Source organism: Juglans microcarpa x Juglans regia, chromosome 5D (genome assembly GCF_004785595.1).
Source record: "Juglans microcarpa x Juglans regia isolate MS1-56 chromosome 5D, Jm3101_v1.0, whole genome shotgun sequence".
Taxonomy (NCBI): Eukaryota; Viridiplantae; Streptophyta; class Magnoliopsida; order Fagales; family Juglandaceae; genus Juglans; species Juglans microcarpa x Juglans regia.
This window is the reverse complement of record NC_054602.1, coordinates 17,190,445-17,258,210: the sequence shown is the minus strand read 5'-3', so window position 1 is coordinate 17,258,210 and position 67,766 is coordinate 17,190,445. Positions and strand designations below refer to the sequence as shown.

The window sequence follows — 67,766 nt, the reverse complement described above, 5'->3', positions numbered from 1 at the left end:
GCGATGGCAAATGCAGTGTTTTAAATTTCATACTGTACCAGTTGGTACAGTTGAAATTTTTTGTTTCGACCATCCGGCCGGTACAGGTACTATATCTGTTCCGTACCGGCCAAAATACCGATCGTACCGATCTCAATTTCGGCCTTTACCGGCCTATATTTCGGCCGGTACCGGCCAATATTTAGGCCTGTATTTTTTTTTTTTTCATTTTTTCAAACTACAAGCTTATTTTTTAACCCCCAATTCAGACTAGACTATTTATGATTTATATATATATATATGTATTTGTATATAATTTATTTATATATAGACTATTATTTTAGAATATAATTTTTATATATATTTTTATATATAATTTATTTATAGATCGACTATCCCGAAACGTTACCGGTATCAAAATATTTCGTTCCAGTACCTTGACCGGTACGGCGTTCGATACGGTATTCAAAACATTGGGCAAATGTCAGGCAGCCCATTGGTGATCCGATAGGAATGGGTGGCCAACGCTGCCTACCCCATTGGATTGCCTAAGCAAGGGCTGGCAGGGCCACATCGTGGATGGCCCCGACGGTATCCAATAAGGAAATGGCCACCCCTCTAGGGCTATCGGGCCGAGGTGGCACACTAGGCCTCGCTTGGGCATTCGGATCTGGGCAGCCCAAATGCTACCCCGCATTTCCTATCTTTTTTTTTTTTTTTTAATTGAAACTTTGTTTATTTTTTAAAAACTTTAACATTAATTTCATTATCTTTCTTTCAGTATTACCGTTTTTTATTTTCCAAATTATTTTAGTAATATTTTCTTCAGAATTCTCACAATAATTTTTTTTTATAATTTATGTGTTTCAGAAATTTTCAAATTTTTTTAAATGTATTTTTATAATTTTATATTTTTAAAGTTTTTTATTTGCTTAAATTTTGTTCTATTCATTTTTTTATCTTTATGTTTTTAAAATTTTGTGATGTTTCTAATCTTTTATGTGTTATTATTATTTTTTGTTGATTTACGAGAATTTCTAAGATTTTTTTTAATTTCATATTTTATTAAAATTCTCTTAATGTTTTATAAGGTTTTTATGTTTTTCATTTTGTAGATTTTCTAAAATTCATGAGAAAAAGTTCTTAATTTTATATTTTAAAGATTTTCTTAATGTTTATAAATTTTATTTGAGTTTTTATTTTTATTTTTTATTTGTTTATTTTCTCTAATTTATCTCATTATTTTATTCTGAATTTTTTTTTTAATTTACCTGTTCATTTTATATTTGTTTTACTATTCATGCTGATGTGGCTTGCCGACTATACATAGTTTGCCAAGTGTTGTATTCTGATTGGTCGTGGCGTGGCAGTTAACTATCATATCACAATACCACCATTTACTTTATGAGTGTTTAACCTAAAATTTCAAATTTCATATATTTATATATTTATATATAGATTTTGATGATAATAAATGAATTTAAATATAAAGGAGTCTCAATTTCAAATTATCTATACAATGGAGCCAAGCACATCAATGAATCAAGTATGAGCAAGAAAGAAAACAAGCTTACAAATAAACTTTTTAGAGTAATTTTATACATCTCTTGAAAATTTTGAAATTGGATTAAAGCTCAAAAATAATTTTTTTCATAAAGGATCAATTTGCATTTTTTGTATGTGCATGATATATTTAAAAAATAAATAAAAAGTTTGAATTTGGAATTTTGAATTTTTTTTGTATATAAATATATATATATATACATATTTATAAATATTTGTTATTACTATATATACATATAGTAAATATAGTAATATGTATTAAATATAGTTTTTACTTAATACTTTGTACAAGTTATAGTGTAGCCTAATATGACATTTATATAGGAGGTCAAAGCAATACAAATCTCTTACTTAAGCAATGTAGGACTCTTATATTACCTTGGCAAAATATGCAATAGAAAATTTTAAAACTATGTTATTAGTTTTTAGATTATATTCATACTTATAAATTCAAATTTACAATTTGGGTCTACAAATATGTTGGAGTGGGGGGAGGGGGGGATGATGGATCCACTCCTGCCCCTGGCACGGGGGCAGCCCTTGCATGGGCAAGTAGCATCCCTACCTAATTTCTTAACAAGCTTAGGGGTGCCACATGACACCATATAGATTTTAACACATAGGAAAAATGGGAGAGGACAGACAAGAAGGAAAGAGGAAGCGGGATAGGGATAGGAACCTGAGGATGGAGGAGAAGGAAATGGATGGGGACACTTTGTTGAAAGACTAAGGTAGAGAAAGAAACAGAAGGAGAGTAATATGAGAGGGGCAATCAAAGGAGAGCACAGGAAAGAAAACTACCCATGACCAAGCAATGTTCTAATGTGCTGTTGATACACGATTAAAGAGGAAAATCATGTTAGTGGTAGAATGCTAACCAAATTCTGAAATAATCTCCCTAATAAAATAATTTGAACTAGATTTATTACTATAAAATTCAAAGGAAAACAAAAAGATTTCTAAACTGCATTAAACTTTTACGAAATACTTATAAAAAGTTACCTTAATGATCTAACATATATCTAGCATGCATATTCTTGAGGCACTGTGTACACCATGCCTATATATATTTGGCATATAGACTTCTGTGTGAAATTTTGTTATACACGTACCATGGTTTTAAAAAATTTTGTTTCACTTTGATGGTATAAATCCATACATTCACAACTGTTAAAACCCCATTAGTTATCTGTTACATTTGTTGATATATCATTTCACTCTGTATACACACTTTGATAAGAACCCAGTGATAGTTTCAATTAACAAAAAGAAGAGATTGTAATGGCAGATGAGATCTGATTGTTTGAGGAACCAAAAACCTCCAATCTCGGCAAATGCCTTTGTGTAATTCATTCATAGCAAATACTGAAACATTCTATCAGTAATAATATCCCATGCATAATTGAATTATAGGGAAATGATAGTAATACCCTTAATGGGCTGAAATACTACAGACATACTAATGGACTCAATTATACGCCCACATCCGAAGTAAAACCAGGCCACTTGGCCCTGACCCACGACAACAACATAACATAAGTAAAAAATCAACTAATCTTTGGAGTTATCCCTTTAGTTCCATGCCAACAGCTTGAGACAAAGAGGGAGGAACCCTAGATCATAACAACAGCTCCCCTTCAGAAGACTTTGCCCACAAGGCTGGGATACTGATGGTGTAGGTGTTTGATGGTGACCCAGGTAGAGTTTTCCTCCGATTCCCCCTTCCATTTAACCAACAACTCAATCAAAGGCCGATTCTTGACTTTCTTCATTCTTCTTCGCAAGATCTGCTCAAGCTCTACATGCATAGCTCCATGTATGTCAAGGGAAGGCATTGCTATCACCGAAGGTCCCAAATGTTTCTTCAGACAAGACATATGGAACACAGAATGCACAAAGGAGGCTGTCGGCAACTATAATCGGTAAGGTACCATTCCGATCCATTACAATACCTTGAAAAGGCCAAAAAAATTTGGGGGGAAATTTCTAAATTTGGTATCGGGCTACACAATGTTGCTATATTTCTAAAGCTTAAGGTATACCATATCACCTTCTTCAAATTATCGCATGATATGCTTGCTGTCATACTGATTTTTCATAGCTGCTCGTGCCTCGAGTAGAGTTTTCTTTAAAATAGTAATGATCTCATCTCGAGACCTTAGTTGAGAGTCCACCTCGACAATTTGTGTGGTCCCTGCTACATACTGTAAGAGGGTTGGTGGGAGAAACCCATACAGAGCCTTGAAAGGGGTAAGCTTGGTGGAAGAGTATTCGTTGGTGTTATACCACCACTCTTTCTAGGGCAACCAAGTCACCCACTCTATTGGTCTGTGGCTGACAAAACACCTTAGATATTGTTGGATAACACGGTTTACCACTTCTATCTGCCCATTAAACTAAGGGTGATAAGCTGAACTATAGGCTAATTGAGTACCATGCAATTTAAACAGCTCCTTCCAAAAGGAGCTAGTAAATGCGACATCCCTATATGTGACTAGGGTGGAAGGCATGTCATGTTCTTTAAAGACATGAGATATACAAATTTTGGCCATTATAGCTGTTATGTAGGGGTGGGAGAGGGGAAGGCAATGAGCGTACTTAGTGAGGCGATCCACCACCACCAAAATCACTATGTACCATTTGGATGAGGATAAGGAAATAATGAATTCTATAGAAATATCTGTCCAGCTTATGGATGAGATGGGAAAAGGTTGGAGTAAACCAATAGGATGCAAGTTTTTAGACTTAAACTACTGACATGTAGGACACTCCTTTATATAAGCCTTAATATCATTTTTCTTCCCTAGCCAATAAAAATCAACCTTTGCCTTGTGGAGGAATTTTTGGTACCCAATGTGCCTCCCATAGGGGTTGTCATGTATATACTGAAGGATTTGTGTCTTAAAAGTGGAATTCTTAGGTAAATAAATTCTACCCTTCCTTAGTAACAATCCATTAACTAAGGAAAACTTTCGAGTCAAGAACTGTCTTTGCTGCAATTTCTGACAAAGTTTTGCATGCTCCAAGTCAGTCTTATAAGAGGCCCTCAAATCTTGTAGCCACATTAGGTCCAACATTGTGATGTTAGCTAATAACACTTCCCCCTCATTCTCAGGTTTTCTGGACAAGGCATATGCCACCTTATCCTCCATTCTCTTCTTATATTCGATCATAAAATCATAACCCAATAGTTTGCTAAACCAGTTTTGCTGAGTGGGGGTACCAATTTACTGCTCTAGCATAAACTTCAAGCTCTGTTGATATGTCCTCACAGTAAATTCCCTGGCCAAAATGGATGGCTGCCATTTTTTTACAGGACTAGAGCTAAAAGTTCCTTTTCATAAGTAGATAGGTCTAAGGCTTTTCCCTTGAGAGCATGGCTAAGGTAAGTCAAGGGTTAGTCCTCTTGCATCAAAACAGCCTTTATGCCTACCCTTGAGGCATCACACTCTATGAGAAAAAGGCTTAGAAAAATTTGGCAAGGCTAGCACTATTGGTTTAGTCATCATTGTCTTCAATTCTTCAAAGGCCTTAAAGTTTGCAATAGTCCATTGGAATGAATTCTTCTTCAATAGGGCAGTAAGTGGAGCAACTAAAGATCCATAATTATGTACAAATTTCCTATAATAGCTTGTGAACCCCAAAAATCCTCTCAATGATTTGAGAGAGTTGGGTAAGGGTCAATTGATCATAGACTTAATCTTCGAGGTCAATTGATCATAGACTTAATCTTCGAGGAGTCAGCTTTTACACCTTAGCTAAAACCAAGTGTCCCAAGTATTCTATCACCTTAGATCCAAATTTGCACTTACTCTTTTTAGCCAAAAGAGTATGAGCAGCCAAAGTTTCTAACACAGTAGCCAAGTGAATTACATGGTCATCCTTAGTCGTACTATATATATATATATATATATATATATATATCAAAATATCATAAAAAAAGACAATTACAAACCTTTTTAGATAGGGCTGGAACACCTCATTCATCAACCATTGAAATGTGGTTGGGGCATTCCTTAGTTCAAAAGGCATCGTTAAGAGCTCATAGTGGCCATAATGAGTCCTAAATGTTGTATTTGGAATGTCTTCCTCCTAAACCCTTATTTGGTGGTAGCTCGATCTTAGATCCATCTTAGAGAAAATAGTGACTCCATGTAATTCGTTAAGGAGCTCATCAATGACTGGAATGGAAAATTTGTCTTTGATAGTCTTCTTATTTAAAACCTTGTAATCAATACACATCCTTCAGCGACCATTGGCCTTTCTCACCAACAATACGGGGGAAGAGAATGGTGATTGATTGAGCCTTATTACCCTAGCAGCTAGCGATTCATGTACAATTTTTTCTATTTCTAATTTTTTATAATAAGGGTATCGATATGGTCACACAGAAATAGGGGCAGTCCCTTTCTTAAGTGTTATGTGATGATCACAATTCCTTTTAGGAGGCAGCCCTTTAGATTCCTCAAAAACCCCACTGAACTTTCTCAAAACCCTTCTAATTTTGGTGGCACTGCTACCTACACTTCTTCTTTTCTTACTTCTGAAATTCGGAGCAACATTCTTCTTCTTTCTACCTTAGTGAGCTGGGATAGCTTTAAGCCATCCATCATTTGTGTGTGACTAGGGTTTAAACCCTTGAGTATGACTGACCCTTTGTCTCGAGTGAAAGTCATGGTAAGTAGGTTGGGCTCTGACTCTGACGGAGTTGGAATGCCCAACTACGACCTCCAACTCTGAAGTTTGAGGCCAAGTTGAGCGCTGACTTCGACTCCGAATCAAAGCAGATTTTGACTTCGATAAGAGTTTTTAGAGTCATTTGCCCGAAGGCCAAATTGGAGTTAGGCTATTTTTTTTCCCAATTTTCTTACCACTTTCCCAACATCCAAACATTATCGAAATAGTCCAAACAACACAAAACATATGAAAAAAATAAACATCCAAACAACACAAAGCATACGAAAACAATTAACAAACCAAAATACTTTCCGAGCATCCAAACAACATCAAGGAATGGATCGAAAATGAAGCTTCGTGGCATGGCGGCAGAGATGAGATATAGATTGGGCGGAGAGGGAGAGAGAGAGAGCAATGGTATGCATTGTGAGTAATATTTCAATTAAATGATTTCACGATTGACGAAGACAAGTAGAGAGAAAACGAAGTTAGAACAAAGAAAGAAAACGGAGGAAGATTCAAGAAAACGTAGCTGCTGTTGAGACTCAAGTGTCGACTGAAGGGCCGAGGGAATGTTCATATGTAGGGTTTGGCTAAAAGAAGAGATGAATATATAGAAGGTATAAACGATGTTGTTTTAAGATTTAAAAAATCTTTGCAAAAAATCACAATCTCGTAGAGCTCAAACGCGGGTCACATGTTGCAAAACGCATGGTTACATCGTTAGGCCACTCAACTACCTATTACTAATTCTACAATATTAAATATATTAAGTATAAATGTCTGAGTCGGAGCCTACATCAACTCCAACTCCGACCAAAATTTTTGGAGCAACTTCGACTCCAAATTCTGAATTTTCTAACTCTTTCGGAGTCGGAGTAGATGTCGGCCGGAGTCGGAGCCATCGGAAGTTTTGAACAACCCTAATGGTAAGGGAAGCAACATCCCACAACACAGGCTCAAGGGTTCTCAACCATTGCATCCCAAGTGCCACATCACATCCCCCTAAAGGCAGTAGGAGAAAATCAGTGGAAAACAAGTGACCTTGTAACAATATTTCTACCCCTTCTAGTTTTCCCTCACTTTTAATCATTTCCCCATTAGCAACCATGACTTCTATTTGTTCTGTTGTCTTAAGGGCTAATTGAGCCTTGGGAATAATGGTAGGATCAAAGAAATTATGGGTGCTACCAGTATCCACTAACATCAACACTAGCTGCCCTTTAACCATTCCCATTACTCTCATTATCCTTGGACTAAGAGAACCCGCAATGGCATGCAAGGAGATCTCAGGTGCCTCCACCCCTAGATTCTGTACAACCGCCTCCACTTCTAATAACTGCTCCCCATTAATTCCCTCTTCAACATCACATTCTTGATCAAACTCCATACCCTACATTACATATAACTTGGCCTTTCTGCACTTATGGTTGGGATTTTATTTCTCATCACAATAATAACAAAACCCCTTGTCTCTCTTCTCCTTCATCTCAGAGGCACTAACCTTTTGGATGAGAAATTTATTCTTGGAAGGGAAGCCTTTAGGGGCTGGAAACTTCCCCCCATATGATGAACCCGAGCCTCCTCCCCCACTAAACCCCCTTGGAGAGAGTGTATTGTATTGGTTCAAGGGTTTATTAATTCTCCTAGAGCCATTAACACGCTCTTCTTGGATCTTGGCTAATCCAAATGCTGAATTTAAATTGTGCGGTTTTAGCATTTTTAGGGGTAGCCTTATTTCACCCTTAAGCTTGCTGAGAAAACAATTAGCTTATAGTTATGAGAAAGTTACCTCAATCGATTAAACAGTACCTCAAATTGGGTCATGTAAGCTGCCACATTGGTCATTTGCCTCAACTTGGTAATGGCCTTCATGAGATCATCATAAGATGAACTCCCAAATCTGATTTGCAGCTCTTGAATAAAAGTATCCCAAGAGTGTAGGTTGCCAGTCTCCTCAGCATCTTGGAACCAAACCAATGCATCTCTTTATGTAAACGGAAGACATCAAAATTTTCTGGTGATCTTGCATAGGGTAGTGCAAAATGTTGATTCGCCTTGTATAGCATCCAGTGGGATTTTCCCAATCAAATCTGGGAAAATCAAGCTTAATAGAGTGAAACTGCATCCCCCCTGAAGCCCCAAAGCCTTCATGTAATTCTTCTTCATTGTTTCTGCTGTGAGGGTGACATGAGTGGGTGTGTGCCCATTCAAGGTTTCTATTAATAGATCCATTTTTTTTTAGCATGATCATCCAAAGATTTCTGGTGACTTTCGACTCTTTGTTTTTGCAGGCCTTCGTGTTGCCTCATTCCAAGCACCAGTTTCTCCAACTCCTTATACCTTGTGTCATTCGCCATTGTTGCTTCTATACGTCTAGGATCCAACTGCTCTGATACCAATTGAACCCAATTGATAATTTCAATTTGAAAAAAGAAGAGATTGTAATGGGAGATGAGATCTGATCGTTCAAGGAAACAGAAACCTTCAATTTCGGCAAATGCCTTTGTGTAGTTCATTCATAGCAAATATTGGAACATTCTATCGGTACTAATATCCCATGCATAATTGAATTATCGGGAAATGACAGTAATGCCCTTAATGGGCTGAAATACTACATATATACTAAAGGACTAAATTAACTAAAATAACCTCATGACATAGGCCCACATCTGAAGTAAACCTAGGCCACTCGACCCTGACCCACGACAACAACACAATACAAGTAAAAAATCAACTAGGTCTTTAAAGTTATCCCTTCAGTTCCATGCTGATAGCTTGAGATAGAGAGGGAGGAACCCTAGATCGTACCACAACTTTTGTAGAAACTTAAAGGTAACTGTGATTGGTTAGGAGGCAAATTCAATACCACCAAGATTGACACAATTAGACAAGATACTGTTCATCTTCCTTCTCCAATAATATTAGTGATCATCGATTTGGTGACATTCATAGGTGAGGGTGTTGGATCAGTCGGGCTCACATCAATTTTGTTGCCATCTTGGTTTTTCTGCTGTCTCTTAATCCTACTCGAGGTAGTTAACATAGTATCACCTTCATCTAAAAAGTTGCTTGTGATGTCTTTGAAATCCAAGTCTGTTAAATAACTTGGCTTTGTTGTAACAGTGCCCACTTCAATATCTCCAGCAAGCATGGCAACAACACGTGACATGGGGGGGCGCATCATTGGTGATGCTTGAGTGCACAAAAGAGCCACTCCTATCACTCTAGTTGCTTCATTTTCATCAAACTCCAATAATTTAGGATCCGCCAATTCCAAAGCTTGGTTTTGTTCATGAAGAGTCCATGCCTAGAAAACATAATAGTGATTATCACAAGAAAAAACAAATAAATATCAATTACATAGTAACTTGAGAGAGAGAGAGAGAGAGATTCATTTCCTATACCCATTCAAGTAGATAAATCTTTTCAGTATCCAAGTTACTGTCTGAGTTTGACCTTCCACTGAGGATCTCCAGAGCAAAAACACCAAAACTGAAAACATCTGCCTTTTCTGTTAAGTGTCCACGCATTGCATACTCTGGAGCTAGATAGCCACTAAAAGAGTGAAAATGACATAAAAATAAGTTGCTTAGTGAAGAACCCTAGACGATATCTCCATGACTGCTCAGTTAATCAGGAACAATAGGCTCACAAAAGAGAGAGTGTAATGACCAAATTAAAGAATATATGAATAAGTATGGTATAACTTTGACTCGGGGTCTAGTCAACAGATTATGTTGGCAAATTTTGTAGGTGTGGTTGGCACGACTGTAGGCTATGCTAACTACTTTTATTTACTTTTGTGTTTCTTGACATTAAGCTTCTGGGTAATTCAGATTATATTTCCTTGGGTTTAAGTGGCTGGATTATTTCCTCAATTTCTAAAATTTACTGGACATGGGCCATACTCGCCCAGGGGCCAGGATCTTATTTTAGTCATATTTTACTTTTAGCTCCTTTTTGTTGGATTATGGGAATTCTAGCATGACATGTCAAAGAGGCTTCTGTTTGTAAGCCACTGTGAAGAAAATACATGCCACACTGTTAACAAGGCAGGATTTGATTTGCAAACTAATTTAAAATCATACTCTCCTGCAAATCAAAATTCTGCTATGTCCGCGGTGTGGAGGATATGTCCTCTACGTAGGCTTGCAAATATAATTTTTCAGCATAAGAACTAACACCCTAAACACTTAAAAAGGTGCTCACAATTTCAGAGAAGTACACAGACTAGTGTTGTTGCTCTTGTTCTTGCTTATTTTAAAGCCCAAACTATCCCCTCTCGGGCATCATAAAATAATGTCAAACCAACAAATACTCCCAACCCCCAATAAAATCTAACCTAGATATGCTAAAACATAACTGCTAAAGTAGACAATTCCAACAAGCTCAAAGCTTTCTTTTTTTGAAAACCAAGGTTCAATACCTTTTCAATTTGTAAATATATATGCTCACTTTTCTCATGTTTAAAAGTTATAGCAACAATATCTTCCAATGTTATTGGCCACCACACAACAATTTGTTGGAACCTTAATAAATAACTAGTGTTGTCCAACACCAGTCAGATTCTGCAACGGTTTTTTTTTTTTAAAAAAAAAAAAAACTCATGGAATTAAGACCAATGTGATAAGGCAATGGATCCAGCTAAAGTAGTCATTCTTGTTCTCAATTCAATCTATTAGTAGCCTAGATCTACCATATATTAAAACATAATACTCCAAGCCCTTAAGTTTGTTTGTGATGGTTATATAATCATGCTTATAATAAACTATTTTTCTTTTTCCTTCTCACATTTAGAAAGGGGTTGAAAGATATAGCTTACATGGTCCCAGCTACTCGGGTGCTGATGTGCGTTATCTTATCATCGTATAGCTTTGCCAATCCAAAATCTGAAATCTTGGGGCAAAGTTCTGCATCAAGCAAGATATTACTAGCCTTGACATCTCGATGTACGATTCTCGGCCTTGACTCCTCATGAAGATAAGCTAGGCCTCTTGCAGTTCCTATGCATATGCTGATCCGGGTAGGCCAATCAAGATTCAGGCCATTTTTTCCTGTATAAATAGCGGTCACCATCTTATAAAACTTAAACAGTTACAAAGTGGTGGTTAATATTCATAACCAAGAGTAATTTGGGGCAAAAAAATATATGTTAGCTACAATTTTCACCCACTAACTACCACTTATCATACACTTTGCATCCTAAACTACAAAGGTTTTTGAATTTGCACCCTACCAATAGTTTTCACTTTCTACCTTGTATTCAAATCTGTCTGTTAAGATTGTGTTACGTTGCCAAACAAATTTAATTATTCACAGTTAGTGAGTAATGTGGATTGGCACAATCTTAATGGTCATATATTTGAATGGAAGTTACAAAGGGAAACCTATTAAATAGTTTATGGTGCAACTAATTGTAGTTTAGGGTGCAAAATATATAATGGGTGGTATTTTATGGGTCAAAAGTGCAATTTCCCAAAAATTTATTGTTAATTAATTTCATCTGTGTATATTAAAAATCACTATAATTATCGTAGAGTCGAACTGCTTCAGATATCATGGAAATACTCCAGAATGTATAAAAATGCCTACGATAGTTTTAAAAATTTTGAAAACCCTACAATGAAGGCTTATTCATCTTCAAATGGTTCAAAAATTTAATGAGATAACAATAAGACAATCAACACAAAGCAAGGAAATAAGAATATATGATTAAAACTTTGGCCTGCATCCATGTTCAAAGCAAGAAATTTCACAATGAATTGATCGAGGTTACAATATAACTCTCAAGAATTTCAATCATTAAACTCCAGATGATTCTGTGTTTCTCTCCAGGTTTAGCGAGAAACACTACATCTGTCTCTGGAAATAAACCCAAAACTTGACCTGAATGAATCGAATCAAACTGTATAAAGTTCGGCAAGGCAAGAGCTTCATGACCCCACTAGTTATGAGGTGTATACATGACAAACGGGATTCAGTGCAAATGTTAGAACACAGTATGCTTCCAGCCATAGTATTGAATGATAGGTGGGTGACAAGATCTGAATATATGAATTTGTGTTGTCTTTTCCCACAAAACAAACTAGAAGGAGAAAGTTTATATGTTAACAATTCAATGAAAGTAAAATACTTCTCCTTTATTGTGTACAGAAACCAATTTTAAGTGGCTTGTTCTTTTAAAAATGTTGAAGACAGGTTCTCCTGAACTTATGCAGGTGTTTATGGGCAAGATAGCGATAGACGGTATTCATGGGAGGAGCTTACTAATATTTGTAGTTTTTAGTTCAAGGTAACTACTGCAAAGGTGGGATTTCAATCTCACTTGGTTTTTAAGTGAAAAATAGGGTGAAGCTCATGATTGTTTTGCCAAGGTGGATTTCTCGTACTTCATCTTTGAGAAGGATATCATGGACAACAGAGGGGCCCTTTCATGTGGTCTATTAGCTGGGACACTTCTTGTTGGTTTGGAATTGATAGATTCCTTGTACAAACAGATTGGGAAGTGCACTTTCCTGATCTATATAAAAGGTTATCCCAACTTTGCTCGGAACATTTCTCCGTTCTATTGACTGAGAAGGCATTCAACGGGTAACATAAATGATTTTCAAAGCAATAGCTTTGCTCCTATTGAGTCATGTTTCCATTCAAGTGTTAAATGACTATAATTTAATATAGTTTGAAAGATCATGGAACTTTATTGGTTAGGAAACTTTGTTTGGTTAGGAACACTTAGTTTTCTTTCATTTGTTAAATTTCGTCTTCTTTCCTTTATATGTGATTTTCGAAGCAATAATTTTCTTCTTGTTGGGCCATGTCATCCATTTTTTGTGTTAAATGATCTTAAATTTATTATAATTTGCAAGATCATGTAATTTTAAAAGTCAAGAAGAACATGTGGTCTTTCATCTATAACATTTGTCTTCTTTTCTCTATACATAATTCATTGCAATTAGTAATCTAAAAGAGCTAGTCAAACAACTTCACAATCAAGTTTTAAACAAAACTTAAAATAAAATAGAACTAAAGACTAAACAATTTTTCCCATAGAACGTGCAGGTGCACAACTGGTTGTGGTTAAAAGTAGAAGATTTTGGTGATAGCATTAGACAGTGGTAGTTATCCTACCATTTCCAAAGAACTATAAGCTTTATCTTAGCTCACAAACTAAATGCTTTAAAGAATGTCCTAAGGGCTTGGAATGAGCAAGTCATTGGTAACATATAGCACTGGAGGAGTTACAAGGTCAGATTGGTATGGAAGAAGAGAGGGTACCATATGAAGAAGATAGGCTAAGAAAAACCTGTCAATCATTGATCTAGAAAGGGTCATCAAAATGGAGGAGTGGTCTTGGAGGTAAAAAACCAAGGGCACTATGATTAAAAGAGGGCAATAGGTGTACAAAGTTGTTCCATCAAGTAGCTAACTGAGATTATAAATAACTATCGAGATTTGAAAGGGGAACAACGCTATTGAGATGCTTTTGGTAGATGGTTCAATCTCCTCTGATCAAAATGAGATTATAAATCATATTGTGAACAATGCTATTGAGATGCTTTTGGTTGATGGCTCAGTTTCCATTAGCGGTTTGATTGGACGAGCTTGATGGATTAGCACTTGAGTCCATATATGAAGCAATGGTCACATTGGTTGAGAGACCATTTGAAGAGAGTTAGGTTCTCAATGTAGTAAAAAGTATGATTAGTGATAAAGCACCAAGACCAGGTGGTTTTGCAATGGTTTTCTTTAAGCTTGCTAGGATGTGATCAAATAGTGTATGGTTATTCCGGGATTTTCATTGTGATAAATTGGTGTTGTATGTGCAGAAAGAGCGGGAAATTTGTAGGCCGCCTTTTTTTTTATCAATAAACAAAATCTTATTGACCATAAGAATAGGGAAGGGCCAAGTATAAGAGACATAAGAATAGGCAACCTTTAATGCCATTGAGAGTGCTAGTACCTTGTGGAATGTCGTTTTCGGTCAAGTTGGATTGGCATGGATTATGCCTAGAAGGATAGTAGCGCCCTTTTTTATATGGCAGCCCACACATTGAAACAATGTGGAAAATTGTCTCTGATCATATAGTGAGATGTATTTCATGTCTAACTTTTTCTAGTCAGATGTTCCCTCTAGTACTATTTATTCTTTTGTGTTTTATTCAAAATTTTAGAATTCTGTTTCTATGGTTAAAAAAAAAAAAAAACATGAGATGGTTATTTAGTATCATACCAAAGAGTGCTTGATCAAGACTTTTGTTCTCAAGATATTCATAAACGAGGAGACGCTTATCTCCTTCGATGCAGCATCCGTACAGTTTCACAAGATTGCGATGTTGTACAGCAGATATGGTAGCAATCTCAGCAATAAACTGACTCCTCCCCTGGTGAGATGCAACTGAAAGTTGCTTCACGGCCACTACCCTCCCATCAGAAAGTGTACCCTATAATGTCCCACAGTTAGCAAAAGAAAAAAAGCCATCCTTCGGTGAAGAAAAGTTAGAATCACTTATTTATTTTTAATATTGAATCGTCATTGTGTATTAAATGGATATGTAGTATTAAGAAAGTTTACCTTGTAAACCGGTCCAAATCCTCCCTCTCCTAGCTTATTAGAAGGTATAAATTCTTCTGTGGCGGATCTGAGCTCAGCATAACTAAAAGTATTTGGTCTAGGACCAATACCAAGAAGCTCTGTAAAGTCAAGCAAGGATAGACTAAGATATAAATTCTAGTAAAAGATACAAAAAATAATATTTGTAGCACCCAAGAAGATTCAAAGACCAATATGTGGTTCACTTTAGCTTAATATTTAAAGAAGTTAGATATTGACTGGTACTTTTAGGAGAAATCGGTGCCAATGCCATTATGAGGTTTTGTTAAAATAATAATTTCATACTTATCAAAACAAAAAAGGTTTTGTTGAAATAACTTTTTTTGATCGGTAAATAAGAATTTTATTAATGAGAAATAATAGGCATAGCTCAAGTACATGGAATAGGCTTTGTTGAAAGAACTACCGTGCGCTTACCTTCCTCGTCATTGCTGTCTGATTTTCTTTTCATAAAACAAGCTGCAACTATCAGTATTAAGCTAACAACTCCTACGGAGACAGAAATACCAACAACCAACCCTGTTCTGTTCTTCCCTTCTGAAGTACTTGGTGGAATCCCACTTACAGTAGGCTGGAAATCTGAGCAATAGAAGTCAATGATCAGTAGCAGTCAAAGGTAGAGAAGAACATTATGCCATTTGAAATTGAATAGAGAACTGTAAATCATTACAAATGGTACCTGAAACAGCGCGGAGGGCCGAAATCATTGCGCCATAGTGACCATGCACTGGTACGCAGCAGGTCCCTTTACCAGCCCAAAACAAATGAACTTCAAGGTAGTTCTCCGAGACAGTAGCATTGAAAACCTTTTCAAGTGCTCTTTCAACACCACCTGCCTCCTTTGATATGTCAAAGTCTTTCTGTCGGAGACTCCCCTAAAAAAGCAACAGAGAGGGCATAGTGATATATTCTATCTGAAAAATAATGCATTGAAGGTTTAGCATGTAGAAACATTTTAGTGGTTCTACTTCTATGAGGGATAGTTTAGAGTTTTGCTTTATACAGTTCTTACCTGAATATAGATATCAAACACTCTCCTCCCAAGACTCTTCCATGTTTGTGAGCTTCGATCTCTAAAAACTGTTTCTGCAAATAGCATGCTTACAGTATAAGGTCCATTCTCAAGACCCAGGCCATAGTACCTAAGTGATCCAGGGGATATTCTTGATCTCTGGAAAAGCTCTGGTGTATTCGTCCTAGTTACTAGTGTCAAGGTAGTCTGTACATAAGATGGTTCAGTGCGGTCAAAGAACAACCCCACATTGCTCACTGCCCATTTGTCAAAACTGGTTACATAGAACGAAGCTGCACCAAGAGATGCATTTTCAGCCTCATACACTGTGCCATCAGCAGTTCTCATTGTTCTGCCGCCGCATTTGATTGAGAAATTTGCATCTGTAAGATTAAAAATAAAAGCATTTGTGTTGATGTATATACATAGTAAACTGGGGGGGGGGGGGGGGGTCGACCCTCTAAGAACCGGATGTAAGAAATCATTTCATTGACTGGGATACTCTTTTAAGATTAAAATAAATAATAAAAAACCTCATGTTCATGGTGGAGCTTAGATGATTGAAAATAATTCAAAGTGGTTCCAGTAAGGTTGTCCCTAGAGAAGGAACTAAATTTATCGGACTCAAGTTGGAAGTTGAAGGAAAGCTATAACATATAGGCAAAACACTTAAAACTACTTTCTCAATAACGTGCTCCTCACTTCATTGTACATCTTCAGGCAGCAATGAGTATGTGGATAAATGTGTAATTTGAATCCCTTCCCATGTTCTTCTGAAGTTCCTTCATATCTCTTATGCATTTTTTCATCCAAGCCCAATTTGGTTATATACATGGTACAACTAGAAGAGAAAAAAAAAACTACAATAGAAATTCTTTTACTTTTTCCATGAGTTGGTGAAATTACCAAACAAAACAAGAAATCAGAGAACCAAAAAACTTACAACGTGGAGAATTCCTATAGCACGGAAAGTTCTTCTGAAGACAATCCAACCCTGGCAAAGTACTGCAAGCACAGAAAATGATAGATGCTCAATCTAGACAGAAATTTTATCATCTGCAGGAGTAAAAAATTGCAGCTAATTTGGGCTGGTAGGGTTCTTGTTCTTAAAAGCAGTTTTTGTACGTCTTTAAAAACTATTTTCAGATAAATATTGTTGAAGACAGCCTATTCTCTTAGAATATCGATGAAATGTGTTCTATATTCTTTTCTTGTTTTGGAATTAGGATTGCAGGAATAAGTATGATGTATTTCTGAATCAGTGTGGAAATGTGCGTTACCATACATAAGGTGTATTATAAACACAGGCCTTCTAAACTTTCTTCTTGTTTTCTGAACACACAGAAGAAAGGCTTGCTCCTATTGTTTCTTTCTTTATTTTTTTCTCATTCCTATATTCAATAATGGGTTTATAATGAATGAATAAGAGATACCATAATTCAATTACTCACCTTACGTTTGAGCTACCAAACGTGAAATTGTTGGCCACCAAGTTCCTGTATAATTCCATGAAAAGAACCTTATTATGTTTTTGTCGTCATGTACCACCCAAACCCAATGTGTGCACGGACACACACAGAGAATCACCGCAGGGATTCAAGAATTCAAAACAAGTGGAATGTTTAAAATAACTATCTGGAAACCCAATGATAGGCGGACAAGCAAGAGATTCTTTAATATTTGTATAATTGGTTAATTAAAATATGTAGTTGATTCTTTACATTTGTTCAAGAAAGATTATGCAAGTCATGTTTGAGAAAAGATAGAAAAGAAGCTCTATATGAGCACCAGAATATCTAATGTTTCAAAGCAAAATGTTAGAGCCAGCAAAATTTGAGTGAGAAAAGATGTATAAGAATATAAGAGACATACAGTTGTAAACCAGAGGTAGTTACCCAACTTGGAAAGCTTCCAGATATATCATTGTAAGATAAATCTCTGCATCCAAAATCATATTAACAGGAATGAATAAGTAATGCACAAAAAATTCATACATGCAAAAAATTAGAAAAGCAATTAGATTGATTTCATGCTATCACATGGAAGATGTCCTCCTTCCTCGCATTTATTAAGGAGATATTCAGTAGGTCATATAGGAAACTTAGCATGAGATGGATCTACTTGTCCAAAGAAACAAAGGGATGGATTTATCCAAACTTAGCATGAGAATGCTTATGAGTCTCCAGTCACAGCAAACTACAACATTCTACATAGTTGTTGAACAGATTTTCCTTCCTGTGAAATATATTTTTAAAACAGCCACATCATCATGGTTCATACTGCAATATGGAGAAAGAAAAGCATGCCTAGGACACTCATCATATTACAAGGATATTTAAATTGAAGATGAGATGGAAACACATTGATTGCCAATGAAATTCCCCAATAATGATCTCTCAGGACCTATTATAGACATGAAACCAATCAGAAATGTAGCAATGGAATCTCCAGCATTTTTATAGTAATCCTTGATAATCGAATAGAAATCAATGCCACAATTTTTTTCTTTTATTTCTTGCTTTTTATTGTATCATAAGCAATTGAGTCACTGAGCCTCTCTCTCTCTCTCTCTCTCTCTCTCTCTCTCTTCCTTCCTCCTTCTCTACAGCTCTAATACACCAGTTATGACTTAGAGCGATGCCCCGTGCTCTAGGTAACTGACCCCACCCCTGACAAGTCTCTTTCTCCCCCCAGCAGTCTCTCTCTCTCTCTCCCTCTCACACACACGCGCGCGCGCGCGCGCACACATTTCTCTCCCTTCTATATATATACCTTTCCATCTTCACTTAAACACAATCATACACCACTTTCCCTTGTGCCAAATGGCAACCCACACAAGTACCAGCTGCCTCATACCCTGTGCTGTCATCAGAAGACGCAGAACTAACAGTTTTGGGAAAACCTCCAACAGAACTGCAAACAATGTCCCACTCCTTTCTCCAGTTTGCTCAGCAGCACCACCTAGACCCCAAAATGCAATCTGGATCATCTATAGATCAACCCACAGATGAGTTGGTCAGGAATGTCGTATAAACCATCGATATGATCTAAACCAAACTAATTCTGATCTTGGCGATTCTCAATGAATTGAACCACATCAGGTACAAAGGCCAAAGTTTTCAGACTAAGGGGATGTTTGGAAATCATTCTCATCCTATCCCATCTCATTTCATCTCATCTCATCTTATTTCCTTCCCAAACATCACTCAAACACAAATACTTTCAAACTAATCATTACAACATTTCCAAACTTCCAAACAAAAAGCAAAAAAAATTTAACTTTTTCAAATCTCAAAACAAAAATAATTTTAAAAAAACTATATTCTAACAATATTTTAACTTTATAATATTTTTTATTCAACTTTTTCTCTCTCTTTTCCCAAAATCCATGACTCAAACTATCTCACTACTATTTACAAACCATCTTACTACTATTCACAAAATTGTCATCTCATCTCATTCTCCAAACATCCTCTAATTGAGCTAATTTTAGCTTCATTTCAGTTATATTGGGGTGTGTAGAAGGAATATTAAAGTTAAAAAGTTTCAATTATGCATGATTCTGGGAACTTATTGGTCCAATCATGTTTTCTGCAAATTAATTGTGCAACTACAAGAAAACATCTAAAAATATAAGCTTGAATTCTCAATTAAATTTGGTTGTGATTGGATTGAGAATAGTTGAGAATTATGTTTTTGGCTTGCACATAATGTAGCATTTACGAGATCACAGATTACATTGTAAATTACAATGAGAATGTGCTCTTAGTACAATTTTCTTGGAAACCAAGATTAGATGGGCTTGCTTTTGACGTCCTTGTTTCACAAGAAATGGAACTCCTCGAAAGGCCATTTGACAAGTTAGAGGTTAGGCAAGTATTAAAACGCATGGTGGGTGACAAAGCTCCAGGTATGGACAGCTTCTCTATGGCTTTTTTTTCAAACATGCTGGGAAGTGCTTAAAGAAGACATCACGGGGGTCTTCCATGAGTTTCATGAAAATGGAAGGTTTGAAAAAAGCCTAGATGCAACTTTCCTAGTGCTCATACCAAAAGAGTCTGGCGTTGTAGAGGTAAAAAATTATCGTTCCAATAGCTTGGTGAGCGGTTTGTACAAAATTCTCTCCAAAATATTGGCGAATAGGTTGAGCAAGGTATTGGAGAAGTTAATATTGAAACATCAGAATGCCTTTGTCAAAGGTAGGCAAATCCTTGACTCGATGCTTATTGCCAACGAATGTTTGGATAGTAGACTCAAGTTAGGAAAGCCGGGGCTTTTGTGCAAGTTGGATATGGAAAACGCCTATGATCATGTCAACTGGAGATTCTTACTTTACATGCTTGAAAGATGTGGCTTTTGTAAGAATTGGTGTACATGGATCCATCATTGTATCTCTACGGCTTGTTTCTCTATATTGGTAAATGGCACGCCAAAAGGCTTCTTTGAAAGCTCACGAGAATTGAGACAAGGTGACCCTCTATCTCTGTTACTCTTTGTTTTTGTGATGGAAGCCTTTAGTAAGATGAGTTTAGGTGTCGTGGAGGGTGGATTCATATCTGGATTCTTAGTGGGGGAGGCAACTAAGTTGAAAATTAGACAGAGAAATTAATTCTCACGGAATTATATTTCCTTCTCTTCAGCTTCTTATTTTTACTAAGGAGGGCAAATACATTAAATAAGTGGTACAGTAAATGCTACAGTACAACTAAGGAAATAAACAATTCTCAACAAACTACTGGCACGTTAATCTTTTGTGGGGCCAGCCATAATCAAACTCGAGCTTTGAGGGCTCTTCAATTGTGCTTTGAAGTTGTATCAAGCTTGAAAGGTAAACTTGGCCAAATCAGAAGTAGTGTCAGTGGGGGATGTTCCTAATGTGGAGAGTATGACTTCCATTTTGGTATGCAAGATATCTCAGTTGCCCATGAAATATCTTGGCCTCCCGTTGGGTGCTACAATCGAAATCTATTTGGAATGATGTTCTAGAAAAAAATGGAGATGAAATGAGCTAGTTGGAAGAGGATGTATTTATCCAAAGGTGGTAGGGTTGCCTTAATCAAAAGTACTGTTTCCAATTTGCCAACTTATTTCCTCTCATTATTTCCACTCTCCTCCAAGGTGGCTCATCGTATGGAGAAACTCCAATGTGACTTCTTATGGGTGGTATAAATCATGAGTTTAAATTTAACTTTGTGAAATGGGCCACAATATGCTCTCCCATCAAAGGAGGTTTGGGTATTTGGAACTTGAAATCTTTTAACATAGCATTGTTTGGTAAATGGCTATGGAGATATCACTACGAACAGGGAGCCTTGTGGAGAATCTTCATCGAATTGAAGCATGAGGAACCATGGGGAGGATGGTGCTCTAATGAGGTGAGTGGGCCTTGTGAAGTGGGGTTGTGGAAGCATATAAGAAGAGGTTGGGATACATATGCAAGTAATATCCGTTTTATTGTGAGTAATGGAGCCAAGGTCAAATTTTGGCATCATGTAGGGTGCGGTAAGAGGGCACTTAAGGATACCTATCAATAAGTTTATGGTTTAACAAGAATGAAAGAAGCCTCGATTGTGGACCTATTAATCATCTCCAATGGTATTCCTTGATGGAATGTTACATTCCTTAGAGATGCACAAGATTGGGAAATTGATTTTTTTTGGCACTTTTTTACCTTGTGTATTCCACCTGTTTGTCGGGGGGAGTTGAAGACAAGATGTTTTGGGTCCCCTCTAAGAAAGGAATATTCACATTACGCTTTTTCTACCAAGCCATGGTCACGCACAATAGAAAGCCATTCCCATGGAAAAGCATTTGGAAGACAAAGGCAGCTCTAAAGACATCATATTTTTATGGACGACTTCATTAGGGAAGATCCTCACTCTAAAAAAATTGAGGAAATGTCGAATCATAGTCATGAATTGGTGTTGTATGTGCAAAAAGAGGAGAGTCCGTTGACCATCTACTACATTGTGAGATTGCCACGACTTTGTCGAATGAAGTCCTTGCTTGGTGGGGACTAGCTTGGGTGATGCCGAGAAGGGTAAGCAACCTCGTAGCTTCTTGGAGAGGCATTCGAGGGAATTCTCCAATTGCATCAATATGGAAGATGGTCCCAATATGCCTATGGTGGTGCAATTGGAGGAGGAGGACTGAATGATGTTTTGAAGATCAAGAGCGGTCAATGGATGAGTTTAGAAACCTTTTTTTTTTTTTTTTAATAAGAAATTTTATTGATTGAACAAAACTAGGCAAAGCCCATGTACACTGGAAGTATACAAAAGAGACACCTAGTTACATACTAGAAAGCTGAAAAGGAAGCAAAAACTCATGAACATTCTCTCCCTTTAAAACTATAGCAGAAAGCCAATGAACCAAAGAAAGTACAAAAAAATTCCATAATTCGCCCTAGCTCTCTCCATGTTGTTGAAGCACCTCTCATTTCTTTCCATCCATATACACCACAATAAGCACAAAGGAGCCATCCTCCATGTTGTAGCCAGTTGAGGACTCTGATGATGCGTATTCCAGCATGCTAAGAGCTCCGCCACACTCTTGGGCATAACCCAAGACAACCCGGCTCTACTAAGTAGGCCATCCCATAACTCCCTTGCCACCTCGCAATGTAGAAGAAGATGGTCAATCGATTTGCCATTGTTCTTATACATATAACACCACTCCATTACGATCATCTCCCTTTTCCTTAACTTGTTAGCTGTCAAAATCTTTCCTAAAGCTGCTGTCCAAGTAAAAAAAAGCAACTTTGGGAGGCACAAGAACTCTCCAAATACCCTTCCATGGAAACGCAATGGGCTGATAATTTGTCAGCACTTTGAACAAAGATTTAACAGAAAATTTTTTGCTCCCCGAAGGTTTCCACAACATTCTATCGCTCCCATTACCTCCTATCCTCTTGGACTAAAGCAAGCTGAAAAAACCTGCTATCTCCTCAACTTCTCAGTTCTGTGCATTTCTAGAAAATGCACTGAACCATTGACTTGACACAGCACGTCTGAGACAGCAGCCTGCAGATTTCCAGCCAATCTGAAAACACATGGAAAAATAGAAGATAGAGCTCTCTCACGACACCACTCATCAAACCAGAACCTAATTCTTATACCCTCACTGACCTCAAAATTAATGTGTTGCAACCACCTTCTACCCCTTTGTAATAAATTTCCAAAGCCTCACACCATATGAACCCCTACCCTCCTTGGAACACCAACCCCCCCATTCACAACCATACTTCCAATTGGAATCTCCACAACCACTTTCCTAGTAGGGATTTATTAAAAGTGATCAAGTTACGCACCCCCAAACCTCCTAACTTCTTCGGGCTGCACACTTCTTCGAGCTTAGAAACTTATTTTTCAATACTTTACTTCATTGGTCGAGTGTAATTGATTTTCATGGCATGACCTTTCATGAATGCCTTGTATCACTAAACTAGCACGCTTAGGCGTTGCTCTATTATATGTCCTGTAAACTTGGGCTCTTGCCTACTATTTTGATCAATAAAAAATAGTTTGCCAATAAAAAAAATAATGTAGCTATAACGACCCGGCCCAATAATTCTAAGGTCGAGATATTAATAATTTTTATTGGGCCTAAATTATATTTTATGGGTCATATTGGATAAGCTCACGAGTGATAAATTATTGAGGCTGATTAGCAATTTTAATTAGGCTCAATAACTAGGTTAAATCCCATTTATTATTTATTGAATCTTTTTAGACTTTAAAGATTGGTCATTAGAAATTTATTTCTATTTAAAATCATCACTGATTGAAGTCCCCTATGCAGTCTCAGTCACTGCCAATCCTATATTGAATGAATTACTAGATCATGTTTTTAGATTCAAATCCTCTTTTTGAATGATCATGACCGAGTCCAACTCAAACTTGAACTTGTCGGCATCCTATTCCAATAGGGATATAATTCTACAAGTCAATTTCACGTTAAAACCTTTTAACCAAGTCCAACTCAAACTGGTTGTCACCGTCTCCCAAATCTCTCTATAAATATCTCCTATCCACGTGTTATTTGAAAAAAAAAAAAAAAAAAAAAAAAAAACCTCCTAGTCCATAGCATCGTGATTAATTGTATCGAAAATTTTAGAAAGCAACACTACAAGGTAAGTAGCATGATCAATACCCTTACACATATGTATGGTAAACAACATGTCTTTTATAAAAATATTATGCATGTACACCTTCCATTGGAAGCCTATTTTTACGTACTCAAGTCATGATAAAATTATAAAAATTCATGATTTTACGTGAATAATTATGCATTAAATTATTTATGAAAATTCATGATTTTATGAAAGGAGTTATGCATCGAAAGATTTATGAAAAATCCTGATTTTATGTGAGAGTTATGCATTAAAATAATTTATAAAAAGCCACGCATGATTTTATGTGAAGATTTATGCATATAAATATTTATGAAAAATCATGACTTTATGCGAAGAAACATGTATCACGGAATTTTATGAAAGAATGCAATTTTATTTGAAATCTATGATATGACAAGTATGCAAGTATGATTATGATGAAGTATGAATGATAAGATATGTAATGGCTGATATGAAGACAGTACCATATGTTATGAGCATATTGCATTGCTAGGTTGTACATGCTGGTAGTGCATCTAGTGTGTCTTCCTTATGTATGGATTCCACAACCTGCTGCCACGGGCGGAATTGAAATCTACTTAGATTTGCTAACCCTAACTCACAGAAGTCAACAGTGGGTACCGGCCTATGACAAGTGAAATATAAGTTCAAGTTCATGTTCATGTTATTTACGTATGTATTTATGAGTATGCATATTTTTCAAGAAACTTTATGTTTATTATGTTTACTGTATGATGTGTTGCTTATTGAGTATTCGACTTATTCTTATATATTTTTATGCTTTTGAACCAGTCCAGGTGATGACATTTATGAGGATAGGACTGTAGGATAGGATTTGGCCCAGGGAGGCGAGGCAGAGGCCTAGATAGTTTATGTCATGCTCAATTTTATGATTTAAAGTTTAATAAATTATTTTGATAAGCACATGAGACTTTATTGAATTTAAAGTAAGTGTTTTCTAAGACTCTCTTTTAGATTTTAAGTATTTAATAAATATTGACTTATTTATTATGAAATATTTCGTATCTAGCGCTTCGTTAGAAGAAAAGTTTTTTAAGTTCAAGTTTAGTAGCACACTAGTTCTCCGAAACTTCTAAAAATGAATTTATTGGGGAGTGGGTTTCTACAGTAGCGTTTACAAAATAGGGCCATTTGTTTTATCTTCAAATTCATATCACAAATATGTTCGATCTGAGATTTATATTATTAAAACTAAGGTTTAAGTGTAATTTAAGGCTTTTGTTTCTCTGGTTTTCGCCTTGTGCAATTGAGTGTGCAAGCTGTAATTGAGACCTCCCCATGAAAAAAAAAATTAAAAAGTTCGGTCAAATAGGTGTCAATTGGGGGCTGAGTAGCATGACCCTTTAATTATTGTGTCAGTCTTGATAGGTCTATCCATTCTTTGTAAGTCCCTTTTGAGTTCATTTAAGACACTTGAAGAAAATCTTGGATCCTCTTGCAAGTTGCTAATTACGTAAGTAGCTAGCTAATGCATTTTAACAAATGTAGATATTTGTGGCATGGAAGGCATCTCTTTGTCTTTGGTTAACGGGCATTTTTGAAATCTCCATAGAAACTAAGTTCTTTTTGTTTTAGTGCATAATGTATTAAGCAATTCATGAAATCAATCTTACTTTAAGAAGCTTAACTCTACATTGTTGCAACAACTCAAATTGGGTTCCCACCATGCAAAAGAAATTTACAATTGTTCTTTTGATAATTCACATATTATTTCATGTTTTCTAAATAGTTCCTATCACGAGTCTTGCGTTGCCACTAATTCTATGATTAATGTTACTTGCAATTGAAGCTTAAACTTGGCAGTTGTCTAATTGTGGATGATGAATAAATAACTAATTTGGGAGATACTACTTGTATGTTAGTTATCTGTCTTTTGGTGACTTCATTTCAACTGTATTTTGAGGTTTATCGGGCAGGAGAAATTTTTTATGCACTTGCTTGTTTTTGTTGGTAGTGTTTTTGCGTTATAAACTCTAGGGGCATTATAATCCAAATTTTCTGTTAAGTAACAAATCTTGTAGAGCATTTTAGTGGTTGGAGTAAATTACATTTGACATTTCTAGTACAATCTATGGGGATACATTATTTTGATAGCCTGATGTTCTTGAAAATGTATATAGACCTATAACTAATATTTTAAAATAGAACAATCGGATAAATACTAAATTATGATGATGAAATAAAGTTATGTGAAATATATTTCCGATAGATTTCTAACAAGCAAGGTTTTAGCATGCACCATGCCCATTTGGGTTTTGTGCCTGACATTTACGTTTATTTTTTTTTTGCAGCCACCTAAAATAGAACTATACCACCTTATATAGTAATAACTTATTTGGAGGCAGTACACCACTTCTATGACATTAAGACTCACATATTTTGAAGCATTTCACTTTTTTGGCTAGGAAGCGGTCCAGAAAGACTGTTGTTTCCAAGAAACCTGCCATTGCAATATGGTGGAAGAAAAGACAAAGAAAAGGCAAAAAATCATGAAGTGAGAAAAGGGTTATAACAAAAAAATAAATTATAGCTGTATGAGTAAATATCTTAAAGCAAGGGAAGAAAGAGCTTGTATGGTTTTTACAAGTATGTAAGAGAACTCATATCGAACAAAGCACTGGGTATTTGGCCTGTTAAGTTGTTGAAACTCAAATCCCTGCAATTTAAAGAGCAAAATTAATGAAAGCTAACTCCAATAATTTTTTTTTTTATCAGTAACTCCAATAATGAAACCGACATTTCAATCAGAAACTCAGGAGCTTACAATATTTGTAGACTTTGGTATTCTCCAATATTAGAAGGAATAATTCCACTGATCAGGGCATTCCTCAGAACTCTTAGGTGTCAAAAAAGAAAATGGAGTAGCTAATGGTTAATACAATAAGACTAAATGCATATATTTGTAGTGTGCAGAGTAGCATGCTCACTTACAAATCTGTTAATTTCTTCAAGCCAGTTATGAAATCAAGGGAAGAGCTCACATTGTATAAATCACTGATCTGTCTGGACAATTATACCCAAACATTACCGAAGTTAGTCTTTCTTCCCTTGTTAAAGTGGGAAGTGAGAGAGAAACAGAGACAGAGACAGAGATGAAGACAGAGAAAGAGAGAGAGAAAAAGAGAGCCTGAATCAGCAACAAATATTTACTCACAGAGAGTTCAGTGAGATCAACATAGAAAAACTAGATGGTATTGGACCTTCAAAGGAGTTTCCTCGAAATCTCCTACAGAAACAATTGGATGACTTGTCAAGAAGACCAATATCTATCACAGAAATACAGGTTACTTTCGTAATATATGAACTAGAAGATGAAATAAAAAGATCCTTTTTTATTGCTTACAATTTCTCAAGTCTTGTCCAATTACCAATAAATTCAGGTATTTTTCCACTCAAAGGAGTGTCAAATGCCGTCCTGAAATTCAAAAAGCTCACTAATAGTAAGGCAACCACAAGATGGTATAGGGAGGAAGGGGGGGAGGGGGTGGAAGGGGGAAGGGGGCAGCTTAAAACATAGAGAGTGAGAGTAGCAGTCCTGCTTACAGAACTTGCATGTTTTGAAGCTTAGCAAATGTTGAGGGAAATTCACCACCCAACCCACAACTGCTTAGATAACTGTAATACCAAACAATGTATACACTATCATCATCTGAAATGTTGAAACATGCAAAACATGCATTTATTTGAAGAAAATTAAAAGAAATAAGTGTTGGAACTTACAATTGCTCCAGTTTGACCAAATTACCAAGTTCTGGAGGGAGAGTTCCAGAGAAATTGTTATTAGAAATAGACCTGCATAACATATATACAAAGAGTTATTGGAATGAATAAGAAACGAAGTAAATTTCTTATATCGTTATTTCAAGTATAATTCATTTCTAAGTTATTAAAGCATAATGTCCTGTCATTAGCGAAGTTATAGCAATCCTCTCGTACATATGATGTTTCTTAATTGTACAGTGGAAAATTGAAAATCTACAAGTAGAATCATTAAATTCTTCATTTTGTAAAATAATTGTTTTCATTGAACATTTTATAGTTGAATGTTTTCTGGTAATTATCATTCAAAGATCTGTGGAAGTTATCTGCATCAGCATTAATTCATTTTAGTCTAAATAAAGCATCAATTCATTAATTGTCCATGTACGTCCAAGAGTCAAGAGATTTGAATCACTTGAACCTTTCCGAAACCCATCACAGTCCTATGTGGGCATGTCAAAAGGGAAGCGGAGTTAATTACCCCCAAGCAAAATAAAAAAAGTGAACCATCCTTCAGGACTAGAAGCAAACTTGACTTAAGAGGCCATCAAGTAATTTATGTACATTTTGGGTGGTAGAAACATTTTCAAGTAAAGAGGTCTTTCCACTTCTTTTTTTCTCCCCTTGTGGTGAGTAAGTTTAATTTACAACTATTATAAAGCAACTGATCACTTGAGCAAGACCTGGCCGGCAAACATCCCCCTACCCCCTACCCCCTTTCCCATCTCCCAGGAGCAAACATCTTTCTAGCAGTCTAAATGCTACTGCCAACAGCTAGCATTAGAGAAAGCAGTGAGCATCAAAGACTGCACGGAAAAGGAAAGAAAACAAGCACCAAGGGATGCCATCAAGTAAGAGGAAGCATGCCTGAGCTAACACAAGGCAAGAGCAAAAGAAGTACATGTCTAAAAGGCAAATTGAAAGCATTTTCAGACAGGCAACTAGTTACAAAGACCTAGAGGACCAAGGAAAGTCTAGTTTATTTTTTTATTTTTAGATGAGTAAGGAAAAAACATGGCTTCTTCTGCTAGGATGAGTTTAAGCAACCAATGAAGTGGCTGTCAAAATATTGTGTGAATGGCCGAATCAATTGGCCTTTTAGTCATCTGTATATTATATATGAACTTTACAAGATAGCTATACATGGAAAGAAACTAATTGCCAAGTGATTCTATCATTCTAGCCCTATATGGAAACTATATTCTGTCAATATGCTAACCGTACAAGCCTAAGTAAATTAAGGAAAGGTGAAATAAGGAAAGAAGAATGATTATGAACAGCAAAGTGACAGTGGCAGGATAGGGTGGAGGATCCGTAGGTTTTTGTGAAAGGGTTGCTCTCATCATGTTATTGCTGAAAAGAAAAACAAAATTCCCATTTGACATTGAATCATCAACACTTCTACTGTTTGAAGGGGAAGGCTAACTGTATGCTGTCTCAGGCACCCCTAGTTTTGTGTTTTGGCTAGGAAACTTAAAACTTTGAACGACTTGAAGATTGATGACCAAAGGAAGCGTCTCTCTTTTAGGAGCTTCAAAGCCTAGAGGAAAACGAGGTTTCGGGATTCTTTTGGTTGAGGATAAGGCAAGAAAATGTAGTAATGCTGCTGATCTTGAAAAATCGCATTCATAGAGGAGATTTCGTGGAGACAAAACTCTCGGACCCTTTGGTTGAAGGAAGGGGACAAGTGCGCCAGGTTTTTTCATAGGGTGGCTAATTCCGATTGAAGAAACAATGCCATAGAGGTGCTTCATTATAAGGGAAGTGTTCTTCCGGACATTTTTGAGATAAAGGATCATATTGTTCAATTCTATGATAGGCTTCTATCGGAGCAATACACTTGGAGACCCATCCCTGATGAGTTATTTTGTGATATGATTGATCAGTCTAGCGCTGCTTGGTTGGAGAGAATTTTTTAAGAGGATGAGGTGCTTAATGTGATAAGAGGGACGAAAAAAGATAAATTTCGTCCATATGGCTTTTCTATGACTTTTTTTTTAGGCCTTTTGGGACATTGTTAGGGAGGATGTCATGAAGGTCTTTCTTGAATTTCACTTGAGAAAAATCTTAACGCAACTTTTATACCCCTTTGCAAATTGGATATGGAAGGCTTATGATCACATGAATTGGGATTTTTTGGTGTACTTACTTAGAATGTATGGTTTTGGGGAGAGTCGGTGCAAGTGAATGAAGCATTGTATTACCACTAATAAATTTTTTATTTTGGTGAACGGCACCCTTGTGAGTTTTTTAACAGCTCTCATGGTTTGAGACAAGGGGATCCTTTGTCTCATTTTCTATTTGTTTTAATAATGGATGTCTTGAGTAGAATGTTGGAGACGGTGGTGGATCACTTGGATGGGCATTTTCTTTTTGGTTTTTCGGTGGGCGGATCTTCGAATGGCAGTGTAAATTTCTCATATCTCCTATTTGCTGATGACACTTTAATTTTTTGTGAGCTGGATCTTGAAGAGATTCGTTTGTTGCTGGCCCTTTTGCTTTGATTTGAAGCTGTTTCAGGCCTAAAGGTAATTTGACAAAGTCTGAAATGGTACCTATTGCTTTCTTGCAAGGGCACTTGGCTAATATTTTGGATTGTAAGGTGTTGTCTTTGCCCATGAAATATCTTGGTCTCCCCTTGGGAGCTTTATAAGTCAAAGGCATTGTGGGATGGTGTTATTGAAAAAATAGAAAGGAGATTGGCAAGATGAACAATGATTTATTTGTCTAAAGGGGGAAGAATTATCTTAACGTGGTGAAGTTTCTCTCTCTAGTTTTTTTCTCTCCGTACGTTTGAGAAAAAATGTTTGTTTCTATTTGCCGTTGGTAACTTTTTGCTAATGGTAGAAATATTCAGTGGTGTTTAGTTCTGTTTGTTGTTGGTATTATTATGCTAATGGTGGAAATATTCAATGGTATTTAGTTCTTTCTTTTTTGCGTTTTTTGAATTGTTGTGCTGTGATGGGGTTGAGTAGGAATGTTATCATTGATCAAAATTGTTTTGAGTTCAAGAAGGTTAATGAAAGATGGTGGAGAATCACATTATCATTGATCAAGAATCCTTGGGATGGTTGGCTGTCATGGTGAAGGAAGGTATAGCTTTTGGGGGCTCCTTTGTCTTCCTTAGATCGAGAAGATGTGGATCTCAAGTTTTGGTGGTGCAAAGACAGCGCAACTCGTATGAGAATTGTTTCTCCTTATCGGAGTTTAGTCAAGAGAAGAGGCGTGGTTTAGTAGTGATTCCGAAAGGGAGAATGGGGGTAGGTTGGAGGACTTTTGGTGGTATGTTGAAGGAACTTGTTGATACATCCTCTACTTTGGGGGGGAATAACAGAGGAAGTTGTCCATGGTTGCCTTCGCCTCTGTCGTAGGGGTAGGGTCTGGGGCACCTAGTTTTCTCTTCGTACAGGGAGTTGTCTCAAGAACCAAAAACTGCAAAAAGGACAATAGTGGTGAAGGCACAGAATTGCAATGGGGATGGCAGGTGCATGTCGGGACTGGAAATGGAAACTCTGTTGCACACATTGGTTGAGATGGAGAAACAAGTGGGTATGTTGCAACTTAATTTGGCTCATGTGAAACGGTGCGTGGAGGAGGGGCTGAAGTGGGAGTTGGATTTGGGCCAGGAAAAAGGCCCTCATAGTGGGCTGAGTTCTATTGATGGGTTACATGGTTATAAGGGGAAGGGCTTGATATCAGACGGGCCTCAACCAAGGGCCTATCAAGTGGCCCAGCAGGCTGGTTTGCAGGCCCATTTGAGTGGTCGTATGGGACAACAGGCCCAACTTCCATTGGCCTAGGCCCAGGTTGTGAACCCTGTTTGGAGACGCAGGGAGTCGAGCGAGGTTACCCCATCGTCGTCGAATGGGCTGTAACATACACCGCCGGTAGTGGCTCTGAGGTTGACGTCATTGATAGTGGATTTGCTGACGAGGTCTGGGGCGTCAGAGATCGTGCCGGCAGAGCTCTGGGAGGTGGTAGGTTTACCCGCGAGGTCTGGGGTGGTGGAGAGTGAGCTGGCAGTTTCCAGAGAAATAGTTTTGAAACCATTTGAAGATAGCCCCCTCCTCAAAGCCCTTCTTGTGGCACTTGAAGATAGCCATTCGAAGTCAGCCACAAAGCGGGATAGGGAACTTATAAAGCTAACTCGTTCCATCAATTATGATGTAAAGGAAGGGAGTGGCGAAAAGGATAAATTGAAAGGGAGGGGCAATCTATTGTTCAAATGAAGCCTAAGATTTCATCTTGGAATGTACGAGGACTCAATGATTGCAATAAACGCCTTTATATCAAATCATTATTGCGAATGTGGAAGGGTGAGGTGGTTTGTTTTCAAGAAACAAAGTTGCGTTTCATTGATAGAAGAATTGTGCGAAGTTTATGGGGGTGCTCAGTTGGTCTTATTTAGCCTCTTGAGGAGCCTCAAGCTGAGTGTTATTAATGTGGGATAAAAGAGTGGTTGAAGCGATTGAGTGTATTGGAGATTTCTCGATTATGACTTTATTTAAAAACGTTGTTGACAGATGGGAATGGGCATTTATAGGCTCCTATGGCCCTAATGTGGACAGGGAGAGGAGAAGGTTGTGGGAGGAGTTGGCGGGCCTATACTCACTATGGGATGTGCCGTGGTGTGTGGATGGTGATTTTAACATTGCTCGCTTCCCTAGCGAGTGATCAGGGCATTATTGAAATACTGTGGCCATGGAGGAGTTCTCTGAGTTCATTTTTTATCTGGATCTCATGGATCTCCCTCTAGTAGGGGACGAGTACACTTGGTCAAACGGTCGAGTGTGGTCGAAATTGGACAGATTCCTCATCTCTCCTTCGTGGGAAGCCACTATCCGGAAGTCAGTCAGAAACGGTTAGCCCGATCAGCTCAGTTTGACATCCGATGAGTTTGTAGAGATGGTGCGTGCTTGGTGGTCATCGTATCAGTTTATTGGTACTCCAAGTTTTATTCTTGCAGGTAAGTTGAAGGCATTGAAACAAGACCTGAAGAAGTGGAACTTGGAAGTTTTTGGCCACATCAATGATCAGAAGTCAACACTGTTGGAGGAATTGCAGGAGCTAGAAGGCAAGGAATTATTGGGAGATACCTCGGAGGAGGTGTTATTGAGGAAGGGCACGGTAATGGCAAATTTGGAAAGGGTGTTGTTGTCGGAAGAGACTTCTTGGTGTCAAAAATCCAGGGTCCTTTGGTTGAAAGAAGGTGATAAGTGTACGAAGTTCTTTCATAAAGTGGCCAATTCACATCGGCGCAATAACGCTATTGAGTCGCTACATTCAGGCTCTCAGGTGCTTTCTTCTCCCCCCGAGCTAGAAAACCATATTGTGCACTATTATGAGACCTTTATCTCAGAAACGCTTCGTAGAGGCCGAAGCTTGATGCTTTGTCTTTTGAAGCAATTGACTCTCAGAATGTGAATGTTTTGGAGAGACCTTTTGATGAGGAAGAGATCTACAAGGTTATCTCTAGGATGGCTAAGGATAAAGCACCGGGCCGGGATGGTTTTTCTATGAGTTTCTTTCATACTTGTTGGGACATAGTGAAAGGTGATGTTTTGCAGGTCTTTAATGAATTTTACTATTTTCAAAAGTTTGAAAAATCCCTTAATGCAACGTTCATTGCTCTCATTCCTAAGAAACATGGGGCTTTGATTATTGAGGATTTTCACCCTATAAGCCTGGTTAGTGGTGTTTACAAAATTATTTCGAAGGTTCTAGCCAACCGATTAAGTCCTGTACTAGAACATATTATTTCCAAGCCTTAGAACTCATTTATCTGTGGGAGACAAATTCTTGACTCGGTGCTTATTGCTAATGAGTGCTTGGATCATAGACTGAGGGAGGGAGGTTCAGGTATTCTTTGTAAGCTTGACATGGAAAAGGCTTATAATCATGTGAACTGGTAATTCCTCTTATACTTGCTTGAGAGGTGTGGCTTTGGGAATAGGTAGATTTCCTGAATGAGTCATTGTATTTCAACTGCTCGTCTCAGTTCTTGTTAATGGTATACTTGCTGGTTTTTTTTATAGTTCCCGGGGTTTACGGCAGGGAGATCCTCTTTCTCCTCTTTTGTTTGTTATAGTTATGGAGGCTTTAAGTCGGATGATGCAGGCCGCTGTTGGTGGAGGTTTCTTATCCGGTTTTCAGGTGGGCATTGGCTCTGGTGGCCCTATTATCATTTCACACCTTCTTTTTACAGATAATACTTTAGTCTTTTGTGAAGCGGATAATAGCCAGATCCAAACCTTACGAGCATTGTTACTTTGCTTTGAAGCAGTGTCAAGGCTTAAAGTGAATCTTGGTAAGTCCGAGATGGTTCCAGTGGGTGCAGTCTCAAATATCCCTAGTTTAGCAAGACTCTTGAATTGTAAGATGTCCTCTTTACCAATGAAATATTTGGGTCTTCTGTTGGGAGCAACTTTTAAGGCTAGAGCTATTTGGGATGAGGTGGTGGAAAAGATAGAGAAAAGGTTGGCTGGTTGGAAACGGATGTATTTATTGAAAGGGGGCCGCCTCACACTTATCAAGAGTACCCTTACTAAACTCTCCACATATTTCTTATATCTGTTTCCTATGCCTGCAGGGGTGGTGAATAGGATCGATAAACTTTTTAGGGCGTTCTTATGAGGGGGTTTGGGGGAGGAGAAGAAGTTCCATCTGGTTAGCTGGAAGACAGTATGTGCCCCAGTGGTGTATAGAGGGTTGGGAGTGTGTAATTTGAGAAGTTTTAATAAAACTTTATTGGGGAAATGACTATGGAGATATCACTAGGAGGGAGGATCGTTGTGGAAGGAAATTATTGATGCTAGATATGGTGCCGCTTGGGGTGGTTGGTGCTGTAATGAAATGAGAAGGGGTATGGTGTGGGTTTATGGAAGTTTATAAGGGGTGGCCTTGCTTTAAAAAACAGATTCGCTTTGTAGCTAGAGAGAGCAATCGAATTAGTTTTTGGCGGGCCGTGTGGTGTGGTGATCACTCATTGGCAAAAGCTTTTCCGACTCTCTATCGTATTGCAGCTAATAGGGAGGCTTCAGTGGTGGATATGCGGTTATTTTCTCATGGTTCTCATCAGTGGAATATTCATTTTAATAGTGATTTTCACTATTGGGAACTATCTATTGTCTCAGATTTTTTTAGTCTACTATATTCCATAGGGACTCCTCTGGCACAGTATGATAGATTGAAGTGGAGGTCTAATAATCACAGTAAATGTACTGTTAAGGCGTATTATAACATTTTGTTAACACAGGATCATAATCCATTCCCCTGGAAGAATATTTGGAGGTCTCATGTGCCTTCTAAAGTAGCTTTTTTTGTATGGAATGCCACTCTTGGGAAGATCTTGACCACAAACAATCTGAGGAAGAGAGGATGTGTAGTGATGGATTGGTGTTGCATGTGTAAAAAGAATAGAGAATCTGTGGATCATCTCTTACTACATTGTGAGGTAACAAGGGTGTTGTGGGATGAGATCTTTCAAAGGGTTGATGTTTTTTGGGTTATGCCATTGAGGGTGGTGGAATTGTTGGGTTGTTGGAGGAAGATGTAAGGCTGTCAGCAAGTGGTAGCAGGGTGGAAGATGATCTCATTGTGCATCATGTGGTGTATTTGGACGGAAAGGAATGCACGCTGCTTTGAAGATAAGGAACGCACATTACTTGAGCTGAAGAATTTCTTTCTCAACACCTTAATGCTTTGGTTTTCCGCTATTGTATTAAACGGAGACAATGTTCATGATTTCTTGTTTTTAATTTATCACTTTTAGAATGTTTTTAGGTGTTCTTCTGTATACTTCCTGTATACATGGGCTAGGCCTATTTCATTCATATCAATAATATTATTTCTTACAATAAAAAAAAAAAAAAAAAAAAAAAAAAAAAAAAAAAAAAGAATGAATTAAGAGCACTTTATCTAATCTTCCTAAGTATTTTCTATCTTTATTTCCTTTGCCTATTGGGGTGGCTAATATAATGGAGAAGATCTTTCACGCTTTCTTGTAGGGTGGTATGGTGTGGGGGATGAGAATAAGTTCCATTTACTTAAGTGGGGTAAGATTTATATCACAATCTCTAGTGGAGGTTTAGGGGTTCAAAAGCTGAGAATTTTTAATAAGACACTCCTAGGGAAATGGTTATGGCGGTATCACCAAGAGGATGCCTTTTGGAGGAATGTCATTGGTGCCAAATATGAGAATATTTGGGGAGTTCAAATGAAAAGAGAGGTGTGCATGGCATGGGAGTGTGGAAACTTTTTCGGAATGGATGGTGGTTTTATTAGCAATTTCAGATTTGTGGTGGGTGAGGATTCTCGGATTAGATTTTGGCATGATATTGGTGTGGGAACATAGCCCTAAAGAATGCTTTCCCTTCTGTTTTTAGTATTGCATTCAATCAGGGAGCTTCTGTGGTAGATTATGGTGAGGTTTGGATAGTGAGCTGAGATAAGATGAAAGTTAAAACTTGAATAAAATATTGTAAGAATATTATTTTTTAATATTATTATGGTTTTAGGATTTAAAAAAGTTGAATTGTTTATTATATTTTGTGTAAGAATTTGAGAAAGTTATAATAATTAGATAAGATAAGATGAGTTGAGATCAACTCTGAATCCAAATGGGGCCTATATGAACATCTCCAATAGCTCTTTACAGTGGAATGTGGGGTTCATTAGAGTTGTACAGGACTGAGAGGTGGGGGACATCTCAGATTTTGACAGCATGTTATATGCCTTGAATATGGAGAGTGGTGGGGAGGATAGGTTGCTTTGGATTCATCCCGAGAACAAGAAATTTTTTATTAGATCATTGTACAAGGTTATGTCGTATCAACCCCCTAACGAAGCTCCTTGGAAGTGCATTTGGAGAAACAAAGTGCCTCTCAATGTTTCTTTTTTTCGTCGGTTTGCGTTGCTTGGAAAAATTCAGACTATAGATAATTTTAGAAAGCCTGGTCTAATTATTATGGATTGATGTTTCATGTGTAAAAGAAATGGAGAATTTGTGGATTATCTACTCCATTGGGAACTGGCAAAGGTTTTTTGAGACGAGATTTTTAATAGGATTGGTATTGCCTAGGTGATGCCTAGGAGGGTGGTGGATTTACTGGCTTGTTGGAGAGGAACTGGGTAATCGCCAAATTGCAACCATTTGGAAGATGGTTCCCCTGTGTCTTATATGGTGTATTTGGAATGAGAGCAACGACCGCTATTTAGAAAATAGAGAAAACTCGTTGGAAGGGATTAGAGATTTTTTCTTTCATACGTTATTACTTTAGGCATTGGCTATTGTTTACCTAGTTTGGCTACTGAGAGTATCTCAGATATTTTCAGAATATCTCACAACTATTTATTATTTTATTATTATTTTTTACCTACTTTTCACTACTATTCAATATTCTATTATTACTTTTTCCTATTCATAGGATACTTGAGAATATTTCATTATCCAAACACAACTAAGTGGGTCTTGTTTTCATGATTTCTATGTTGCTTTTTCTAGTTCTTAGCTTGTAATTATGTGTTTTCTCTTGTATACTCTCTGTGTACTTGGGCTATGCCTAATTACGTAGTTTAATAAATTTCATTTTACCTATAAAAAAAGATTCCAGCCATGACTCATTCAATAAAGAGAATGAGAGGGAGAAGATCAATGAAAAAACAAAGACTTGCTAGTGGAGCCGGAGGGGTCTAGGACCAAAACTAATCTGATGAAATTTTCAATTGCAGCAGACTTGGACTAAGCCATTGTAGTGAAGAATTTAGGCCTAGGGAGCCCAACCATTTCATTTGAGGAACGCTACAAAGCAGCCTATAAGAGCTGTAAACGAGTGAGATAAGTGCATTGTAAGGAAGGGCTGAACCCCTTACTTATGGAACTAGTAGCAGCTGGAGGGCATGATAGGCCAAAAAGCCAGTCAAGGCAGGAAGATAGTGTAAGATAGATATAGGTGTTTTTCATTGGATGAAATGAACTTCCTAAAACAACAAAAAGCTGTCTTGAAGATCAATATTGTGGAATGTTAAAAGCGTTCCACAATATTTGTACTCTTTCATTGGGTGGTTTGGGGAATAAAAAGCTGAAAACTTTCAATAAGGCACTTCTAGGGAAATGGCTATGGAGGTATCATCAAGAAGGGGACGCTCTTTAGAGGCTTGTTATTGATGCCAAATATGGGAGTACTTGGGGTGGTTGGTGCTCCAATGAAGTAAGAGGGGCATATGGTGTGGGAGTGTGAAATTTATTCGAAATGGATTGGAGGAGTTCTTCAGAAATTTCAGATTTTAGGTGGGTAAGGGTGTTGGAAAGTTTCCAAAATTTGCCTAGTCAACTCTGCTATATTCTAGGAGATATTGGGTGTAAATGTGTGAATATTCTAGGAGATTTAGTTTCCTTGGAAGTTAGCATTTAATTTATTCTTTCCTACTTTATTCTTTCCTTTTTTCTCTTCAGCTGTAATCAATATATACTACTTTGTACCTATATTTCGAATTTTAATGAGAATAATTCCTTCAAATTACTCTCTCATTCTAGATGGTATCAAGAGCAAGGTTCCTTTTCTGATTCATCTAAAAATCCTATTCCCTCTGGTGGCTCAAATCAGCCCCTAATATCTTGGTTTTTCTTCCTTCTTCTTCTTTGCCTTTCTCTTCTGTTGTTGTCAAGCCTTTTACCATGGCTGATACTTCAAACGAGGCCAAATCCAAAAACAAACCAGAACCAAAGCCTACCCATTCTAAACCCTACTCTATCCAAATCACAAACATACGACTGAATGAGGCAAACTTCCTATGCTGGTCACAATTAGTCAGGATGTATATTCGAGGGAGAGGGAAGATAGGGTACTTGACTGGTGAAACCAAGAAGCCCGAGAAAACAGACCCATCCTATGTTATATGGGATACAAAAAATTCCATGGTGATGGCATGGCTTGTGAATGCTATGGATGAAGAAATTAGTGCCAACTACATGTGCTATTCGACTACAAAGGAGCTCTGGGACAATGTTAGTCAGATGTATTCTGACCTTGGAAATTATTCTCAGATATATGAATTGCAGCAGAAATCAACAATTTCACCAAGGAGAAGGCAGTGTGACCAGGTATTTCAATGTTCTCAAGGGACTTTGGCAGGATTTAGACTTATTCAATGATTATGAATGAAAAAATTATGATAATTGCAATCGTAATAAGAAGATGGTAGAGAATGCCAGAATTTTTAAATTCTTGGTTGGACTTAATAATGAATTTGATGAAGTTAGGGGAAGGATTCTAGGAAGACAGCCATTACCTCCACTTGGAGAGGTATTTTCTGAGGTGCGAAGAGAAGATTGTTGTTGGAATGTCATGATGAAAAAAAAAGGAGGATGAAACTGTGGAGAACTCTGCTTTAGTTGCTGCCAACCCTGCTCCTTATTGTGCTACTAGCATAGATCTGTCCACTGCCAATATTTCTGCACAGCGAACCTATTCTAACCAAAGGAGGTTTGAAGATAAGCCTCGGGTATGGTGTGATTATTGCAATAAACCACGCCACACTAGAGAGACTTGCTGGAAGCTCCATGGAAAGCCTGCAAACTGGAAGAGCAGCAAATCTGGAACCTCTGGCAGCAACTATATAGCCCCTAGAGTCAATGAAGCAAAGGCTAATTTCCTAAGTGCTGAGCAGGTGGATCATCTTCTTCAATTGCTGAAATCCATTCCTACATCCGGTCCTCCTACTGGTTCCTTGGCCCAAACAGGTGATACCCCAAGTTGCTGAAATCAACTATATAGCCACTACTACTGTTTGCTTCTTCCTCTTCCATGTAACCAAGTTACCTCCCACAAATGTACAATATCCAGTAGTCGATCTTCTATCTGAAGGAGATCCAGCCCAATCAGCTTCTGAAAAAGCTTCAATTCTAAGGTGTCCATTTGGTCTATACAATAGTCCAAGACCAGGAGCTCGCTTAAGATAATGAAGAATATGGATTACAGCATCCCAATGTGAGACCCTGGGCGTTTGTAGAAATTGGCTCACTACACTCACTGCATAAGAGATATCAGGTCTAGTGATAGTAAGATAATTCAATTTTCCAACAAGTCTTTGATACCGACCTAGATCTCCAAACAACTCACCTTCATCTTTCAAGAGTTTACGATTTGGGTCCATAGGAGTGTCAATAGGTCGTGCACCTAACATGTCAGTTTCTTCTAGAAGATCAAATACATATTTTCTCTGACATAAGTTAATGCCTTTTCTAGATCTACCGACTTCAATTCCAAGAAAGTACCTAAGTTTGCCCAAGTCTTTTGTCTGAAACTGATCATGTAAAAATTGCTTCAGCCTAGCAATTCCAGCTGAGTCACTCCCAGTAATTACAATGTCATCAACATATACAATCAACAAGATATGACCAGCATCACTGTGTAGGTGAAATACCGAGTGGTCTGTTTGGCATCTATGAAGACCATATGTTAATACAGCATCAGAGAACCTCCCAAACCATGCTCGAGGAGATTGTTTCAAACCATATAATGCCTTTTTTAACTTGCACACAGTACCTCGATACTCCCCCTAAGCAACAAACCCAGGTGGTTGCTCCATATACACTTGGCAACTGGGGAAAAAGTCTCATCATAATCAATGCCATAAGTTTGCGTGTAACCCTTAGCAACCAAGCGCGTTTTCAGACATTCAACAGACCCATCAAGATGAAATTTGATTGTATATACCCATCTACAACCAACAAGGTGTTTAACAGGTGGTAGAGGAACAAGATCCCATGTCCCATTATGGTGAAGAGCATCCATTTCATTTTTCATAGCTGTCCTCCATTCCGAATCAAATAAAGCATCATAAACTATCTTAGGAACAGAAAGTTTTGAAAGTTGAGAAGTAAAGCATGAAAAAGATGGAGATAAAGCATGACAGGAGACATATTGGGCAATCGGATGTTGAGTAACACAAGAACGAGTACCTTTTCGGAGAGCAATAGGTGGAGAGTCTGAAGCACTAGATAACTCAGGATCTGAAGATAGAGACAAGATTGGTGGAGGCATGGGAGTCGGGGGCCGCACGCGACGCGAGTACACCTGTAAAGGAACAAGGGAAGGAACTGAGGAGGATTGGGTAAAAGCGGGTGAGTGTGGAGGAGAAAGGGTAAGAGTAGGTAATGGTAGAGGATCACACTCAACAACTAAAGATGTTGTCGAGAAATAGGGTATGGACTCAAAGAAGGTGACATCAGCACTAGTGAAGTAACGTCTAAGAGCAGGACTATAGCAGCGATATCCTTTTTGAGTCTGGGAATAACCAACAAAGAAACACTTGGTAGCACGTGGATCAAGCTTATCAAAGCCGGGACCAATGTTATGAACATAGCAAACACACCCAAAGATTTTTGGAGGGAGAAAAAGGTGGAGACGAAGGGAACAAGATGGAGAATGGAGAGGAACCATTGAGGATTGATGAAGGCATACGGTTAATAAGGTGGCACGCAGTAAGAACACCATCACTCCAAAAACGTTTAGGAACATGCATGTGCAATAAAAGTGCTCTGGTTACATCTAACAAATGGCGATTTTTGCGTTCAGCCACCCCATTCTGTTGGGGTGTATAAGAGCATGAAGTTTGATGAACAATTCCTTTATTACTTAAGTAAGTAGCTAAGGCACTAGATTTGTCTTCTTTAGCATTGTCAGAATGCAAAACTTGAACTTTTTGTCTAAATTGAGTTTTAATTTCTTTCCGAAAGACTTTGAATATGGAAAGAAGTTCAGATCGTGCCTTCATTAGAAACAACCATGTCATACGAGAATAGTCATCAACAAATGTAACAAAATACTGAAACTTGTTTGATACAATGTTGATGGGTCCCCATATATCAGAGTGAACCAATTCAAAAAAAATAGATGCTCGATTATCAACTCGAGATACAAAAGACACACGATGGTGTTTGCTAAGCTAACATGCTTCACAAGGAAAGGAAGATGCACTTTCAAGATTCCTAACTTGACGTTTCAAAAGAGAAAGAGATGGGTGTCCAAGGCGACAATGCCATTCAAAAGCAGATGATGAAGATGTGAGGGCTCGAGTGGGTGACTATTTGACATCAAGGTAATACAGACCACCAGCTTCATGCCCCGTACCAATCTTCTTCCCCGTCTTGAGATCCTGAAAGATATATATAGAGGGATAAAATGTCACAGAACATTGAAGAGTATGAGTAATTTGACTAATGGACAACAAACTAAAGGGAAAACTAGGAGCATATAGAATAGATGACAAGGATATAGAATCGGTGAGCTTAGTGGATCCAATGCCTGTAACTTTAACAAGAGAACCATTAGCAAGAGTAACACTCTTTGGAGATGTCAAAGTATCTAACTTAGATAAGGAATAAGACAAACCGGTCAAATGTTCATTAGCTCCTGAATCGATGATCCATGGATCTTGAGTAGATGAGACAAGACAGGCGGACGCTGTACCTGAATGGGCATGCGTAGCTATGGAAGATGAAGTCGCTCGTGTGCGAGCCAAAAACTGATCATACTCATCCTTCGATATGCTAATCATCTCTGGAGTCAGGTCGGAACTCGTTGACGGTGATCTAGCATTTTGGCAAATAGCTTGATTAGCGGATCCAGATAGTCTACCATGGAGATCCCAAAAATAGTCCACTGAGTGGTTAGTGCGACCACAATGAGTGCACTTACGAAATTCATGACCTCGAGTGCGATTACCTCTGGCATCACGCCCCCCACGTGCACCTCTACCACTCCGGCCTCCACGCCCACCGGAAGCAAAATAGAAGGCAGCTAAAGTGGATCTCTCATTACTCTGATCTGAAGAAAATTGAGATCCTTGTCTAGATAATGTGGCTTGCTGAAGTCAGGAGAACACATCAGGAAATGAGGGAAGTTGTGGACTTGCCAGAATTTGAGAACGCACTGACTCATACTCAGGTTTTAAGCCAACAAGAAACCAAACAACATTAAAATCTTCTCGTTGTTTTAGCATACTTGAAACATCAGAAATGATAGGTTGATACATTTTGAGTTCTTCACATATGCTTATCACTTGAGAATAATATTCTTCCAGGCCCAAAGCTCCCTGTTCCAATCCAAAGAATTGCTGACACAACTCATAAATATGGGTTATGTTCCCAGCACCCGAATACGTCTGTTTGAGATGTGTCCACACCTCTTGAGCGGTGTCAAAATGTATTAAGCTGGTGCAAATATTAGGCTCAATACTGGTCAACATTAGGGACAATATTTGAGCATCTTCTTGCTCCCATTAAGCAAATGTAGAACTAGCTGAGTTAGGCATTGGATCAATCAAGTGAGTACAACGAAGATCCTTACCTTTCAAAAACATTTCAACAGATTTTGACCAAAACATATACTTTTTTCCATTCAACTTCACCGAAGTCATAGGCATACTAATGTTTGGTGTAAGAGACATTGACTCAAATTTAGTTGTCATGGAAAAACGTATCACAACAATTCAATTTGGAGTCAAGAATACACAAAATATGAAATATGGATGAAAAACTTGGAGACACAATCTGGAAAAGTAGAAACCCAGATTAAAAACCCAAATTTCGGATCTGTATTGGTCGAAACAAGCCTGTACCGGCTGAAACAAGCAAGTATCGGTTCAGAATCGGCCTGTTTCGGGTCTGAACCGGGTTGTATCGGCCTGTACTGCTCTGTTTCGAGCCTTAACCGGTATGTATCAGGTCTTTTCGGGTATTGCCGGTACCGGCTTCAAAAACTAACCCTAAATTGGAATAGGTTATCCTAAACGAGGATAGCTTATCGTAAACAGGAATAAGTTTACCGTATAGCTATTACCAAACATACGTTATCCTGGATAGGGGGCATACGTAGTCGAGGATAGGATAGTAGAGACCTGCCAACAAACACTTCGAGACGTCGACGTTGCCGACGATAAGCAGGGCTTCCGGCAGCCAATGACGACGGGAGACACACCAGTGTGCACAGAAAATGCCGGCGATCTCGATTCTGGTGTCTAGTACCGGAGACGACACCTGAGGTCACTGGAAACACCTTGAAACAGATACCGGCCACCAACGACGAAGAGGACAACGGCCACTAACCACCACAGACAACGACGATGATACCACAGTGCTGTCGCACAACCACCACTAACTTTGTCGCACAACCACAACCACCACTAGCTCCGTCGCACAACCACCACTAACTGACTACACTTTTCTCTGATACCATGTAGTCGAACATAGAGAGAGAGAATGAATTCGTATTTTCATTAACATTCAACATCCTATACATACTACATACAAATGACCATTGTATACTCATAAACTATACTAATTACAACCATGTCCTTTAACACTCCCCAAAGCCACATCTCTTTAATAAATAAAGGAGGAAGTCCCAGTTACCATGATTATATGCCTTTTCCATTTCCAGCTTAGATATAATCCTTGGAATACCAGACTTTAATCTACTATCCAGACATTCATTGGCTATTAGGACTAAATCCAGGATTTGGCGACCCTTTACAAAAGCATTTTGTGGCTTTGATATTATCTTACCTATGACCACCCTGAGCCTGTTTGCAAGTACCTTGGAAATGATTTTGTAAATCTCGTTTATGAGGGTAATGGGCCTAAGATCCTTCACTTCCGATGCTCCTGTCTTCTTCGGGATCAAAGTAATAAAAATAGCATTCAGGCTTTTCTTGAACGTCCTAGCCAAGAATAATTCCTGGAACACGACACATTCATAATATCCTCTTTTACTACCTCCCAACATGTTTGGAAGAAGCCTATTGAAAAACTGTCTAGACTGGGTGCTTAATCTTTCACCATTTTTCTAACCACATCATATACCTCCTCTTCCTCAAAAGATCTTTCCAACCAAGACGCTGATTGTGGCTCAATAGAATCAAAACCAAGTCCAGCTAATTTTGACCTCCAACCCTCACCTTCTGTAAATAATTGTTCAAAGAAACTCATCACATGCTCCCGAATCGCAAGAGCCTCCATGCATTCTCTACCATTGATTTTCAGCATCTCAATGGAATTATTTCTCCTTTGAGAATTAGCCATTCTATGAAAGAATTTTGTACTTCGATCCCCTTCTTTCAACCAAAGTGCTCTTGACTTCTGTCGCCAAGAGATCTCCTCTAGAGATAATACTCTTTCCAACTCTGAGGCCAGCTCTGTCTTACGTGAGACTTCCTCTGAGGTGAAGACTCTATCTTCAGTAATCCTCTCAAGATTCAGTAATTCTTTCATCATGGCTTTCTTTTGCTCCCCTAAGTCTCCAAATGTCTGAGAATTCCAAAGTTTTAAATCATTCTTTAAAGCTTTTAGCTTGCCTGCAAGAATATGAGAGGGAGTACCATGAAACTGATAAGACCACCAATGCCTTACCCTGTCCACGAAACCTTCGCTTTTGAGCCACATGTTTTAGAACTTAAAATAGCGACGACCCCCTTGAATACTGCCTCCATCTAGCAAAATGGGAAAATGATCCGAGCAAAAACGAGGCAGACTCTTCTGACATACCTCCGGATAATGACTTTCCCAATCCAATGATATTAGGAATCTGTTCAACTGAGACCACGTCTGACTATTAGACCAAGCAAAGGGACCACCTATTAATGGGAGGTCCACCAGGTTCAAGTAAAAAATGCACTCTAAAAAATCTGTCATGGCTGGGCGTATACGACTATCTCTAGATCGCTCGCTAGAGAACCTTATTATGTTAAAATCACCACCCATGCACCAAGGGAGGTCCCACCAGCTATAAATTCCAATCAGTTCTTCCCACAAATGCCTTCTGATGTTGTCAACATTTGGTCCATATATACCTGCAAACGCCCACAAGAAATTATCCTCCACCATCTTAAAGGAATAGGCCACTAAGTATTCCCCCTACAAATTCCTCTATTTTCTCCACCACTCTTTTATCCCACATCATAAGGATACCACCTGATGTTCCATTCGAAGCCAGATAAACGCAATCTGCATACGAGCAGCTCCACACACTTCTCAGTAGTTTTCTAGTCACCCATTTCAACTTAGTTACTTGTAAACAAACAATGTCCGCCTTCCATTCCCGAAACAAATTTTTTATGCGAAGACGCTTATTACCCTCATTCAGCCCATGCACATTCCACGATACAATTAGTAACCTTCCCTTTGGACCTATCTCAGCTTGAACTACCCTCATTCAAAGACCAATTAAGTCTCTTAAACTCCCTCAATTTCTTGGAACTAGCTTTCTTGGACTGAGAATGGCTCACCTCAATGGCTGTGAGAAGGGCCATAAATTGCTCTTCGTAACCCACACACTCCATTCCCACCACATGTTGAATGTCCTTTACCTTTTTGAATACCCAATCAGAGATCTCAAACTTATTTAGTAATAGACAATCCAGTGGGAATGGCTCCCTATCCCCACCATCTCCCTCCCCTCCAAACAGGTTACATCCTTCCCATTCAACCACAGTACCCCGGTTGATCTCAACATTAACAAAAGGAAGGGTAATCTCTTGTGTTTCAGGAACCAAAAACACATCCTCACTAACCTCGATAAGCCTCTGTTGTAGCCCCATGAGACTATCTTCCACGAAATCCAAACTCATCCGGTCTCCTTTTCTCAAGAGTGTTGGGAAGTAGTGAACGATGATGTGATGCAGGTTTTTCATGAGTTTAATCTATGTCACAAGTTCGAGAAGTCCCTTAATGCCACTTTTATTGCTCTCATCCAGAAGATCGTGGGGGCCATGGAATTGAAAGATTTTCGACCTATAAGTTTGGTAGGCGGGAATTTATGAAATCATTTCAAAGGTGCTAGCAAATTGCATGTGTTTGGTGATGGATAAAAGAATATCCAAACCTCTAAACACCTTTGTTCGGAGCCGACAAATTTTAGATTCAGTTTTGATAGCAAATGAGTGCCTGGACAGCCAGTTGAGGGATGGTATACCAGGAGTTCTTTGCAAGCTGGACATAGAGAAGGCCTATGACCATGTGAGTTGGGATTGTTTGCCTTATATGTTAAGGAGATGTGGTTTCGGAGATAGGTGGTGTGATTGGGTTAAACATTGTGTCTCGACCGCCCGGTTCTCTGTGTACTCAATGGCAATCCTTGTGGATTTTTTCAGAGTTCGAGGAGTTTGAGGCAAGGGGACCCGTTATCTCCTTATTTGTTTTAGTGATGGAGGCTTTGAGTCACATGATAGAAGCTGCTATAAGGGGTGGTTTCCTTGCTGGTTTTTCAGTAGGGAACAATAATAATGGGTTATCCATTTCCCGATAACCCATTTATTGTATGCAGATGACACTTTAATTTTCTGTGATGCTGATAGTGGAAATATACAAGCTCTAAGGGTTGTACTCTTGCGTTTTGAAGCTGTTTCGGGCCTCAATGTGAATTTGGGAAAGTCGGAATTGGTTCCAGTGGGGGAGGTGGGGCATATTAACTATCTAGCTAAGTTGTTGGGTTGTAAGGGGGCTGCACTTCCTATGAGTTACCTTGGACTTCCTTTGGGGGCCTCCTTTAAAGCAAAATTTATTTGGGATGGAGTAGTAGAGAAGGTAGAAAAAAGAATTATCAGGTTGGAAGCGGCTATACCTTTCTAAAGGTGGGATCTACTAGGTTTGACTACCAAATTTACCTCAAGTATTCTCAACATTCTCCACTACTATTCAATATTCTATTATTACTTTTTCATTACTTTTTTACTATTATTCACAAACATTCTCAACACTTCTTAGATATTCTCACTACCCAAACGAATCATCAAAAGCACTCTCTCCAATCTCCCTACGTATTATCTCTCTTTATTTCCTTTACCGGTGGGGGTGGCTAATTGGATTGAAAAACATTTTAGGACCTTTTTGTGGGGTGGCATGGGTGAGGAAAACAAGTTTCATCTTGTGGGTTGGTCAAAAGTGTGCAGTCCAAAGGAGATGGGAGGCCTAAGGGTGTGTAACTTGATCACTTTCAATAAAGCCTTATTAGGTAAGTGGTTGTGGAGATTCTAATTGGAAGAGGATTCGTTGTGGAGAATGGTAGTGGCCGGGAAGTATGGTTGTGATCGGGGGGATGGTGTTCTAAGATGGGTAGAGGGGCTTATGGTGTGAGTCTTTGGAAGTTTATTAGAAAGGGGTGGAAGGCGTTTGTAACACATACCAGTTTGGAGGTTGGTGAGGGCACAAGAATCAGTTTCTGTTTTGATAAATGGAGTGGTCAGAGAGCACTGTTTTTTGCATTTCCTAGAGCTTTCAGATTAGTCAGAAATCAACAGGCGGCTGTTTTAGAAGTGTTATGCAAAGCCAATGGCACAGTGTACTGGAATCTGACTTTTTCCAGGAATGTGCAGGACTGGGAAGTTGAGGAGATAGCAGGATTTTTTAGTTTTCTTTACTCCAGGAAGCTAGGAGGAAGTGGGGATGATAGAATGTTGTGGAAACATTCAGGCCTCGTTTGTTTTCAGGAAACATCTCATCTCATCTCATCTCATCTCATCTCATCATTACAACTTTCCCAAATCCCCACACAAAATAAAATAAACAATTCAACTTTTTCAAATCCCAAAATAAAAATAATATTAAAAAATATATTCTAATAATATTTTATTCTACTTTTTAACTTTAATCTCAACTTATCTCATCTCATCTCATCTCATCTCTGAAAACAAACGAGCCCTCAGTGAACAAAAAATTTTCTGTCAAATCCTTCTATAAGATGCTGCAAGATAACCAGCCCATAGTGTTCCCATGGAACTTGGAGAGTTCCAGTGCCACCTAAACTTTCCTTTTTTACCTGGACAGCTACTTTAAGAAAAATTTTGACAGCAAACAATTTAAGAAAAAGAGGGTTGATTGCACTGGAATGGTGCTATTTGTGTAAGAAAGATGACGAATCGATTGATCATATTTTTCTGCACTGTGAGGTGGTGAGGGAGTTATGGGATGTCATTATCAGTAGGGCTGGGTTGACTTGGGTTATGCCTAAGAGTGTGGTGGATCTTCTAGCATGTTGGAAAAGGCAACATCAAAGCTCACAGCTGGTTGCGACGCAGAGGATGGTCCCTTTGTGCTTACTGTGGTGTATTTGGTTGGAAAGAAATGAGAAATGCTTCAACAACAAGGAGAGAACAGTGGGGGAAATCTGGAACTTTTTTGTATCTTTTTTGGTCCAATGGTTTTCTGCAATTGTATTAAAGGGAGGGAATGTTCATGAGTTTTTACTTTCTTTTCAACTTGCTAGAGAGTAATTAGGTGTCTCTTTTGTATACTTCCTGTGTACATGGGCTTTGCCTAGTTGCATTTGATCAATAAAGTTTATTAATTATAAAAAAAAAAAAAAACATATACTGTATCTGCGATGTACTTTGATCTAAAAGGCAAGGCCTTACGCAGTATAAGCAAGTTTTACTACCAAAACAAGATCGCTATTGACAACTCCTGCTAACAACCAAATTACATTTAATTGTAGAGAATGCTCTGAATTCTTACAGCACTGTCAACTCCTTAAGGTTTCCAAGCTCCATTGGAATGGTCCCATAAAACGTATTATGCGCAATTGACCTAACAGAGAACAAAAAAAAAAAACAGGAATCAGAATTAGAGCTAACCAGGAGACCTTATATTTCAGGTAACAACCATGATGTTGACCATTTCAACAATCAGAATGGTGCCCTATGCGAAACCATGAAAATTCACTATGTCAACTTTTTTGTACAAGGTACTCCATCGCAAACCATTTGAGGAATGGCACCCTGAATGACAATATAAACCTACATTTAAATGCAACAATATATAAGATTTGATTGGATGAGTGGTCAAAAAAATACTAGTTTTCAAAATAGACAAAGCATATTTTTGTAAAATCATTTGTAGAGTAGTTTTTTATTAGTAATGCAATTTTATTGAACGTGCAGATGGACACAACCCTATTACATAGGAAATATATAAAAGGATACAGCCAACTAGGAAAAAAAAAAACAGCAAAAGCTTTTTTTTTTTTTTTTTTTTTATAGGTAATAAGCAATTGTATTGATAAAGATAGGTATAGCCCAAGTACACCGGAGGTATACATATGAGTATACCAAATTAAGAACTAGAAATTGTTACAAGGAAATCATGGAAACTGAGACCATTTAACTCTAAAGCAATGGCCCACATAAATAAAGTCTTCCAAAAAAAGCTCTTAAACTCCTCTGAGGAGCGTTCATGATCCTCAAAGAATCTACCATTCCTTTCACTCCAAATACACCAGAAAATACAAATAGGTGCCATCTTCCACACCGCTATAATCTGTGGTGTCCTTGTGATCCCTCTCCAGCTAGCTAGTAATTCCACCACCGTTCCTGGCATTATCCATGCGACTCCCAAATTGCTGAAAAAGTAAGTCCATATGTCTCTTGTAAAATCACAATGTAATAGTAAATGATCTACCGTTTCTCCACTATTTCTACACATACAGCACCAATCCGTAATTATGAGTCCACGTCTTCTTAAGTTGTCCATGGTTAGTATCTTCCCTAAAGCTGCTATCCAAACAAAGAACGCAACCTTGGGAGGTGCTTTACTCCATATATACTTCCAAGGAAAATAAGGTCTATCCTGAGCTGAAAGAATGTCATAAAAAGAGTGTACCGAAAATTTCCCGTTCTTGGAAGGCCTCCATTCCATCATGTCGTCAGCTGGACCCGCGGTAGTGATGTTATATAATAAGCTGAAAAAATCCACCAGCTCACTCACTTCCCAATCTTGTGCCTTCCTAGTGAGATTAATGTTCCACTCCTGTGAACCTTGTCTAACCACCCTCACATCAGCCACCATAGCTTCCTTTTCTTTTGCAATTCTGAAAATGTTAGGATAAGCATTTTTGAAGGCCATATCTCCCACCACAGCAAAAGCTTTTTAAAAATCTAGAAAGCTAAAAAGTTGGGAACTATAGTGAGCAGCCATCTAAATAATAGAGGGTGCTGAACATTGTGGCTTTTAGTTCTTTCGCCATCCTATCATGGTCTCCAAAACTTTGGCCAATGTGTTTTCATCAAATGCACTACATTAAGCACAAAGGGGCTGTCTGTCAAACTTTTGATTTTTTACAATTTCCACAAGGACTTTGCCACCATGCCAACAACTCCACCACCTGCTAGAACATGACCCAATCAATCCCGGACATAGTAACATTGCAGCCCATAATTCTCCAACCAATTCACAATGTAACAAAAGCTGATCGATTCTTTCCCCATTCTACTTGCACATTGGGCAACATTCTTTTATTAAAATGTGCCTCTTTCTTAAATTGTCCATAGAGACAATCTTTCCTAAGGTGGCCGCCAAAAACAATCTACCCTTGAAAGCATCTTGTATCTCCAACCTCTAGCTGGAGGGATGGGTGCATTAAGGAAATATTTAACCTCAGATCCACCTTTTGGAGGGGATCCAATATATTTGATCTTCACTACCTCTTTTCCACCTAAAGGAGAACTTATCAAAGAACAAAGAGAACAATTCCATGCCCCAATCATGGGCTGATCTAATAACGTTAACATTCCAGTGGAGCACATTATGAAAAATCTCCATGTGTTCTGCAATAATTGGGATAGACCGAACAATTAAGGGAAGATAGTCCTCGAAGGATGGTCCCTAACCAAAATTTGATTTTAGAACAATCACCCACCTGATATCTAACAAAACAAGAGAAGTTCCCCCACCCTCTCCTAATGTTTTTCCACACACCAACCCCAAAAGGCCCACCGAATATATATATGAACACCATATACTCCACATACTACCATATTTTGCATCAACCACCAAGTGCCACAAAGCATACCTCGCTGTTGCATAACACTATAACCAATTCCCTAGCGAAGCTTTGTTCAGTAAAAGCAAACTTCTGATCCTCAGAACTGCCTGACAAAGCTAGGGTGCAGACCTTTGATCACTTGACTAGGTGGAACTTGAACTCATCACTAACTCATCCCCATAAGAAATCCACTTAAGCTTCTCAAGTGAACGACTGGGTATATGTTTAGAGAAAAATCCCGACAAACCTCAATCAGCCAAAGGGGGAGAGAGAGGGAAAAGAGAAAAATGAAGAAAGAAAAACTCAGCAATCCTTAGATCATTTTTATCTACTAATGTACTTTAGATATATAAAAAGAAACATAATATATAAATCAATAGACTCAGAAGATGCAACCACATCCTGTATATGATAGTTAATGCCAACATTTTTGGGTAACCTCTGTGATGGCTTTTGCAGTTACATTGTTTCATTTTGATCATTTCTTCAGTTACCTTACTGTTTTCTCTAGTCCTTTTGAAACTAAATAGATTTTTTTTTTTTTTTTGTAAGTAAATGTTTCCACTGAAGAAACAGCAATCTACCATTAAAAGTTATGAGAAAGATATAATAATTATATTAATGTGATGACTAGCTGCGTGATTAAGCAGCAACACAAACTAAATTAATAATTTCTGCTGAACACAATTCAATTATCAAGCACAGAAAAACTTCCAATCACAAATGATAGCTTTTGCTGGACTTACAGAAGCTGCAATTTAGATAAGTTTCCAATAAATGCTGGCAAGGTACCCGTGAAGAAATTTTGATCAATCTTCCTAAAATTCCAAAGAAGAAACAATAATTATCACCGGCTCTAATTCTTGTATCATGAAAAAAGATAATGTGTAGTTAAAAAAATATAAAACGACGAAGTTAATTTTCAGAAAATAAAGGCCAAGAGGAGAGGCACTGAGTAATCCATACAAAAAGGTCAGATATTTCAAAGCCACAATATCTTCTGGAATAACTCCACGTTTGTCCAGAGCAAGAACTCTACTGGAAAAACAAACAAACAAACGGTTAGTATGCAATAAGTAATGGAGATGTTTCGATCACTGTGCGTGCAAATGTTATACTGAAAACTACAATGTTGACATACATCAAGCATATTTATCAACCAACAGACTCTAGCCTGGATTAGAACGGAAGTAAATCCATTCCTTGATATGGATTGGGCAGTGAAGATAGTTGAGGAAATCTTAAAGCGCTGGTTTGGTCTTGACTCTGGAGCAGACGTAAAAGATACTTTGCTAAGTTGGCAGTGCCTGTTCAATGAATCAATCCTAAGAAGTGGACTTTGGGGGCCTTCGAAGACGCAAGCCACAGAACTTTTTCCTTCCATTTTCTCTATTTGTTTGCGTGCAGTTGTTTTGGTTCAAGTTTTCTGGGTAATGCCAGTTTATTTTACACGCGCTAGATTTGGTGCAGTTGTTCAGCGAGGTTACGTTGTTTAGATTTTAGAACCTCGTCTTTCGGACGGTAACGTTAACATTGCTCAGGACCTTTCTAGCTTGTACGGTTGTACCCGTAGGCCGTACTCCCTTTTAATTTTTGTAGTTTTTAAAGTTTAGGTTTTTTTTTTGGTATTTTTATTGTTTAATTTCTATGAATTTTTAACTTTATTTATATGATTTTAGAATTTTTTAAAATAAGAAAAAAAATTTGTTCACTAAAAGATTTATAAAAATAAGGTCACCTATATATATATATATGATTTAGTATGATTGATTAAATATACTTTACAATAATAAAAAAAAGCATTTACATTCTAATATATCACAATTTATCCAATCACTTTATAAATTTTACTTTTGTGAAATATTTGTGCAAAACTAAGGTTGTGGTTGGATGTTGAATTGAGTCGAGATGATAAAATATTGTTAGAATATTATTTTTTTAATATTATTATTATTTTAAGATTTGAAAAAGTTGAATTGTTTATTATATTTTATGTTAGAATTTGAAAAAGTTATATTAATGAATTGGGATGAGTTGAGAGGAGTTTAGCATTCAAACAAAGCCTAACACTTTTCACGTAGCTTATTAAGAGACACGTGTTGAAGGACTAAAGAAGGTCATAGTTAAGAGACACGTGTTGAAGGACTAAAGAAGGTCATAGTTGAGGGTGATGCATACATGCTCTTCAAGTTGTTAAAAGGATCCAAAAGCTAGAAGTAGATGACACTTTTTGTGGTATGTTCATATCAGAAATCATCGAGACTTTGGCTTCTTTTGATCAATGGTTAGTGAAACATGTAGGGAGTGACTATAACAAGGCTGCTCATGCTTTAAGTAAAGATGCTTTAGGTGTCACTTATGTTAGGATTGATCTTGAGGAATTTCCTCAATGTATTCATCCTTTTTGTTAAAGCTATCAATAAAGTTTGATTTCTCTAAAATAAAAAATATATATGTATGTAAATACATATGTATTATATATACATATTTATATAACGCATACATATACATACACATATGTATCATGCACACTTTTCTAACCCAAACTAATCGCAACACTTCCATTAGTTTTGTTTAGTTTCTAACTGGTGTGTACTAAATCATTGGAAAACTTAAAATCATAAAACTATAAACACATAAAATAAAAGATAAACTCTATCGGAAAATAAAAAGTTTAATTCTCACATTTTTTAGGAATATGTGAAAATTTTAATAGATTTGATTGAAGTGATTTCCTTGAATCTATTTTAGAGAATAACTTTATTCTAAGTTTTTACAGACTAAAATCAAACGTCTATAGTACATGAATGATAAATTATACATCGAATTGTTGAATTGAAAAAATTGAGTGCTATTATATAAATTTGTATTAACTAAGTTCACGAGTTAGGAATAAGAGGACTCGAATTGCCGGCATTAATTACAGTATTTTTACTAGCATATCACAAATTATATTTAGTAATAGCACAAAAACTTTACTAGATGTAATTTACAATTAATATTATAAATTAGATCATGTTAATCTAGGATTGACTGAACTAGGGTTAGAATTTTGAGACCAACTTTTCACATCCAAGGTATTATGCACGATCAATTTAGTTGATAAATCTACTAATTTATTTATCATAATCAATCTAGGTCCCTTGTAATTTGATAAAATACATTAAGTGATTTTTTCATTAAATATAAATATATATATATAAATAATAATAATAATAATAATAAATAATTATAAGAGAGATAGACGTACAGTTGAGTGATGTGGCAAGTTGAGCCATTGTCATAAGTACAATCGCAAAGGATGGATGGGTTATTACTGGAGTCTTCAAATATCGTTTCATCGAGGGCAGATCCGGTACATAGCTCTCCGCGGCTATTGTTCCATAATGCGTTAGCTTGCGCATCCCATTGTTGGAACATCGAGGTCAATGCCTTAGCTGTCTCCCATCATTCCAAAATTAGCAAAATTACTTTAGAAAACACCATCCATACACAAAACTAAAGGCTTTTAATCCAAATACTTAGAAGCTAAGTATACGAATTAACTAAGGATGCTACCCGCACCATACGGTGCGGGGTCGCCCCCCACCCCAGCATTGGAGGAGGGGACGGACTCTCAATCTGTCCTGCTCTCCGCCTATTTCAATAATGAACTATAGTTTACTAGGTCTAAAAATTATTTATGAATTCAAATTTAAATTTATAAATATGACTATATGTAATTTTTAAATTTGCTAGTGTATAATTTGTGTAAGTTGTAGTATAATATAATAGTCTCATATTACTTAAGTGTGAGACTTGTATTGTCAAGACAATCTATAAAAAGGTTATCCTATTATACTAAAACTTACACAAAGTATTAAGTAGAAGTTTTACTTAATACATATTAATATATTTATCTATAGTAAAAATAATAAATATTTATATAAAAAAAATTTGGATGCGGGGCAGGGACAAGCGGGTCCCGCTGCCCACCCCTAGAATTATCTTACATTTTAACACTAGAATCATGTAAAGCTAATCAACTTATATTTTGATTGTATTTAAAACCTATCTAGATGCATTACTTCTACTATATATTACATCACATCTTATATACTTAGTAATTATTTATATAAGTTTTGTACAATCTCTTTATAAACAAAAGAAAAGACCTTTTCTTTAACAAATATAAAAGAAATTACTTTTTTTTTCTAGGAAGATTCACCTTTTTACAAAACGCCTATGCGAGAGTTGTATTTAACAATATTACTCTATATATATTGTGTGTATACAACATAGTATTTCGTCCCCTTTGAGTATCAATAGAGGGATCTCTCGTCAGTTCTGGCACCCTAGAAAACCACCCCTCAAGCACTTTATACATCTTTAATTATTAGATTATTGTTTTTACCTTTCATTTACTTTAGAAATTTGTCGGAGATTTTACAAAAGAATTCAAAGAAGTGTGAGATAACTCAGCTAGTAAAAAAGATACATGTTTGAAAGGTTTATGGCTCTCCTTAATTCGATCTAATTAAAGCATGTAAATGCATGGTACGATGATGACCATCAAGATCATGCAGTTAACAACTCCAAGCTCATGAATTCTGGAGTGTAAACAAACAATAATAAGCATCTTACTGATCTAGATCTCGGGGACTGAACAACAAGTACTCAAGGAGTTTATAGTGTTCACGAGAAAGGTAGGATATTGGTTCATCGATCCCCCTTAGTTCTACTTGCATCCAACATACCCCCAGACACAGAAAGAGAGAGAGAGAGAGAGAGAGAACCTTCAGATGGGTCTGTAGTAGCATTCTGAGCGCTTGAAATCTGAAACGAGAAGAAGAAGAAGAAGAAGAATAAGGAGCAGCAGAAGCAGAGAAAGTGATATGGAGTTGGTGCTGAATATTGCTTCATTCTCGAACTCATCTTCTTCCCCCGCACATGTGAAAATGTCATGGGGTTGGTGAATGCTCTCTCTCTCTCTCTCTCTCTCTCTCTCTCTCTCTCTCTCTCTATATATATATATAATATGTGCATAAAGGGCTCGGGGTAAGCGAGATGATTCGGAAAATATCTTACTTTCTAGAGAGATGAAAAACAAAATTACTGTTTCATGCACACGGGAAGATTGAATCCGTGGAATTCACAGCGTGTATTAATAGTAACTCATTTTTTATTTTTTTCCTTTATCCCATTTTGAATTTCGAGTCCGTGGAGTCCCCAGGGGCGTAAATATTTCGGTTTGAAAAGGTCCCAACCAGGTCAATCAGTCTCGATTAAGAAGGTAGTAAAATTCAATATTTGATTTGGTCTTGGTGTAGGGTTTTCTCACTCGGACCCACTGAATTTACAATATAGACTTTTAAAGTGATTATGTAAATTGAAAGCAAATAATTATATAATTTCTTCTCACCTAGCTAATTACTTATGCTTAGATAATATAAAACATTAAAGTTTTAAAGAATTTTAAGATATTTTGATAATATACATTCTATTAACCTTATTAATTTATTATACTTAGTTAAGATGCTTAATTAGTTAAGTATATATTTAATTAGACAGCTTAGACTCAATCATTCACTTAATTATATTTTTTTATCATTTGATATAATTTTTTTATTAAAAACTTGAAAAAACAAGAGAGAAAAATGATCCAACCGAAACAACCCGATAAGACTGATCAGACCAAACTAAAGTGATCATGCTCAATCCAAAGGCCTTATCGGTCTAATCCAGTCTGACCTTTTGGTGGATTGAAAGAATTAATTCAATCCAAAAAATATTTCTAAGATCGATTGAACCGAACTGCTTACCTCCCTAATCTCTATTAGGATTATTTCAATAAAGCAATGTAAGAGATAGTATAATATTTGTCATCTAGACTTTAAAGACTTGAGTTTTTTCTCATAAGAGTTTATAGTAAGTTAAAAAATTAATATTTATTACATTTGTAATGTATTAAATTACAAATTATGTGAATTGTCACCTCAATTTGCAAGATTTTATTAGTAAAATTTGTAGTAAATTAGAAAAACTCAATTCGCCTCAATTTCCTTATTTATAAAAGGATTAGGATACGGTATATAAGTAATCTCTAAATATCATATATTAGGAATTGAGATAAATGTCATCAAGTTATACAACAAATTATGGTATATAAACTCAATTTTAAATAGTTTTAATTGACACCTATGCTTAGTGGTGATATGGAAACTAGAAATAGGTTTAACAAATGAGCCCTTATGCTTATAAGCTGATGTGGAGTATATATCTTTTATATTCTTAATATGGTAAGATGTTATGTCCAACGTATCAACTTACAAATATAATCTTTCTTGACAAATACAAAAGTATATAAGTATAATGTTGATGCCGTGTTTTGTAGCCCGAGCAACTTCGCGACAGGTCGATCTGTTCCTGCGAATATAGAGAAATGAGAGTTCGGGATGGTGAGAAACACCTCTGATGCCTAAGTCAGCTTGGGTTCTTAGTCTATGATTTAAAAGAGTTCGAATGAAAGTGCTTAAAAAGTTTTCTACCCCATCGAGGGGGTATATATACTTGGTCGAAATGGTCCCTAGGCAAGTCAATCCTGACGATGTTGCTTCGTACTCAGGTCGTGCCTTCTTCCCAAATTTTGTCACGCGGCAAGTCGTCCATGCCTGATCATGGCAATTAATGATAGTCTAGGGTTCATGTCGTGGCATGTCCATCCCCATTCTTCATTAAATGCGTCGTGGTCTCTGCCTGGCACACCCACCTTCCAAGTCTATCTAGCCGTAGATATCCAGGGACCAGGGTTGTCCCTGATACTGTGTATGTGGATTGTCGACCAGTAGTGGTGTCAGTCCTTCTGACTCAGGGATCCATGTTCCACACGTCCAACTCCGCTGCTCCTCTCTGGTCTTCCTGGGTTGACCTTGTCCTTTTTGGCCTAGCCCATCTTATTATTTCATACCGATTTCTTACTGTCGGGCTACCCTTAGACCCATTGGTTCCTCATGGGCTGGGCCCATATGGTTCGGTCCAACCCTAGGAATGACCTTCCTCACAATACCCTATGAATTCCCACCATACATGTGTGGTGAGAATTCAAAACGTCTCCTTCCGCCTTTCTCAAGTCAATTCCCCTTGGTGCACGTCTGGCACCCCGCAACTATTCGACTGCATCATCAATGACTTAACGGCACCTTGAATTCTTTCCACTGCTTCATTATCCGACGGTTCAGGGTTGGAGGAGATCCACCCACTTACTGGTCTGCGTATTGGATCGTGCCTCCCACACGCCCGTTACTTGCTCCTCACACTCTTGTGGGTTCGCATCAGTTAGGTTCCATGATGCCACTCTGTGTGTATCTCAAGACCTGCCACGTCCCTTGGATTTTTGGCTTGGGATCGTTTCGTTGTCTACAGAATGCCAACCGTTGTGTCATTCTCTATATAAAGCCCCCATTCTCACATTTTCTGCAATTTCCACTTCTCATTCTTCTACGATTTCCTTCGGGCTTATTTTCCTAGTTTCTCCCCTTTCGTTCTCTTGCTTTCTTTCCTTCCAGTTTCCAATGGCTCTTAAAGAATCTTTAGACGCTCGCTATTTGTACGTCGCTGGGCTAAGCTGGGAGTCGCTGGTCTCTACCGATGACTTCTGCACGCTGAGGAGGGCATACAACATCCCACAGTCGGTGGTTTTAGAGATCCCTAGGCACCGTGTAGTCGTGGTGGATTTTGACGGGATGGCGTCTCGGGTTGCACTCTACCCTTTGATGCTTACGAATTATCTTCATCTTTCGTTCTTCTGCCCCATTCGGGATGTTCTCAACTTTCTGGGGTTGGTCCTGGCACAACTCCATCCAAACGCCTGGCGGCTTCTGGTTGCCAACTGCGTGATCTTCCGCAGGGTGCTCAGCTCCGGTTTGGAGGAGTACCCTGATTTGACAGCTCAAGAATTTCTATTAGTGTACTGAGTACTGCGTCTTGACGGGAGCTTGTGTAGCTTCCAGGCACGCTCATCCAAGAAGCGCATTGCCAATTTGGAAAAACGACACTCCCACCTCAAGGATATATCCCACAGACGATGCCACTGCTGATGTCATATTTTGCAACCTGAGTAACTTTGCAACGGGTTAATCTGTTCCTGCGAATATGGAGCAATGAGGGCTCGGGGTGGTGAGAAATACCTCAAATGCCTAAGTCAGCTTCAGTTCTTAGTCTATGATTTAAGAGAGCTTAAATGAAAGTGCTTAGAGAGTTGTCTACCCCAATGAGGGGGGTATATATACTTGGTCGGAGTGGTCCTCTGGCAAGCCGACCGTGACGATGTTGCTCTGTACTCAGGTCGTGCCTTCTTCCCACGTTCTGCCATGCGACAGGTCGTCCAAGCCTGATCGTGGCAACCGCTGATAGTCTAGGGCTCACGTCGTGGCGTGCCTATCCCAGTCCTTCATTAAATGTAATGTGGTCTCGGCCTGTCACGTCCACTTTCCAGGTCTGTCAAGCTGTCGATGTCCAGGGACTAGGGTTGTCCCTGTTGTATGTGGATTGTCAGCCAGTAGTGGTGTCAGTCCTTTTAACTCAGGGATCCACGTTCCATGTCATCTGATTTGACTACTCCTCTCTGGGCTTCCTAGGCCGACCTTGTCCCTTTCGACTCAGCCCATCCTATCCCTTCAGACTAATTTCCTATTGCCGAGCTACCTTTAGACGCATTGGTGCCTCGTGGGCTAGGCCTGTGTGGTTCAGTCCAACCTTGGGAGTGGCCTTCCTCACATATAATATATATGCGTATACATGTATGAGCGTACAAAGCATTGGCATCACTGCGAGGCCTACTCAATAATTAGATTCAAGCACTTTAAAAATATCTAGCAAAACTTTGGAGTCCCATGCTATATCAATCCAAGGATAAAACTCTTCACTCTCTTGCCAGATTAAATTAGGAGAATATAATTGTTCTCAGATATTCTCAAACTATTTTACTTTTATTAACAAACTATTTGCAATTTTTTTACTATTATTTCACTACTATTTACAGATATTCTGAGATATTCTTAGACCTTATTTGGATAGTGTGTTGAAATAAGATGAATTAATATGAAAATTGAATAAAAATATTATAAAATTAAAATATTGTTAGAATATAATTTTTGTTTTGAGATTTGAAAAAGTTGAATTGTTTATTATATTTTATTTAAAAATTAAAAAAATTATAATGATTAGATAATATGATATGAGATGGTCTCTGAGACACCATGCATGCATTTGACCTCTAAGGATAATAATATTATTAAAGAGACGAGACCCAAACTCATTATCCTTGTTTGTTAACTTTTTACTGTTATCTCGAACTCATTCAAGGGAATAATGCTAATAGTTGGTTCTTCACATTTGCTCATTTATTTTTATAGATAAGATGAGATGAAATGAGTTAAAATTAAAGTTAAAAGTTGAATAAAATATTGTTAAAATATTATTTTTTTAAAATTATTTTTATTTTGAGATTTGAAAAAGTTGAATTATTTATTTTATTTTATATAAAAATTTGAAAAAATTTTAATAATTAGATGAGATGAAATGATTTGAAAAAAATTATGAAAACAAATGAGATAATCTTACAATCATTCGCCCATCCGTCCAAGTCTTCCTTGAGAGATCTAGATGCTATTATGATCATGACATGATAAATGAACAAAGAAACAATATTTATAAGTTTTAAATAGATAAATCTCGTATAAATCTTTATAAAAATATAAACCTCATTTTAAAAAAATATAAAAAGAATTATTTTTTTTAGTGGAAGCTATATTTTTATAAATAGTATGTACACAATTCTTCTAGTTAAAACTTGTACATAACATTGTAAGAAGAATAATCTTCATGGTTTTATCCTTTCTACTCTTTACCGCCACGAAAATTAAAGTAGATTGGCTATTTCAAACTCCATGTACTACTACCGACGGCTACGTCGACTATGAATAGAGAGCATTGACGGTTTAACTAAAATTAAAACTAAACTTTATCTAAAATTATATATTTTGTTAAATGACTCCATAATCTCATATTAAATTATCTATATATTAGCCAAAATTGTAATATTATATTATTTTTTAATAATAGTATTTTTTAAATATTTTTTTTCTTCATATTTTGCAACTATACTAACTATATATTAGTTAATAATTAGAGATTATAATATTAATAACCATGAACAAAATTAATTAATTAATATTATTATTGACAAAGTTAATTAATAATTGAAGATAACAATATTTTAGAATAAAATATGTGTTTTGGCTATGAACAATATCTAGTCAAAAATGAAGAAAAGTTTAGATTTGCTGTAACTCATATGTAGTGCTCTCAAGTTTTAACTTCTCCAATACAGATAATTTCACTAATATAAAGCCAAAATTTTTAGATGCAGTGACATTTGCTTAATGTTTGGAAAAACCTAATTCCTAGCTACATATATAAATAAATATATATACATGATTATCCTTTTGCGATATGAGTGGTGGTGGCTTATCACCAAGATCCACTACGATGTATAGGTGGAGGACTTTGGACAATTATTTAGGGTTATTTTTCCCACAATCTTTATGATAATTTATTAATTTTATCCATTACCAAACCTTGTCAATTTAGTATTAGAGAGTTGTGTTATAAATGCAAAAGATCAAATAAAATAAATTCATAAATTGACATATTTTTATATGATATTTTAAATTTATTTTATAATAAAATTAATTTGACAATTTAATATACTGTATAATTTATTTATATTAATTTATAAATTCACTTGTACTTTTAAGTAAATGATGGGAGGGGTATTCAAATAGGTGGGGACAGTTTTATTTTTTGTCGACGCAACCATTACGGTGTACGTTGATTTTAATTTTTGCGTACTTGTGAGGATGGGCAATCGATTTCGCTACGAAAGTTGAAAAAAAAATAAAAAATAAAAAAATAAAAAAAAAGTGGATGGAACCCAATGCCGTCGCTATGCGGCTGACCGAGACATCATCAAAATGCAATAATATTTCATTTCATTTAATTATTATAATTATTTTAAATTTTTATATAAAATATAATAAATAATTTAATTCTTTTAAATTTTAAAATAAAAATAATATTATAAAAATATATTTAAATAATATTTTATTTAATTTTTTTTCTCATCTTCTCTCTAAAACCAAAGGGGAACTGGCCTTGTTTGTTTTTGAAAAACATCTCATCTCATCTCATCTCATCTCACCTCATCATTACAACTTTCTCAAATCCCCACAAAAAATAAAATAAAAAATTCAACTTTTTCAAATCCCAAAACAAAAATAATATTAAAAAATATATTCTAACATTATTTTATTCAACTTTTTAACTTTAATCTCATTTCATCTCATCTCATCTCTGAAAACAAACGGACCCTAATAGATCAGTATCTTTTGCACAACGGTTGACATTAATGTTGTTGTTACTTTTGAAAGAAAATATCTATTTTCTCTCTCTTTGGGCTTTCCTAAAGTCATCTAGGTGTTATTTCGATATAATAATAAATCCACGAATATATCATTGTAATATCGTTTATTACATATAAAATATATCATTGTTGTGGAAGTCTACTATATCAGTTTATTTAAAAAGGTATTAGTATTTGGTACTTTAATTTTCTTTTTATGAACATAATGAATCCTACATTAGGGATATTTGGAAGTAATTTTCATTAGGAGTGCTACCCACATCATACGGTGCGGAGTAGCCCCCTCTCCGACCCCTGTCCTGCATGCCGAGAGCAGGACGGACTCCCAATCTGCCCCCTGCCCACTTGAATAATAGACTACATAATCCACTAGGCTCAAAAATTATTTTTGGATCTAAAAGTGATTAAAAATATATTTTTTAGACCCAAATTGTAAATTTAAATTTGTAAATATGACTATAATTTAACTATGTAGTTTTTAAATTTGTTAATGCATATTTTGTATAAATTATAGTTTAGTAGGGTGAACTTTTTATAGATTGCCTTCACAATACAAGTCTCACACTTAAGTAATGTGAGACTATTGTATTGCATTGTTAATCTATAAAAGAGTTACCATATTATACCACAATTTACACAATATATTAAGTAAAGGTTCTACTTAATATATATTATTATATTTATATATAGTACAAATAATAAATATTTATAAATATGTATAATATAAATATATATTTATATAATAAAATATATATAAGTGCGGGGTGGGATTGGGCCCTCCCGCCCCTGCTAGGGGGGCCAGATGCTGGGTCAGACGAATGGGGATAGGGCAGCGGGGTGCGGGCCTTCGGTGCCCACCTCTAGTTTTTATTTCATCCTATCTCATCTCATCTGATTTTATTTTTTTTACAAACATCATTTAAACTAATCATTATAACTTTTATAATACTTAAGCAACAATGAAGTTGTAGGTTCTAATCCCTCCAAATGGATTTTATAAAAAAAAAAAAAGGAGAAGCTTGGGTGGGATGAAATTTGAAATACAAAATTGTATGCTTTATTTATTATTATTATTATTGTAATAATGAAAGATAAGAGGGGGAAAAAGAGGAAAGGAAAACTTATGAATAATGTCCGCTTAAGGCTTTGTTTGGATAATGTTTGGAACTTAAAATTATCTCAACTCATCATTACAAAATTTTTAAATTTCAACACAAAATATAATAAACAATTCAACTTTTTCAAATCTCAAAATAATAATAATATTAAAAAATAATATTCTAACAATATTTTATCATCTCAACTTAACTCAACTCAACTCAACTCAGTTCAATATCCAAACAGAGCCCGGGAATGTCTGATAATGTTTTTCATCTCATCTCATCTCGTCTTGTACCTCTTTTCATCTCATTTCATTTCTAAACATCACTCAAATATAAATATTTTTAACTTAATTATTACAATTTTTCCAAACTTTTAAATAAAATACAAAAAATAATTCAATTTTTTTTTTCAAATTTCAAAACAAATATAATATTAAAAAATTATATTCTAAAAATATTTTAATTTTATAATATTTTTACTCAAATTTTTCTTCCTCCTCTTTCAAAACTCTATAAAACTTTGGAAAATGCTTTTCCCATATAAGTTGGTCACCGATTGAATTATTTATTTATTTATTTATTTTACTTAATTGTTAAGTAAGGATTTTAAAATGAATTTTTTATTTTTATTTTATTTTTAAAAAATATTTAATGAATTTTAAAAAATGTTTGAAAAAAAAGACAATTTTTCTTTTGCTTATTCGATGGCTGTTTCAGTGGCATCCCTATGTGTAAGTAGCACCATCCTAAAACATTAACTTAAACTATTTTATTATTATTCACAAACTATTTCAATATTATTCACAAATTTCTCATCTCATCTCATTTCCTAACTAATCATTAAGAGTATCTCAAATTATCTATAAATAGTAACGAATAATTTATAAATAATGGTAAAATAATATAAAAATATTTAAAAATAATTATATTCTCAAACAAACCCTTAAACTCTCAACATTAAGAAGGGAGGACGAGTTGAGGCTCACGTATACTCGGTGGAATTTTTGGTTAGGTGGATGAGTTTTGTTTTTTAATCTCAGGGAAAAAGGAGACTTGAGTTCGGAAGGAAGATCCACAATGTTTGAAGTTTACTTTCAATAAACGCATGCTTCATTGGCTTGAAAAGGGCATGGGAGGTGAAATAATTGAAGTTGGTATGAGTTGAAGAGTCAAGCTGAGGTCATTTGTAGACCAGGTGGGGGAGTTGGGAGAGTCCAATATGAGTGGGGTCTCAGGTTGAACGTAGAGGGTCATTGCCGTGACGTCATGGAGGTGGTAAAGCACGTGCAACATTATTTTTTTACAAAGTGGGAGGGTTTGCAAACTTACGGGGCGTGTTTGGATTCGAAAATCACGTCAATTCATCATTATAATTTTTTTAAATTTTTATATAAAATATAATAAATAATTTAATTTTTTTAAATTCTAAAATTTAAAATCATCTTAACTCATTTTTAAATCTAAACGAGACTTTAGTTTCATGAAAATAATTTCTAAAATTTAGTTAAAATTATATATTTTGTATAAAATTAAAATCATTCGAGATATAATTCTATGTTAGATTAGTCTAAATAATAATATAATATTATTTTTTTAATTATAACATTTTTTTAATTTTTTTTCACATTTCAACTACATTAATCATATATTAATTAACAGTTCTACTGCGAAGCGGCCGGCTGTAAAATTGAGAAAGAAGCTCTCCATTCACATAGTGACACGTAGATAAAAATATAATAAATTAATTAGCCTCACCGCAAGCAATTCACAGAAATCGGTTTCCAAGCTGAAAATCATTTCTTTCTCTTCGTTTCCAAGCACTTCCAGCCCACCTCAGTGCGCCGCCACCAAGTCCGTCGCCCACTGCCCAAGACTTTCAAGGTTCACCACCACCATCTAATTTTGATGTCGATATTTGTTACCATTGCAATAAATTTTCAGGCCACCTGACGAATTGAGCACCACTGTCGACCACAGGTTTCACACCACCCCATCGGCAACTTACGGCCATAACTCTTCCATTTCCACCTTCACCATCCAGAGAGAAAAAAAAAAAACCAAAAAAGAAGGTGAAGAAGAGCAACTCGAACACAACAAATAGTCTCTTCCTTGCTCTCACTCTTGACACTACTCTCACTCTCAATACGGCTATGTCTTCCTGAAGCTTTACACGACCGGCTCAAGCGGATTCAACTTCTAAAAAAACAACTCGCTTCCAGAAAAATATTTACAAGGGTCTTCAACTACAAGTAATGTACAGTCACTGCTTATCATGATTTCTTCTTTCTCCAAGCTAGTTCAGTTACCGCTCACTGCTCTGGTCCCTCCTCCACCGCCGCCGGTTATCCATGAGTGTCCTGTTTCAAATAAAACAATTACCTCTCACTAATCATCAAATTCTTATAATTTTGTTTAAAACTAAAACCTCACTAGTTCTTCACTCTGTTGCTACTCCGTTTTTAATCGCTCGTTGCAAAACAAAAATCTAAACAATCGGATGCAGGATATAAAGAGAACTTTCTATTCAATATTTAATTTCCTTTTTGTAATGCGTTAAAGCTTTAGGATTCACCATTTTAATTTATATAAAAAAGTTCTCAGGGCAAATATTATTCAATTTTCGAAACTTGTTTGGCTTTGAGGAAAACAAAAGGGAAGCTTTTGCAGCAACCGAACAGAGCATAAGATGAAACAAGAAAACGAGAGGCACTTAACAAGAAGACGGTCGAGCTCCACATCCGTCTAAGTCGAGCACCGTGCGGGATGAGTGTGTTGAGATCTTGAGCCCGTTGGGGATGGAGTGGAAGAAGTGAGGGGGAGGCACATGAGTGAGGAAGGGGTGAATGGATTTGATTTTCTAATCTAGTGCATGAAGATGTAAAATAAATACAATAAACTGCCTACGTGTCACTGTGTAAATGGATGGCTGCTATTATCAACAGGTATTCTCATTAATTAATAATTTAATTTTTATTTAAAGTATTTGTTTTCCAACTATTATTTTTCCTCAATCTAATATTTTCATCTACAAAAAATGTGTAGGAACCTTACCTCTTGCTTTTATATTAGTTTGCACATAACTAATATACAAAAAATGTATATGTACATGAAAAAGGTGCAGAGGTTGCTTGTATATTGCACAAAAATGTACAAGTTCCTCTTGCACAGGAACCTTACTTTTTGCTTGTATATTTTTAATTAAATAATTCTTTTTAACAGTTCATCTTCAAATTTAAAGAAAATTTTGATAGTATTGTAACTCATATATAGAGGTTCCTCATTTTGACTACTCTAATGCAGACAATTTTATTGTTATTTAGCCAAACTTTGGGGATGCACTAAGCCAATGCCATTTCTCTAAGAGATATATAAGTACCGTAGGAAGTGGGTCGAGATTTGGATATTTATGGAATGAGAAATTCACGTGAGAAATACTTCATTCATAAAAGAATTTTATTAAAATAAATTAACTTAATTTAATACAGTACATTAGATATATTTTACGATTTGACATATTACATCAAATTAAATCAATTTATGGCATTATTTTATAAGATCCATTTGTATACCTAGTACTTCTCAATCCACATTATTTTTTTTAGGATGGAGAGCAATCAGCCGCTCAAGCGA

General features: G+C 36.8%; 1 protein-coding gene across 4 annotated transcripts; it reads right to left on the bottom strand.

Annotated features, from left to right (window-relative positions):
- Positions 1–8,767: 8,767 nt before the first annotated feature.
- Positions 8,768–56,522, bottom strand: LOC121265205 (probable LRR receptor-like serine/threonine-protein kinase At1g56130). 4 transcript variants are annotated; one of them, XM_041168726.1, is made up of 24 exons: positions 56,348–56,522; positions 54,823–55,009; positions 52,539–52,610; positions 52,319–52,390; positions 49,268–49,339; positions 27,721–27,792; positions 27,544–27,615; positions 27,344–27,415; positions 27,155–27,226; positions 26,932–27,003; positions 26,765–26,836; positions 26,585–26,656; positions 26,375–26,440; positions 17,718–17,783; positions 17,297–17,341; positions 16,789–16,850; positions 15,846–16,228; positions 15,513–15,708; positions 15,251–15,412; positions 14,795–14,913; positions 14,453–14,663; positions 11,045–11,276; positions 9,627–9,777; positions 8,768–9,529 (listed from the first exon to the last, which is right to left on the bottom strand). In XM_041168726.1, exons 1-24 carry the CDS (start codon positions 56,514–56,516, stop codon positions 9,122–9,124), a joined length of 3,177 nt encoding a protein of 1,058 aa, XP_041024660.1. In that variant the 5' UTR covers positions 56,517–56,522; the 3' UTR covers positions 8,768–9,121. The 4 variants fall into 4 exon arrangements, with proteins under 4 accessions (XP_041024660.1, XP_041024662.1, XP_041024661.1 ...); XM_041168728.1 differs by lacking the exons at positions 54,823–55,009; positions 56,348–56,522 and adding an exon at positions 52,861–53,061; XM_041168727.1 differs by lacking the exons at positions 54,823–55,009; positions 56,348–56,522 and adding an exon at positions 52,714–52,854.
- Positions 56,523–67,766: the final 11,244 nt, after the last annotated feature.

Coding starts and splice junctions, on each gene's coding strand:
- LOC121265205 (XM_041168726.1), bottom strand. CDS start 56,516: ATGACATTTTCACATGTGCGGGGGAAGAAGATGAGTTCGAGAATGAAG. Junction 52,391..52,538: donor TTGAAATATCTGACCTTTTT/GTATGGATTACT, acceptor TTGGAATTTTAG/GAAGATTGATCAAAATTTCT. Junction 15,709..15,845: donor TGTTTGATATCTATATTCAG/GTAAGAACTGTA, acceptor TTGCTTTTTTAG/GGGAGTCTCCGACAGAAAGA.